Source organism: Argiope bruennichi, chromosome 10 (assembly GCF_947563725.1).
Source record: "Argiope bruennichi chromosome 10, qqArgBrue1.1, whole genome shotgun sequence".
In the NCBI taxonomy this organism is placed as follows: domain Eukaryota; kingdom Metazoa; phylum Arthropoda; class Arachnida; order Araneae; family Araneidae; genus Argiope; species Argiope bruennichi.
Window position 1 is genome coordinate 13,950,368 of NC_079160.1, and position 72,089 is coordinate 14,022,456.

At 30.6% G+C, this 72,089-nt stretch overlaps 1 protein-coding gene and 1 pseudogene across 1 annotated transcript; one reads left to right on the forward strand and one right to left on the reverse strand.

The window, feature by feature from the left end:
• Nucleotides 1–9,663: 9,663 nt before the first annotated feature.
• Nucleotides 9,664–47,606, reverse strand: LOC129988083 (monocarboxylate transporter 9-like). The gene is made up of 5 exons (XM_056096202.1): nucleotides 47,331–47,606; nucleotides 25,428–25,640; nucleotides 20,445–20,588; nucleotides 17,330–18,451; nucleotides 9,664–9,910 (listed from the first exon to the last, which is right to left on the reverse strand). The coding sequence occupies exons 2-5, from the start codon at nucleotides 25,618–25,620 to the stop codon at nucleotides 9,738–9,740; spliced, it is 1,632 nt and encodes a 543-aa protein (XP_055952177.1). The 5' UTR covers nucleotides 25,621–25,640; nucleotides 47,331–47,606; the 3' UTR covers nucleotides 9,664–9,737.
• Nucleotides 47,607–55,277: 7,671 nt separating this feature from the next.
• On the forward strand, nucleotides 55,278–55,459 carry LOC129989522 (U2 spliceosomal RNA; annotated as a pseudogene).
• Nucleotides 55,460–72,089: the final 16,630 nt, after the last annotated feature.

Sequence of the window (72,089 nt, forward strand, 5' to 3'; positions counted from 1 at the left end):
ATATAAGAAACAAAAAGAAAGTGGAAAGTTTATTTCTATTCTGATTTAATATCACAAGTACTATTCTACACATTCTATTCTTCTGTAATGTTATTTTCAAATATCTCTAAATGCAGCAATTTTCTTTTATGTATAGTATGCAATTTCTTTTTCGATATTTGTTCAAGTTATTATTTAGAAAGACAGTTTATAAAGACGCTATATTTAATATAACCAACATATTTCAATAACATCCATATTCATAATAATAAAATATAACCATATAAAAATACTAAAAAGAAATATAATTTTCAATCATCGTTTCTAATATCAGATTTTTAAAGATTTTTCAAAGCACTGAGAAAAAAGCTAAACACTCAATATCTGAATGCATTGTCAACTGAATTTCATGAAAAAAGATCCCCTATTTAAAAAAATATATTTTAATAATAATTATATCCACACACTAACAGTATCATGAAGCAAACTTCAAAAGTAATAAAAAGTAAACTTTAAAAGTAATAAACAGTGCAGGATGTTTCTACAAATTTTAGTTAATTCTTTTAAAGATTGGTATGAAACAAGAACTACTATTTCTATATTCTACTCTTCAATACATATTTCATGAGAATTATAAATATTTAGAAATTACAGCAATTATTTTCTCTTTTTTTTTTTTTTTTTTTTTTTTTTTTGTATATTGAATTTCTTTTCTGTTTTAAGAATTTTAAAATTAAAAATCTTTAAAATATAATTCTATGAATTCTTAAAAAATTCAATAATTCTGTTTCTTAGCATTAATTAAAATTATTAGCTAATTATATCTAAATTAAATACTAAGAATTATATAAATATTAATTCAGATAAAATAACAAAGATGCATAAAACAATTTGTGTTTGTCAAAAGGAGGTTGAGAGAATTAAAAAGAGTGAACTGTTTGTAAAAAATTCATAAATTAAATAACTCTTTAAGACAGACACAAATTTAATGGAAAAGTTTTAAATTACTACACAGTATTAAATATTACTTAATAAATAATTGTAATTATTTTCTTAAAACCTTGAAAGCCAGGAATACAACAGCTTTCAATACTTATTCTAACCTTACTACTGTTTATCTTCGCTAAAATTTCTAAAAATGCCATAGACAGCATGGAAATAATTTTTAAAATGCTTGTTATAAGATTGAAAGTATGAGGGAAAAAACATTTTCGTCTCATTTCACACTTATCTGGATAAACAATAATTTAATAATACAAATCCCGCTCCTTGTCTTCCATCTATAATGTAAATAAACACGTGATTTTCTAACCAATCACAATACATTAAACAACAAACCACATAAATGGAGAAATAAAGTCTATGATTGGACTCAAAAAGGTTGACATACAGAGAGTCGACTTTTAGATTGTGTTTCGTTCGCGACAATCAACCATCAATGCGTTTTTTGTTTCATTCTTTGTGGTATTTCGTTTATTAGTTTAAAAACAGCTTGTGACAAATGTCCTCTACTGAAATGAAATGATATTGTGCAAGTTTGAGGTTCGAACTCGCAACGTTAGGGTTCATAGTCGAGTAACATAGCCACTAGACAAAAGTGTACACTCATGTCCGGAAGTTGTTATCTGACTTATGAAGTTACCACCACAATATAATTAGTTATAATATTATAAATTTGACCTGTAGATGGCGATAAACAGCATTGAATGTAATATATATTTCATTCTTTATGTTATGTCGTTTATTAAATTAAAAGCATCTTGCGAAAGGCGTCGTCTACTGTAAAGAAATGAAAAAATTAGTTTTGATTTTATAATTCTCTCCTGTAGATGGCGACACCAAATCAAAAATGCGTCATTCATTTTACTCTTTATGTTATTTCGTTTATTAGTTTAAAAACCGCTTGCGAAAAGTGCTCTCTTCTGAAATGAAATGAAGTAATTTTAATTAATTAATACTTTTGTTCTGTAGTCGAAAACCTAACCAAAAAAGCATCATTGATTTCATTCTTTATGTTATTTCGTTTATTAGTTTAAAAACAGCTTGCGAAAAACGCCATCTACTGAAATGAAATGAAATAATTAGTTTTGAATTTATAATTCTGTAATGTATATGTCGAAAAGTAACTATTAATATGTTATTGATTTCATTCTTTATATTATTTTGTTTATTAGTTAAAAACAGCTTGTGAAAAGCGCCTTCTAGCGAAATGAAATGAAATATTTAGTTTTAAATTTATATTTTTGTCCTGTGGATGACGACATCTCACCATAAATTCATTATTGATTTCATTCTTTATGTTATTTCGATTATTAGTTTAAAAGCCACTTGTGAAAAGAGCCCTCTACTGAAATAAATTAAAATATTTCTTTATTTATAATTTTGAACTGTAGATGGCGACAGCTAATCGTAAATGCGTTTTTGATTCCATTTTTTCTGGTATTTCCTTTATTAGTTTAACCCTATGAGCCCGAACTCGCCGAGATCACCCCTTCCAACAGGGACCAGACTCAGGCCCTTTGAGGCGGTTAGGTAAATTTAAGGGGTGAAAAGGTATTTCGCGAAGATTATATTCGAAAGGTATTTCACTCCATATAATCTCTATGGAGTCTCCATTCACCCTCACATTGATTGGTGAGCGGCTTTTCAAGTCATGCTATGTCTGTGAAGGAAGAGGACACACTCGATAGTAATTAAGAGGATGAAACCTTTCAGTTAAGATTTAAATTTCAATTATTGGACTTTTTAAAACATTTTATTATGATTGCAATGAGTATTTTCGTTTATTTTATGCATAAGATATCAAAATTTTTAATATGTTTATCAATTAAAAAAATTAATTAAAATCAATTAATAAATAAAATAAATTTATCAATTAACAATTCCTTCCTATTTACTTATTTTTATAGACACGGATTATTCAAAAAAATTTTCGAAATCTGTTTTCTCATGTTTTTTTTTTTTTTTTCTTTCTGACACTCTATTTAGTTACAAATCAATTTTTCTAAATTTATTGCATTACCAAAATACCGCAATTAGATATAAAATAAAAATTTCAACAATTATTGTTACTTTCCTCACCATTTTACAATTTAATTTAATACAATTTAATTACAATACATTTTAGAAATATATGGTGATTGCTAATTGAAGTAAATTGCTGTGTAAAATTTAGAAATAAAGTAAAATTTGATGCATTCAGTTTCAATTTTGAAGGATCTTCTGTGAAAATAATTAAAAAGGGATTAACTGATTGATAAATGTCTACTAGCATGAGAAAAGTGCAAATAATCTTAACATATCTATTAATTTATCTGTCCAAAACTCAGTTTTATACAAATACAAAAATCTTGCCATTTGGAATAAAATTTATTATGATTTAATTATGAAATTAAATAGAGAATATTAATTTTAAGTCAGAGACAGATTTGAATTGCTGTAAAACTGCTACAAGATTCTGTGATAGGATTTTTTAGGAGAATAAATAAAATGATCATTTGAGGAATCGATAGTGATAAATTTTTTCCTGTGAAATATCGCCAGAGCAAACCACCCCCTCTAATTATGTACTTTAACTACTAATAAAAAAAGACATTTTCTTTTTTTCGAAGAAGCAAAAGAAAACAGAATTGTCTTAAGATACTCGTTGCGATCATTTTAATTGAATTAATTTTTCAGGGAAGGAAATACACAGTGCAAAAAGGAAGAGATTTTAACAAACTGCATTCTATAGTACTGCTGATATTTGCTAATTAGAATTGTTTTAAATTTTATTTTGGCAAAATAATAAATTTTAACGATACGTTTTTTCAACATTTTTATTAGGTTTCTTTCATTTCTTCGAGCTACCAACCGTTTACTTAATATTTCCCTATATCTACAAAAATTGTAAAAATAGTATTGGTAAGTTAAAAAGCAAATAAAAGAATGCCTAATTTTACTTTAATAAATAAGTTTAAATTATTTTTTTTAATAATTATAAAATAAAAATAAGCTTGAATTTTCAAGTTTTTTGTTGCTAAAATATTTTCCCATTTTTTAATTGATAATGATAATTAACATGATAATTTTCATATGCTTTATATAAAGGTTTAAATAATAATAATAATAAAAACACTAATTCTAAACAACGAACTTAAAATACCAAATTTATTTTTATCATCATATGCTTTCATACTTCAATAATAAAATACACTTTTGAAAAAAAAAATATATCCGAAGATAGAAATGTTTTATATTTAATTACTTTTTCCTAGAGGGCAACGCCAAACCATAAATGCATAATGTTATTTCGTTTATTAGTTTAAAAACTGCTTGCGAAAGGCGCCATATACCGAAATAAAAGGAAATAATTTATTTTAAATTTATAATTTTGTTCTATAGATGGCGACACCCAACCATAAATGCGTTATTGGTTCCATTCTTTATGTTATTTCGTTTATTAGTTCAAAAAAAAAAAAGCTTGCGAAAAGCGCCATCTACTGAAATGAAATGAAATAAATAGACTTGAATTTATAATTTTTTTCCTGAGATCGCTACACATAACCATAAATGCATTACTGATTTCATTCTTTCAATAACGCATTCATGGATAGATGTTGCCATCTACAGAACAGAGTTTAAAATTCAAAACTAAATATTTTATACTATTTCAGTAAGGGCGCTTTTCGCAAGCTGTTTTTAAATTAACAAATGAAATAACATAAAGAATGAAATTAATAACGCATTTATTGTTAGATGGACAAAATTATAAACAAAACTACAGGACAAAATTATAAATTCAAAAAAAAATTGTTTTATTTCAGTTGAGCGCGCTTTTCACAAGTTTTTTTGAAACTAATAACCTAAATAATTTGAAGAATGAAATCAATAACGCATTAATGGTTAGGTGTCGCCTAAAAACTGGACAAAATAACAAATTCAAAACTAATTATTTCATTTCATTTCAGTTAAGGGCGCTTTTCACAAGCTTTTTTTAAACTATTAAACGAGATAATATAAAGAATGAAATCGGCAACACATTCATGGTTAGGTATCGAAAACTACAGGATTAATTATATATTTAAAACAAATTATTTCATTTCACTTCGGTAGAGTGCGCTTTTCACAATCTGGTTTTAAACAAATAAATGATATAACATAAAGAATGAAATCAATAAAGCATTTATGGTTAGGTGTCGCCAATCAACCGGACAAAATTATAAATTTAAAACAAATTATTGAATTTCATTTCGGTACAGGCGCTTTTCATAAGATGTTTTTAAACTAATAAACGAAATTCCACAAAGATTGAAACCATTTATGGTTGGGTTTTGCCATTAAAAGGATAAAATTATAAATTTAAAACAAACCAATTAATTTCATTTTAGAAGAGGTCGCTTTTCGCAAGCTGCATTTAAACTAATAAACCAAATAACATAAAGAATGAAACCAAAAATGCTTTTAAGGTTAGGTGTCGCCATCTACAGGAATAAAATTAAAAATATTAAACAAAAGATTTCATTTCGGTAGAGGGTTCTTTTCTCAAACTTATTTAAACCAATAAACGAAATAACATAAAGAATGAAATCTGTAACTCATTGATGGTTTCTTGTCACCATCTATAGGGAATTATAAATTCAAAACTAATTATTTCATTTCATTTTAGTAGAAGGAGCATTTCATTGCTGTTTTTAAATTAATAAATGAACTAACATAAAGAAGGAAATTTATAACGCATTTATGGTTAGGTGTTGCAATCTACAGGACAAAATTATAAATATAAACTCATTATTTCGTTTCATTTCAGTAGAGGAGGCTTTTCGCTACCTTTTTTTAAATTAAAAAAGGAAAGAACATAAAGAATAAAATCAATAACGCATTTATGGTTGGGTGCCGCCATCTAACCGGAAAAAATTATAAATTGAAAACAAATTATTTGATTTCATTTCAGTAGAAGGCGCTTTTCGCAACATTTTTTTAAACTAATAAACGAAATAACATAAAGAATGAAATGAAGAAACCATTTCTGGTTAGTTGTCGCCATCTTTAGGACAAAATTGTCCAAAGAAATCATTTCATTTCAGTAGAGGGTGCTTTTCAGAAGCGGTTTTTAAAATAATATAAACGACATATCATTAAGAATAAAATCAATAACACATTTATGGTAATGTATCGCCATCAGCAGGACAAAATAATAACTTTAAAACAAATTATTTCATTTTATTTCAGTGCAGGGCGCTTTTCGCAAGCTTTTATTAAACTAATAAACGGATTAACATAAAGATTGAAATCAATGACGCATTTATGATTGGGTGTCGCCATCTAGAGGAAAAAATCATAAATTTAAAACACATTTTCATTTCATTTCAGTAGAGGGTGCATTTCGCAAGTTGTTTTTAAATTAATAAACAAAATAACATAAAGAATAAAATCAGAAACGAAATTTATGTTGAGTGGCGATATCTACAGGATGAAATCAATAAAGCATTTATGGTTAGTTTTTGCCATCTAAAAAAAAAATGTTAAAATTCAAAACTAATTATTTTATTTCATTTTAGTTGAGTTCGCTTTTCGCAAGCTTTTTTAAAACTAATCAACGAAATAACATACAGAATGAAACAAAAAGGCATTTATCGCTGAGTTTCCCCATCAACAAAACAAAATTATAAATTTAAAACAAATAATTTCATTTTATTTTAGTAGAGGGAACATTTCACAAGATGTTTTTAAACTAATAAACGAAATAACATATAGAATGAAATCAATAATGGATTTAAGTTTAGGTGTCGCCATCTAAAGGAAAAAATTATAAATTTAAAACAAATTATTATTATTATTATTTGTTTTAATAAAGGGCGCATTTCACAAGTTATTTTCAATCTAATAAACGAATCAACAAAAAATATAATCAAAAACGCATTGACGGTTTGGAGTCGCCCTCTACAGGACAAAACTATTCAAAATCAATTATTTCATTTCATTTCAGCAAAGGCCGGTTTCTCAAGCTGTTTTTAAACTAATAAACGAATTAACATAAAGATTAAAATCAATAACACTTTATGGTTAGATTTGTCATCTACAGAACATAGTTGTAAATAGAAATTAATTCTTTCTTTTCATTTTAGTAGAGGACGCTTTTCGCACTATGTTTTTAAACTAATAAACGAAACATATCATAAGTAATGAAATCAAAACGAATTTACGGTTAGGTGTCGCAATTTACAGGGCAAAATGATAAATTCAAAACAAATTAGCTCATTTCATTTCAGTTGAAGGCACTTCTTCCAAGCGGTTTTAAAAGTAATAAACGAAATAACAAAAAATGAAATCAAAAACGTATTTACGGTTAGATGCTGCCATCTACAGGACAAAATTATTCAAAACCAATTATTTCATTTCATTTCAGTAAAGGCGCTTTACACAAGCTGTATTTAAACTAATAAACGAATTAATATAAAGAATAAAACCAATGGTTAAGTGTCGCTATATACAGGAGAAAATTATAAATTCAAAACAAATTATTTCGTTTCACTTTAGGGGAGTGCGCTTTTAGCAAGCTGTTTTTAACTCATTAACGAAATAACATAAAGAATGAAATCAAAAAGGCATTTATTGTTAAGTATCACCACCAACAGAACAAAATTATAAATTTAAAACAAATAATTTCATTTCATTTCAAAACATTCCTCGTTACTGAAACTCTTAATATCAAGCGCACAATTTTGAACTAATGATTTTATTTTGTTATTCGATATCGCATCAATTCTCTGAGATATCTTCCGTTAATCACCTGATTGCTTAAATAAATGTTTTCGCTCTGTATCCATCAGATGCACCAGTATACAGGGTGTCTCAAAAACCTTGACCGCGGCTTTTATTCCTGAAATATTGATTACAGACATATACTGTAAATGAACAAGGTTGCGTAAAAAAAGATTCAAAATGTTATGAAATCGATTAAAATTTTCAGAGTATTAAACTTGAAAAAATACAAAATTTAAATTTTGTATTTTTTACAAAAAAAATCCCTTACAAAAAAAAATTCTCAATGAGTAAAATGTGCCCCATCCTCTAATAAGGTCATGTACAAAATTTCAGAATTTTTTCATGAAAACTCTCAAAGATATGTTAAAACAAAGTTGTTGAAGGGTCAATCACAAATTAAAATGCAAATGTTTACAGTTTCAGTGCAGATGACGTGACGCGGGAATGCATTATAAGAAAATTAAATATGCTTCGTATCTTTTGTATCTATAATACAAATTTTAAAATCTATGCTTCCTGAAAAATACTTTAAAATCTTATATCATGAATTACAGAATATAACTTAAAAATAGCACAATCAGTGAACTTGTAAGAAGTCTTATGTAATCTTTCATTAAAGTAATCTTTCATTGTGTAATCTTTTCTTTAAGTTATTATTTCTGCAAATTTTTAATACTTTTGAACAAATAAATTCAAAATTATTATTTATTTATTCAATCATTACTTTCTTTGTTAATATGTGTACGACCCCTAAAACTCGAACATCCGACATGATTTTTCCTCTTTGCGAACTCATATCCAGGCATCGAAAAGTAGTTTAAGTTAGCATTTATGTAGTTTCATATATTTGAGACTTTTTGTGATAAATTGCTGAAATTTTGTACATGACCTTATTAGAGGATGGGGTACATTATACCCACTGGGAATTTTTTTTGTGAGGGGCCTTTATAAAAATTTAAATTTTGTATTTTTTTAAGTTTAATCCCCTGAAAATTTTAATCGATTTCATAACATTTCACACCTTTTTTTACGCAACTTTGTAATTTACAGTATATGTCTATGATCAATATTTAAGGAACAAAAGCCACCGTCAAGGTTTTTGAGACACCTTGTATATTGTTAACATAATTAAATACTATAACTTAGGATAGGATAACATAGATACATAAATACAATTTAAAGTAGACACAAGCAAAAATACAAAATTTTTCGTAAAAAAACTAGGAAAAACAGCAAAAAGGAATTTTCTCTCAGACGTAGCATCATTTAGTTATTGAAAGAAGAAGTAATCACGTATCTGGTAGATAAGGCGCGTCTAATCGAATGTTAAATGTTGAATTTTTGGTAGCTGAATTTCTTATCTTCCCTTCCTTATAATGTCGAAGCCGCAGCTGTCAAGTAGCTGAAGTGAACCAGTGAATGCAAATTTCAAGTCATGATGACTAGATGATGTACTACAAATACACAATGTATGTTTTTCTGCATTAAATAAATATAAAAAAATGTATGCAAATTATTAAAAATGCCTCTAATTAAATTTGTGAATAATCTTTCTAAATACAAAAATAAATAAGTCTTTGTAAATTTTATTGGAAAATATTATAAGCATGGAACTTTTTGTGTACATAGATAAATGCAAGAGAAAAGTTTTACTAAATCTCAATTTTACGGTACAAGGGTTGAATAAAAATTAAACTTGCTTTTTTATAAATTTTTGTTTTCAAATTTCACAGAATCCAAAGTTATTTCAAACAATTATTTACCTTATTTAATAGTAAATACATGTCTAAGTACAATATTTGAGGAAGTAGAGCTTTACCACTTTTTTTGAAATATATTGTATTTTTCAAAAAAGGACAAAATAGGTCATAAACCCTGTATGACGAAAATGTCATGAGTTATGATTGCATATAAAAAAAAAGTAAAAAAATAAAAATGAAAAAAATATTTATTTACTAATTTGTTTAACTGTAATAAAACTATATAACAAGATGAAATAGCCACTGGAACATTTATGCATTAATCGAAGATTTTAACTTTGCCTTCTCACGCCTTTTCGCTTTTTTCCGGTCTCTTCTCTTCGCTAAATACGGCGTTGTCATCGTCAGAATAGCACAAACCACAGACATTATGGCTTGAATGTAGTACACCCAGTCATAGGATCCCCTGGTGCCTCTAAAGTAACCTAGGACAGAACAGATTTTGAAAAAAAAATCAAAAGGCTGTTGCTTTGAATCACAAATAGTTGCCCTCCCCCAATAAATGGAAATAATACAGAATTTTAATGAGTGCATCTATCATATATATACATTCAAACGAATTACATATATAGCCAGAAGAGTATAGCTTTCAATTCATCTAAAATTAAATTTTAATAAATTCTTAAATTTCATAAAATTAATATTTATTAATTCAGACACTTTTCTAAAAAATTTATACAGATCTGCTATGATTTTTTTATAGAGATGCTAAAACTTATATTTAAAATAGATTGGTAAATATTTCATTGATATCCTTTTTCGTAAATAGTTGACTGCCTTTCGTCATACTTAAAAATTTATTAAATAATTCATTCCCATATTCGAGTTATTTACTGTTTAATAATGATTTCTTCTTATTATTCTTCTTAACTTAAAGTATGGACAGTAGGATGTAAGATCAGGTATCTTCGTTATCATCTGTCCATGGTTCAGAAAACCAAGCTTTGTCCAAAAACAGCCGTTATATGGTTTCAAAATCTGCCAATGATCCAATCAAAGTATATAAAGCTAAACTATAGAATACTGAATTTGTTGGAAACAGAGATTTGCATTTAAAAGTATGAAGATATAAACTTGATTTAATAATTTGAAAACTCATCCATATAAAAAATATAAAAAAAAAGTGTTGTAATCGTTAAAAAATTTTCAAAATTTTGACAGATCTCCTTATTTTAGACCTTCTTTTAGTCCGAAGGACAACTTTTTAAAAAAATATGTCCGTATATAACTTTGTCAGTGAAGATAAAATCTCAAAACTCCTTTGAGGCCGACAGAAATTTCATATAGAACCTTGCATCAAATGTGTAGATATTTATAAAATTTTGAATGAAATCCATTCAGAGGAAGTCTGACTAGATGTCCGAGTACAGGTGAAAGCAAAAACTATAAAGAGCTAGATGGATAAAATTTAGCACATAATTTTAACATCTAAAGTATAGATGTTTGAAAAAGCTTGCAGCAAGTTTGCCTAAAACTTTGTAGTCTGGTGGTCTGTTCATTCTGCCAGTCGGCATTTAAACGTGATAACTCAAAAATGAACAACTTAAATAAATAAAAATCACGTGATCGTGTTACTTGAATTATCGTCCAGTGTCAATTTTCCGTTCCAATCGAAAGGGGAAAATAGGTGATCCAAATGCATACTCACTTTTCTGTCTTTTACTACAATTATGTTGAACTCTTAAAAATAAAAACTTCTGCGTTCTCGACCTTGCCCAAGGATCACAATTTGATTCGAGGAGAAGAGAGGATAACCCATTTGTTAGAGTATGCGAGAAATCTTCGGGGAAACCAATCTCTTTGGTGTATTTTTATTCGACTCATTTAGCATCCTGTTTCGAAGTAATTTTAGAGTTGTTTTAGGATTACATTCCTGATTTTGAATCATGGTCACGTGATCCTTGAGACAATATTCAACACCAAATCAGCGAAACCTCGACGGCAGATTTAACGCGCACGCTCAGCCTCCTGTCTACCATGACATGCTGACACTTTAGAATTTATCATCAAAACTTTCTAATTGAGAGAATTTTTTCTAGATTTTAACTTTCACTTATAGGAGGAAGTTTCCAAATCCGATAATTAATGAATCTCCCTCAGTTAAAACTTTCTCCTCAGAATTTAAAAAAAAGAATTTTATTATTGCATTAAAATTGCAAAAAATTTTTTGTTTTGGTTATTTGAAATCTTTAATAAAATTTAAAATTTATTATCGCCTTTGGCCACCACACGAGGATATTGATTCAATTCAATTTCACTTGAAACGTTTCGATATATTTTCCCAAGTTCACGATTCCCTTAAGTTGTTAGATATTCAATATTATTAGAATTAATTTATTTTAGTTGTTTTTCATAGCTTCATATTTAACCTGTAAATGGATCTTTCCAAATGCGACCTACTCCGTAACATCGTCATGCTTTTAAAAATGTAAATGTGCGGTTCATTAATCTTCTAACTTTTGCAGTATTGTAAATCTACTTTTTATCTTTTTATAAATTATACAGATATTGAACAGAAATCTTGTTCTTCTCCAGTGTTCAACAATGCAAGAAAATTAGACGATTTAATATTTAATGAAACAAGGAAAACGGTTTGAATTTCAGAGCAAAAAAATGTAATCTATTGTTGAAAATAAAATATATAAATTTGCTAAATTTTGGAAACATTCGTACAACTATTAAATTCATTTTATTACAAAGAAAAATTCTAATTTTTTTTAAATGATGTAAAAAGCAATTTTATGCAGTTATATTTTCGAAAGCTATTGTGGAAAAACGGCAAAATTTAGCTAATTTTTAATTAATTGAAATTCTAATAAAATGCTTTAAAAATAGCTCCAAATTGCACATCCCCATCCTCCAAGATATATCCGAGCAATATTTGTTGGTTGTAGGTCTATCGGTCTGAGCTGTAGAGCCCCAATAGACACAGAGAAATAGTCGCAGGCACATTATCATAGTCACTTTTGGCGACCAGCTGATTCGCCAAAGATATTGATTATGTTTAATTTTATTTACATCTTTTAGATAAAACTTCATCTACATGATTCCCTCAGATTCTCAGACATGAAAACCGAACTATTTTAAGGGTTTTGCATATGTTCAGTTCATTTTGTATATGAATTTTTCTATTGGAGTTCTGTTCCATAATATCACAGCGCTATTAAAAGCGAAAATATCTAATTCATCTATCTTTTAATATTAGTGGTTTTGTAATTTTATTTTTTATGATCATAGAAGTCATATTAAGAAATTTTTCATTGATGTAACTGAAACTTTATAGATATTACATGAAATCCACCTTCAGCTATCAACAAATCACGTGTTTAAAAATTTGATGAGACAATGAAAACGATTTGGGTTTCCTTCACAACAGTGAAAAGTTTTTAGAATCTTCTTCTTATATTAGAACTAGGGATTGCAATACCGGTATACCGGGATACCGAATACCGGTATTTTGAGCCATTTTACAATTTCGTAATACCGGTATTCACAAGTTTAAATACCGGGTTTTCGGTATTTACTAGAAATATTTTAAATTGTCTCCACAGGGATCGCCAACATAGCAAAATAGTATACGTTTTTGTTTTTATGTCTCCCCAACTGGCGAAATTAATTAGCTAATTAATGGCTTAAATCTAAATTAGCGAAACATGGATTTTCCCTGAAAGAAGATATTGTATCTATAACGACTCATGGAGCAACAGTTATGAAAAAATTTGGAAAGTTGATTGGTGCAAATCAGCAATTGTGCTTTGCTCATGGATTTCAATTAGGAGTAAATACCAAATACCAAATATACCAAAAAAATAAAGAATAGAAGAATCCAAATATTGTGGATATAGAAACTTCGGATTCCGACATTGAAGAGAGTAAGAGTGAGAGTGATATTGACAATGAAGATAATGACAATGTAATTGTGGAAGAAGATATTGCTAATGAGGATGAAATATTAACATATCAAGAATTGCTTCCTATAATTTATAAAGTTCGAAAAATTGTTAAGATATTTAAACTTTCCCCTACAAAAAATTTCATATTAAAAATATATATACTAACTGAAAATAAAACAGAATATATGTCAATAATATATTCTAAGACACGTTGGAACAGTTTACTCCTAATGATGGAACGGTTTTTGAAATTTAGAAATCCAATCCAAAAAGCAATAATAAACTTAAACCTGCAAATTAATTTTTTCAGACAGTGAATTCGTCTTAATATCCAGAACTATACCAGTTCTACTTCCAATAAAACTGACTCTAGATGCATTATGTCGGAGAGATTTTAATTTATTAACAGCTAATGCAACAATAAATTTCATGTTGCAATCATGAAAGAACAGCACAAATCACTATCTGAAGAACGTAGACGTAGATGCCGAAAGAGCGTTTACGACAGCTGGTAATTTTTACACAAAATTACTTTTCAGCTTTAATGACAGTACAACTGATGCCTTATGTTTTTTAAGATCATATTTCAAAAATTTGTATTAGTACTACAGACTGAATAGTGATATTTACAATTTTTTTTGTGATTTAAATAAATAAGTTGTTTCTTTACTTTTTTGTGATTCTTTATATACTGTTATAATTTATAAGTTCCATATTATTTTTTGTGATATTACACTCTTTTATAAAACTGGCAAATAAAACAAAGAAACACCTTGTTTTCTTTCTTTTTCTAAAATTTCTAATACCGGTATTAAAACCGGTATCCCGGTATTAAGATCTATAAAATACCGAATACCGGTATTGAAATTTTGGTCCGGTATTGCAATCACTAATTAGAACATTGAGTTATAACAAAAGAGAGAACGCAGATATAGTGGTATTTCTAACAGTTTGCATTTAGCGCAAACTTTTTCGTATACGAAGAATAGAAAAAGTATTGCAATTGTCAAGAAATTCGAACTTGATGTTTTGATGAATCGGTTTTAGACCACCCTGAATTCCAGAAACACATTTTTAGCATTATGTCCAATTGTCTATCCGTCTTTAAGTGACAGAGAAAACTCAAAAACTCTTTGAAACAGAGAGAAAAAATTTAGTATATTTTCTTTAGGCCAAATTTGTAGATTTCTATCAAAGTTTGAGCAAAATCCTTTCAAAGGAAGTCTGTCTGTCCAGCAGTTCCAATAACAGTTGACACAATAACTAATAAACGAAGACACCTAAATGGATAAAATTTAACATGCAGATTTAACGTAGAAGATACTACTAGAAATTGTAGATACTATCAAATGGTGGACCAAATGCTTCAAGGAGTTGAATGTCTGCCGAATCTGTATTTTCAGAAGCATGAAAACACGATAGCAGGCCGGGATGGCCTGGTTAGTAGGGTGTTGGATTCGCATCCCTTGGGTTGTGAGTTCGAACTCCGCCGGCCGAAGACTTTCCATGTGTGTAGTGGCTGGCGCACGTATAAATCTGCCGTGGACACAAAGTCCTTCATATCAGAAGTAATACCATTCGGAGTACTGGTTTAGAGGTGATCGTTCTCTGATTTAGGTCTAATTTATGATCTCAGGATGAGTGAATGAAATGCATGAATGAAGTCCCCCCCCCTCCCCGTAAAAGGAATTGCGACGCGCGAGTAGACGAACTCTTGGCCATAAATGGCGTTACTGAAAACGAAAGACGCTCTCTCGGCTTAAAATCACTAATTTCGTCAGCGGGCTTATCTATGACAAGTGCCATTAGAAACAACAACAACAAACACGATAGCTCATAAACTAGGCCGTGACTTAACTAGGCCAAATTCGGTATGTGATTTTGTTACTGCAGATGTAGTTCTGGTCAAATTTTGGTTTCAATCGGTTGTGAAATCATAGCTGAGTTCTCAAACCCACCAGTAAGCACATGGAAAAACAGAATAATGGACTTGCTGCAACAAAATCGTTTGGGGAGAAAAAACGTATCTAAAACTGCAATTCACCTATATTATACAGTATGCGAAAAAGTTTTCCGACGATCACTTCCGCAGGTTGTAATATATGCAAACACAAAAACACAACGAGCCAATGAAATATGAATTGCGGTTTGCACATGAAATAGTAAATTCTGTCAAGTTTTCTGAAGATCACTTTCTTTGGTTGTAACATGTACAAACACAAAACACAACGAGCTGGGCCAATGAAATAAAAATTGTAGTTTGCACATGAAATAGTAAATTCTGTCAAGTTTTCTGAAGATCACTTTCTTTGGTTGTAACATGTACAAACACAAAACACAACGAGCTGGACCAATGAAATAAAAATTGTAGTTTGCACATGAAATAGTAAATTCTGTCAAAATTTCAACGAAATCGAAAGTATGTGCGCCCACCCAAGTTCCATCAACACGATAATTGAAACTGGATTACTAAAATTCAGAATATGATTTTATCATCTAAAATGTGGTTACCTATCAAATTCGTGGTGAATGACCTGGTGATATTTTGGATGTTACGATGAGTTAGACTAGTGAATGTGATCCCTACATCAAAGTTATAGATTAATATTAAATTTTCAGCAAAATCCGACAACGTTATTTTCTGTCTTTGTGACATGTGACGCATCACAAATTGGAACCAATGGAAATGTTCCCCCCAAAAGTTTCTCGCATACTCTCTAATGAAAGTGTTATGTCAAAGAAGGCTTTTCATGGTATTGGCGTGTTAAGAAATATTAACCTTGGAATCAATTTATAATTTTTGATGAATCTGTGTGTGATCCTTGGCGAGGTTTTGCAATTAATCTCTGGCATGTGGTTAATAATATACGAAAATCGAATTTTGTTTTAAATCCGTTTTTTTAGAATCGGTTGAGATAAAAACTTGACACAGAACTAGAATGGGAGTAGCAAAATATTACATTTTAAATTTGTTGTTTTTAATTCACTGAGTCTTTGAGTTATCACGTTTGAAATGTTTTATGCTTTTGAAAATGCAACTGACAGACGGACATCCCATTACTGAATTTGTCGCAAAATTTGATATGTTATCTGTACTATAGATGTTAAATGGTTAAAATTCAATTAACTCTCTTCTTTTTGTAGTTATTGCACCAATTTATATTCAAACAACCGGCCAGACAGACTTCGACTAAATGACTTTTTTTAAATTTGATAAAAAGCTGCAACTATGATGTAAAGACCAAATACCAAATTTCATCCATATAGTTCAATCTTTTTGAATTATCTTTATCACAGAGAAACTGTTGCTCTGACAGCGCCTCTAAGTTGCTGGGTCCATGAGATAAAGACGAGTCTCAGTTCACTGTAATGCAGGTCTAAACTAAAATTTGCACTTTAAGATCCGAGGGTCAGTGGGAGCGGACAGTCTGTGAAATTTCACCCATTCCACGCCTAGGGTCAATGAACAGTCAAGCGCCAAATGGATGGTGGTCTCATTCAATTTCTCAGATTTGGAAGGATCGGCATTGACTTGATAAAGGGTCGGCCTGGAATTGGGGCTCTTGTCACACTTCCAACTAGGCCATCTGATCCTTTGGGATCTCTGGGTCTAAAATGCTCCAGTTTTCTGAACTTCTTCGATTATTCTTCATGAGTACTCTTTGCCAGCTGTTAAGCGGTTGTGGTGGTATAGCAGGACGATACTATTGGTTGAGATAGGCTAATCGCTAGACCAGTTAAAAGTCTTCGTTCCATTTTTTCCCTCTTCTCCCAAAATTCAGTCAATTATTAAATACTCAGAACACACAGCATCTTCATGCAGCATCCTAAGAACACTTCATGTCAATTACTGAAAAATGATATTGGTAGCTGCATCATGAATATCGAAAGTAGGCCCTTTCAAAGCTGGGTATTCTGTCGAAACATCATTAATAAAAAAAATATTCTTACCTATTAGAGGAGAACACAAGAAGCTCATCGGACCATAAAGAAATGACTTTGAAGCCATAGCCATTGTGTAGTTCTTCGGCTCTATAAACTCGAAAATAAGCATTGGGAACACTGACAGAAGTCCACTGGTGACCAGTCCAAATGCTAATATTCCCACCATCATGACAGCAAAGGTCTTTGCCCATACCATGATCAACACGACCACAGCCAATATAATGAAACTAAGGATTGTGAAATTGTTTTTAGTAAGATAATTTCTATCTATTATCATAGATAAAAATACTCGGCCAAACAATTCTGCCAAGGGCAAGGCCATTAGAAAATACACTTCGTAGATTCTGTCGATGCTTTTGTCTCTCGCATAATCCAACACAGTGGTCAACGTCCACACCTGAATGATGACTTCGGCACTCATTGCTACAAGCATGGTTAAAAACGCGAAGTCTAAAAATATAGTCAGAGATTGTAGGGCTGCCTTTTGTTTGGACACCGGTTTTTTGTTAGCTACTTTTGCTTCAGACGGAACGTTGTTTTCGGTATTTTCGTGAACTGATTCAATACACTTAGGTAAAAGAGTGGCAGTTTGTTCTAATGTGTCTTTGTTGTTTTTAAGCAACTTATCTTCTATTAGATGGGGTTTAAAATGTATCGTAGTTCCATTATTTAATAATTTTTCATCATCTATCAGCTCTGATGACAAAGAGCTCGGTATTTTGTTATTGCTGATATCTCTCAGTTCCCAGATGCAAAGCTCTTTCTTTCCTTCAATATTTTTCTGTTTCTCATCATCGATATTCTTTATTTTGATTGCATCAACGAGTTCTTCAGGCCCTGCTACCAAAGGCTTGACTTCTTTCTGGCTGATCTGAACAGACTTCTTCTTCGGTTTCAATATTTTGAGCAACATTGTGGCGGGCACACCATTTAACATGATTCCTCCCATGATAAGAAAAGTACCAGAGACACCATACGATTGGAAGATCCACTTTATGAGTGGCGGGATGATGAAACCTCCAAAGCATCCCCCGAACATGGTCATTGAAATGGCGAAAGTGACGTTCTTATTGAAGTGCTGTTTTACGACTTGAGGAAAAAGGGTAGTGTTTAAGTTCATTCCCAACCCTGAAAAATAATGATACATTTCAATTCAGATTAATTAAATAAAGTATAAAAATTTTGGAAACCGAATATCAAGATTACGAATAAAATAGATTTAATGTAAAAAGAAGAGAATTTCCCATTAGGCAACTATCAAGGACTGTTGGAGCTGAAGGGACCCGCAGACAGGCCGATTAAAAAGATACTAGCCTTGTTCACGAATAATTAAATTGTAAAACATATGAATTCTATGAATTATAAAGTATTAGAATTAATGTAACTGGACAGGCTCCTATCGGATTTCATTGCGTTTGCTCAGTTATTATAGTATTTATAAGCACCTAGCATCAGCCTATATAATATTATGTGTGAATGCCACTCTATCATGAGTCATTATAAATAAATAAATAAATAGTAACATGTAAATTTTCACAAAAATTAAAAAATAATCAGAAATAAGCCATTAACATATTATTGATACTATTATAATGTAAAGAAAAGCGCTGAAATTTGAAACCAAATTGATCAATTTATTAAAGAAAGTGCTTCATGATTTACTCTACCTAACGACTCAAAATGACTCAATTCGCAAAATGAATATAAATAATTTCTAATGTACTAAAAAGAAAACTTTTTTTATGAGAAATATTTCTTATTTTTGATTTATAATTCATTATACAGGATGCGGTAAAAAAAATTGCATCATAGAATAAAAGTTAACTAATTTCTTTTTAATTTGTGTTCTTTTCGTTTTGTCTACCACTTAAATTATAAAATATTTTATAATATATCTCTTAGTTCACGTATTGTTTTATGGCTTTTTTTTACAATGTCAAGAAAAAGGTCTGCGATTTTCCAGTTGTACAAGCAGAGAAAACGACAGTGTCAAATCGTTCGTTTGCTTAATTTAATGTGTCTTGGCAAGCAATGTCTGATGCAATCTGTCATTTCAAAGAGCTTGGCAATGATAGGCGACGTCCAAGAAGTGAATGAAAATGTATGGTGAACTCTTTCAGTAACCTTAAGATCATCAAAAAGCGAGTTCAGCTAAATCCAAGGATTTCCATTCCAAAAATCGCTCCTGAAATGTGAATAAGTGACCTATCAGTGCGGCGAAAGGCAAAAAATAGAGCTTGGAGACGCTTCACAACTTCCAAAAAGTTCTGCTTCTCACTGAAGAAAACTAACTCGTGCGACTCCAAAGATGCCAAAAACTTTTGAGTCGGGCCGCAAGTGATTCTCTTTCATTAAAGAGAAGCTCTTTACGTTCCAACAAGCTCATAATTCTTAGAGCTATAGGATCTGGCCTGTAGACGCTCCAAGCATCTCAGCAAATGTCAACATCCAAAGTTGCTCATGGTTTGGGGCAGTATCTCTGGTTTTTGTGGATGAGAGCGTTAAAATAAATTAAAAAGTGTACCAATGGTACATTCTAGAGGCTGTCGTACTTCTGTGGGCCAAAAAGCATTTTGACAATGTAAACTGGACGTTTCAACAAGACTCAGCACCAGTTCAAAAGGCCAAAAAAGGCACAAGTTAACTTTGTTAACTTTGTTAAATATTATTTATAACTCTCCATTATATATCATTCAATTTCAATGAATGTATTCATCGTCGACAAGAAAATAATGTCATTCTTTTTATCATTCCTAATTAAACAAGGGAGCCATTTCAAATTTCAAACGATATTTCCTAAATTATTTTTTATGTGGCTGCAACGCACTGGGTACCAGCTAGTTAGAAATAAATATTTTAAATCTGTTTTTCTGTTAAACCTTTGTTAAATTTTTTGTTTTGTTGTAATCTGTTAAACTTTTTGAATAATCTTGTACGGTACAAATCTCTCAAACGTTTTGGTGATCATAATACTTCGATTAAAAGAAATGGGGGATGGGGATGTTGTCAGATACGCTTGGTTGCATGTGTAATATTTTCTGCTTTCTTCACAACCCGTAGCTTTATTCTAATGATCTATTAAAACTAGTTTTAAACATAAATTCCGTCTTTTATAATTTACCGTAGACTAACCCCAGAAAAATGATCACAGTGATAATGTCTTCGGCCAGGAAGCAAGCGCCAACTCCAAGTGCTGAGAGGACGCATCCCGTCAAGATCACAGCATTCAAGCCGAACCTCTCACCACAGTATCCGGTGATAGGTCCTAGAAAGGGATGAAAAAGAGATACGTTTTAAATTTAACACAAAATTAAGAATGCGAGGGATATCCAGAAACTAAGTCTCCGGATATGCACTTAAAACCAGGGGGGGGGGGGAGGGGTTCTTTCCAAAACTTTCTCGCATACTCACTAATAAAGATGTTACCCCATTTCCCCCGCAAAAAGTTGCGAAACATGAACATAGAAGAGAACACTTTACATAGCACTGGCAAACAACAGCTACAAAATATTAACTTTTGGCGTGAATTTTGTAATTTTACTGATCCTATAGTATGATAATTGGCGCTTTTTTTTTGACAATTAATCCTTGGGATGCGATTGATGATATCCAAACTCAAATTTTTGTTTTAGACGCTTTTTTCCTAATTGAATGAAACAAAATTTTGGCAATTTGGTCACAAAAATTGCATACCAAATTTGATGCATTTAAATCACTACGTTTTAGATTTATAGCATTGAGAAGCTTCTAAAGGTAGAAATTTATAGCTGTTCAATCCTTCGTTGGATTTGGCTGATAATTAGATGGCAGTACGCTAGTTTAATCAATATAGTGAATTTTATTCAAGTAGATCTCTCTGTTTTTCAGGTCTCGTGTAAACTTATATTTGAACAGATGGATAGATAGAGTTCTTCAGAATGGATTTTATTCAAAATCTGAAAGAAATCTACAATGTGGTGCAAAGATCATATACCAAATTTCATCCGACAAGCTGAGAGCGTTTGTGAGTTGTCTTTGCTACAGGCAGACAGGTAGGCATAATGCCAAAAATATGTTTTTTGGACTCAGGAAATCTTTTTCGGACTTTGTGAGATTAATCAAAATCTCGAATTCAAATTTCTTGACGATTACAGTGCTTTCTCTATACTCCGTATAAGAGAAAGTAAAAATTAATAGAAAATCTTCGTTATTTTATAATGAAGTATAAGGTTTTGTTTTTTTAAAAAATATAGTTGTCATCATTGTTGGCGCATTTGTTGCATCATTGATGGGCACAAGCTTTTGTATACCCTCGTTATAGAACGATGATACATGCAAGTATTCTTGTTCAAGAAATAAACATAAAATTTGAAAAAAAAATGCCTTGTCAGTATTATAATAACAATTTAATTTTTCATCTTAATATTTTCTTTATTTCTTTATTATTATGATCTATTATTTATTCCTTTATTTATTTTCTTTATTTCAAGCGAATCAGAATCAAATAGAACCCCCCGCCCTTTCCCCGATTTACTTTTCTCTTCATCCTGAATATTTTCGTTCTTCATTAAAACTTCGCACCCGTCCCTTTATCACCAAATCACGGATAGCGTTTTATCTTTAAACTGTTCTTTATCTTTCACAATTTTTTCTGTGAATTTCATTTGGTTCAGTGTTCTTGACATTAACCCCTTAACCTACTATTTACATTCCAAAAGTTTAGGCCTTAAACGTAAAGAAGGTCACGCTGAGTTCGAGCCATTCTACTGTTCGGCAAATCGATCCTAAGTTACACGCGCACGACTTACGGAATGTAAAAACTATGTATAAGACACAACTGGTTTAATTTCATGGGATATTTGATAGGCAATTTACAACCTGATGTAATAATTGTGGTGGGTGTACAAAAGAATTATTATCAATCTCTAAAATATAACATAAATCAATAACATTTATTTGTAGCTCCTGAATAAATTAACAATTCACGTAATCATCGTTTATACAAAAATCAATAACAAAAAATTAATAATCTTCAATGGATGATGTATATGGTATGATTTGTGGTGGGGAAAATTACAACGCGACCGTCGTACTGCGGGCGATGCCCGTAATATTGAAGTTTGACCCGATCATCATACTACAGACTATGCCTATGTTATTTACATTTGGCCCAATCATCGTTCTACGGATTATGCCCGTAGTTGTATGTTATGGGATTAAGGAAGCGAATGACAGAATGTAACTCGTAAACTCCAGGATGTTCATTGTTTTTTTAACATTTTAAACTTTTGGTGCAATTCTTAGCAATCTAAAAATGACATCAACTCTTTGTCAATGCCTCAACCAAGTGCATGCGCATTCATGAAATTAGGAATGCAGCGATTTCGTGGCAAAAATTGAAAACGGATTTTAGTTTTTTAACATCCCTGCATGTTTCGTTGCACAGAACAAGCAAAAATTTGTATGATAAATTTATAGTTGTTGAAGAAGGTAGGTATAGTGGAAATTATTTCACAATAAGTTAATCCTCTGTACCCCAAAAAGTCATAAGTTTCATAATTATACAAAAATGAATGCAAGGATTCTTTTTAATGCTTAGCGAGCTCGAAAATACAATCAGGTATATTATGATTCCCAAAAATTAATGTAAGAGTTTTTACTAATATACAGCTTTTATAGTAATAGTTAATTTAATAAATTAACAATAATATGAAAACGAATCTTCCTCTAGAATGGCAAATAAAACTCGACATAGGGGTGTAAAAGTTTATTGTAAGGTAGATTGCTTTAATCCTGGTCCTCACACGGAAACTTACTTAAATGCAAGAAATTCATAATTGCACTTCCATTTAAATAATATGTGTAAAGTATAAAATTTGAAACTATAATGCGAATACACTGTAAATTTGATACTTTATTTTTGAAACATGTAACCATAATTAGAAAATTGCACTTCATTTATGACTTGAATTCTGAAAAATATTCTTTTTTTCTTGAGATCTCTTTTAATGACTTAAATAAATACATCAAAGTCATTTTAATTCGATCAAGTTACCACATGCATAAGGAAAAAACAAAAAGGTCTAATTTAAAGATGCAAAAAGAAATTATAGACACAATGGCGCTATCAAAGTGAAAACTACAATTGATAATGCTTTTTTTTTCTTGTCTGTATCCTATTTGTTAATGTTTAAGTAGTGTCTTCATATAGAATCCATTTAATTCTGATCAAATATTCTCTTTATCGTACATCATGTGTAATTTATTTTTATCAAGCTAAATAGGATCAAAGACGAAGTACAAATAATAAATAATAAGCCGAAATACAACCTCCAAATTTTCATAACAGTAATTAATGCATAAATTCTTTATTCAAAACTAAACAGTTAAATCTGGTATAATAAACGCTAAATACAATGTAAATGATTAGTGGTATTGTACTAAACACTTCTGATAGTTCAAGACTCAAGTTGATGTTCTTAATCTTCTACAGACCAGCATTATTGTTTTTGACATAAAATTTAGTCATATCAACAAACAAATTATGAAACGTATTTATTAGAGATGATGAATTAATCATCAATAAAATTAATAAAATAACTTTATTAATAATAGCTGTGGGAGTCTAACCAAATCTCCCCAAAAAAGTTAGATTCTTCAGATAGCGGGGGTTTTAGTGGCGAGGTGTCTAGGGGCCTTTTAGTATTTACGGGTTCGTTTCACGACTAAGATCAAAATAATGCAAACGAAGGATGAAGAGACTTCGTAAAAATAAAAGAATTTATTTAAAGTTAAAGGGAAAAGTTTACAGAGGGAGTATTTACAGGGAAATAGGAAATGGATTAAAACATGGAGATAGGAAAGAAACAGAAAGTTAGATAATAGAGGACGTTAGAAATCTAAAAAAAGTGCGTTATGTGACTGAAACAACTTACCGCATAGTTAGCAAGCGCGGATGCTAGAAAGCGTGAAAAGTCTTCGTCGAACAGTGATTAGTGGGCCTCTGCCTGAATATTAGTTGTGTCGGCGTTTCGTAAGCTCGACAGATGGCGTTGATCTGGAATGCAGTATTAATAAAAATTATCGTCCTCTGGGAAATGATCTAACCTTTTACAATTCCCGCTTTGAATCATGTCCTACAATGGGACAACCGAATCAAATGATGGCGAAACAAAATAGTTCCGTAGGATATCCTACATAGCTTTATAAACACTTATTTATATGCCAAAAAGTATAACTGTTTTATCTGATTGCTTTAATACTGAATTACTCAATTTATAATTAATTATTATAAATGTTATAGAATTTTGAAATCACCTTTTTCTCAAACTTATGTACTTCAGAAAACGCCAATGGTCGATTATACAATTTCATATTTAAAAAAATCAAGAAATGGAAAAAAATCAAATTGATTAAATTTATGTAAAAATTACCGCAATGCTAAATGCAAGTTTTAAAATTGTTATTTTTTTATTGTTATTATTATTACTTAAGATATACGGAGTATAGAGAAAGTATTGCAATCGCCAAAGAATACGAACTTTAGATTTTGACAGATCTCCACGTTTTGAACTTTCCTAATTTCAAAAAACACATTTTGGGGAACGTCCATCTGTCTGTTTGTGACAATGATAGCTAGAAACAACTTTCAGGACGGAATTAGTATACGGTCAATACACCGACTTTGTAGATTTTAATGAAATGTCGAGCAAAATCTATTCAGAGAAAGTTTTCTGTCCGACTGTTCGCATATAAGTTGATAATTACAAAAAGGAAGGAGCTAGATGAATAAAATTTGGTATACACAGATTTAACATCTATAATGTAGATACGCATTAAATTTGAGCCAAATCCAAAAAGGGGTTGGACATCTATCAGTCTATATTTTCAGAAGCATGGAAATGATATAACTCAGAAACGTAATGACTTAAATATATCAAATTCGGTATTAGATTCTGTGACTGCAATGATAGTTCTGAGTCAGATTTTGGGAAAGCCAATTTGCAATCGATTGTAAGAAGAAAGGGTCTTCTAAAACATAAATTCGTAATTATTAAAGAATATACCATAGAGTTTTGTGGAAACCTTTCCAGCTAGTTATTTCAGATTTTAATAATTAACTTACCTCCCGAACACCTTACCACCATGCATAGGAAAAGCGGGTAGGACGCCATTGCCCTGTCGGTGTTGTAGCGTTCCAGAATCTCGACAAAGAGCAGGCCGCTAAGCTTCACTGGCATCATGCAAAGAAAACTGATGAACGTGCAGGCCATCGTTGCGAGCCAGCTGTCTCGACTATTCAATCCAGTTGATTTCATGGTAGATCCCTGTGACTACTCTGAAAAAGAGAAAGATTGGTGAAGCAAATGCTTTACTTTATCTTCCTAAGACCCTCAAAACCCAATTGGTGCTTTTTTGAAATTCACGTTAAATTAAAAGATATGATTTATTAACATTCAAGTCTGAAGTATGTATATGGGGAAAGACTTAAAATTGTTCTCTGAGAGATGGCGCAACTACGAGCTCGCCATTTCTCTTGTAACATTTCCCATTTTCCTCGCATGGTAATTGGCATTCCAGCCAGATGTAACGTCACCCGTTTACCCACACATAGTTAAATGTCTACGGACCGCCAGATGTGGTTCTTTTTCACTAGTAGAATCATTGAGTCTGGTTATTTGCTACTATCCAGATGTGGCAAAACAGATGTGTAGCGAGTCGGTACAAATAGTTCCATCATGCCTTCAAGGGAGAAGACCGTCAAAACAGCCAGGTACTAAATTTTTTTCTCTTATGGAGAGACTCCTCATGTCATCAAGAGACGATCTATAACCAGCAACTGTTGTCATTAAGTGTCAAAACCAGTTGTACTTCAGTCGATGTTATACTCTGCTTCACCCTAACTTGGCAGCAGTGTATATTCTAGGCATGCCGAATCACAGTCGCTGTGAGGGGAACTGGGTTACTTTAAACTATAAAGTTACTAGAAATGCAGATCGCTGGCGGAACTTTATCTCGCAAATTTTTCGCCAAACAGTAAATATTTATTAATTTTATTATATTATCATTTTAAATCAGAGAATTAATTTTGTCCTTATTTTCATCATTTTGTTCAATATTATTAATACATTATTTTAATAAATCATTAAAGTTATTTCATTTCGTTTCATCGTTTCTCAAAAGAAAACCCTAAATCTTTCAATATTCGGTAAAGCGTAGTTCGGTTAATGTTTTTAGAAAAGATATCTGTATGATCGTTCACATCTTTTAAAACTTTATCTAATGTTGGGATCTCATATCTACGAATAAATGCATGGATTTTTCGTCAGATACAGGATAATGTAAAATCATCATATTTTAATGTAAAATCATCATATTTTAATTTAAAATCATCATTTTTACATCATTATATTTACTTTTTCATAAAATGACCTGAATGTTTACCTACTGAGCCTGGCTGCTTCTTTCCAGGGGTACTTAAAGAACTGGATGCCTTTATTTCTATTTTTATGTTGCACTTTTTGTTGATTTCACTCGTCTTGAGCGAAATCGGTGAGCACAGCGTATTCGGTGATAACACTTTTTCTTTTTCAGACATTTTAGAAGTGAATAGAAATGACAAATCGAATAAATATTCAACAATCAAAACTAATAACTACTAATGTGATTAATAGTATCAAAAATATCAGCTGGTAAAAAAGCGAGAATAAAAAAGTACGAAAGATGATAATGGTTGGAAACTAAATGAAGCTGAGTTGGCGGAAACGTAAAAGAAAAGCGCGTCAAATATTTGACCTTGAAGACCGGTTCTAGCCAAAGTGGAATTTATTATGCCAATCGTTTCGTTTTATTCGTTCGCTTTATTTACAAAATACTTAACAGATAAACACTTCTAACTTGAGAATAATTTTAAATACATACTGATAAAAAAAGGATTTCTGTAATTTATGATATTATTTGATATATTTCTGAGCATTTTAACTATTTTAAAGTCGGAATTGATGGGGAACTCTTTCCCAACGCGTCACATTTTCTGCCTTTTACAATACTGCCAAGTTAGGGTGAAACAGAGTATAGCTGCGAATATAATTAACATGTGTTCCAGAAGGGTAGGCTACAAAGATGGTTCCTTAACAGACATTCCCACAATCAAGTGGAGACCATTGAAGAAGCATTGCTGAGCAGCTGTTGGGTGATAGGGAACTCAAGTTCACCAATGAGAAAATCGGAGGCGCATATCTGACAAAAATAAAAGGCGGTATTTTTGTTTGTTTTTAGTCAAAGAGAGGAGAGCAGTAAGAGGCTTCGAATTAGAATTCGGAGAGACATCGGTGTCCGGAGAAGTTGTTCTTGATTTTTTGAGAAGCTTCGTGTGATTCAGGTTTCTGTGTTAGGATCCACCCGATAAAAATCTGTGGACTTTTAAAAGCGACAGTAGAGTAGCCTCTTATAGCTAACAACCTGTTAGCGATTTTTTTTTAGCGACTTATTCTCCGATTTTATTGAGGAACTATTGAACAGTTATTTGATATTTATAAATAATACAAACTAGATGAGAACAATTTTTTATACATATATAAGGCTGTAAATAATAGAATTGATTTGTTACGCTACTCTCTTAATTGATAGATAAAGTTATTGAACCCTGAGCATATGGAATTGCCTTATCAGATGAAATGCAATGAAATGATGTAATATAATTGAAATAGATGTAAAGGCAAATATTGAGTAAGATGTATAAAATGGGATATTTACTTATATGTGCAAAATAAAAAATTTTCTTGTGATTTTCATCATAAATAACATTTTTAATATTACAAGTACATTTCTAAAATGCAAAATTATGGCAACATTATTAGTATGTAAGCTTGAATTTGGTACGGTACATTTGGGTACGGATTAACTACCTCGATTAGAAATATTTTTTTTTCACTTTTAATAATGATATTTAATTTTAAAAAATTACAAAAATTATTTGAAAACATCTACCAGTGGATATTAAGAGGTTATGAAAACGGACTGATAAGAGTTCAAAACTGTATGAGAGAAAATAAACAATAGTACTCATAAAATGCTGGTTTCAAAATAGAAAAATTACATTAAAGTATCTTGCGGTATCAATTAGTTATTAGATTCATTCACTTTTAAAATGAAAGAGTAAAAATGACATTTTATTTTAATTTTTTGTTTTCACAAGAATAATGATAGTTTTCCGTTCTCAATATGAGAATGGCCCTTTTAAAGATAGTAACACCGAGATAGATAGATATCTGTATTTGGTAGCTTGTAATTAAATTTACACTTTAATTAGAAAACACTAATTATACTTTAATTCGAAATCCCTAATTCTACTTTCATTAGAAAACACTAATTACACTTTAATTAGAAATCCCTAATTCCACTTTCATTGGCAAACACTAATTATACTTTAATTAGTGGTAAAATTACTAATAATTACACTTTAATTAGTGATGAAAAATGAGCTCCCCCTTAATGGAAATTTCAGTTCAGCTGCTCTACGCGGTATCTACATTTGTTAATAGTTCACACAAGAAATGTTTGCATAACAAGTGCAAAGCAAACAAAACTGTCTGAAGAGAATTTTGATTGAGTTAATAAATTTTTCAAGCTTAAAATAAAATTTTTCATTCTAAAGGAATAAGGCGTGCGAGCCTGCATTTCAGCTGTCTTATGGAATTGAGCAGCAATCGCTTCCACAATTTAAAGAACGGCGATGTCAGACTATCTAAAGAATAAAGAAGAAATTTTAAATCTGTTGAATACATTCCACTTCAGAAAAATTCAGAATGGTCACTTTTAGGACAAGGCTATAAGTTTTTCTCTGATATTTTATATATGAATTATTGTAGCAAATCATACCCTTCAATAGTAGAGAAATTCCCGTAGTTGTTGTAGAAATTTAATGGAAACTACGGAATTGCTGATATAAAGTGAAAAATTACGGGCCATTACAAAAAACACCGCCAATACCCTCTTCTCAAATCCTCGCAAATACAATGCTGGTGGAAGTGAAAGAATTTTTAACATGATTTTAAAAAAACGTATTTGTAGCTGGTTGTGTGTATTTAAGCCAAGGAAAGATGCCTTCTTGTCTCTTTTCTTATTTATTTTGCACACACACACATATAACAACACATGGACGATGACTTCACATATATAAGGTAACACATAATACTATATACAATTAAAGTAGAAATTGCCGCTAACAAAGAGCGAACGAATACTTCTTTTTGCCGCTAACAAAAGAGCGAGCAGTGCCTGCTTGCACCAGTTTCACACCAACTCTCAGGGTCAAGTTTTTTCAAAAAACAGCTTAAGTGCGCCTCCTCCACATTCCAAACATACATATGGGTTAGCGCATACTGCGCCATCTATGTTCAGTATTAATCTTTACTGTATGAATAAATATACAAAGAATAAAAAATACAAATAAAGTAATTAAATAAAAACAAAATATTATAAATAATAAAATCACATAAACATACTCCCAGGTCATCAAGAAGTCATTCTTGATGCACAGGTAAGATACACAGTTTAACTATAGGCCTTTTAAAAAGCCCTTTCAAAGTTTTTAATGTAACTACTCTTATGGCCCCATCCTTACCAGGATGTATAGCTACAACCTTACCAAGAGGCCATGTTGCTGGGGGAATATTGTCTTCTTTAATAATTGCAATATCACCGATTTTAATGTTTGGATAACAATTTTTCCATTTTCTCCTATTTTGTAACGAGCTCAAATAATCGATATGCCATCTTTTCCAAAAATTTAATTTCATTTTTTGGACAATATCCCAGCGCTTCCTTAATGAAAGTGTAGACACTTCCAGTGTCTCAGGTGGACTATTAATTACACCTCCAATTATAAAATGAGATGGTGTTAGAACATTTAAGTTATCTACATCATCATTATCTACACTAACTAGGGGTCTTGAGTTTAATATCGCCTCTATTTGAGTTAATAAAGTATAAAGTTCTTCAAAAGTTAAGTTTGAATTTCCTAAAACTCGCTTTAAGTGAAATTTTACCGATTTTACACCAGCTTCCCAGAGTCCACCAAAATGCGGACTCAAAGGAGGGATAGTATGCCATTCAATTTCCTGTTGAGAAAGAAAATACGAAATCTTTTGATCTAGATTAATTTTAGATAAATGGTTGTATAAATCTTTGAACTTCCTTTTAGCTCCTAAAAAATTAGTCCCATTGTCCGAATGAATATGTTTATGTGTGCTCCTTCTTGAGCAAAAACGTTTCAATGCAGCAATAAAGGAATCGGACGTGTAATCCGTAACCAATTCTAAATGTAAAGCCTTCGTAGCAAAGCATACAAATACAACCATATAACCTTTCGTTGTTTTGGCTCCTCTGCCTCGGTGTTTCAATATAGAAATTGGACCTGCATAATCAATACCACAGACAAAAAATGGTCTGTTGAGAGTCACTCGTCCCTCAGGAAGATCTCCCATTTTTTGTTTTGACATATTACTTCTAAATCTACAACATACAACACAATTTAATACACATTTTCTAACTATTCTTTTAACATTTAATATCCAAAATGTTTGGCGTAAAATACCCATTAACAAATTACCACATGCATGCAAATTTAAAATATGAAAATATTGTACAATCAGAATACTTAATTTATGCTGGTTAGGTAATATGATTGGATGTTTTGCATTATACTGCAAAGATGCATTTTGAAGACGCCCTCCCACTCTGAGCAACCCGTCCTTATCAATGAATGGACAAAGTGTTGATAGTGGGCTTTTCTTTGGCATTGGTTGGTTTGACCTTATACAATTGATTTCAGCATCAAAAAATACAGTTTGAACATATTTTACAATAATATTACGAGCAAAAATTCTTTCCTTTGAAGTTATAGGTTCAATTATACCTGTAGAATTATTAACTTTACCAGTTTTACAATTATTTATAAATCTAATACAAAAACATAATACATTAATTAACTTAGTATATGACGAGTATTTTTCAATTAATGAATCTATTAAGTCATTTTTCAAAATTGCAGCAAATACACATGCAGTTTTTTTCTTTTCCTTAAGGACAGAGTCATTGGTTTTGAATACTGGTTGCTTTGGCCAGTCAGCCTCTGATGATGTTAGGAAAGTAGGGCCCTCCCACCATAGACGACAGTCTGGCAGATCCTTAGGAGACAAACCTCTGGATCCTATATCTGCTGGATTTTCCTTTGACGGCACATACCTCCATCTATTTTGAGGGATGAGGTCCAAGATCTCTGAAGTCCTGTTGGCAACAAAGGGCTTCCAATTTCGAGGAGGTGAAGACAACCAGGAAAGAACAACTTGAGAATCTGTCCAAGCATATATATTAATAACATTATCATTAAAAGTTTTAATTAGAACAGATAATAATCGGGCTAACAGGAGAGCTCCATTTAACTCCAGCCGTGGAATGGATACAGGCTTTAGCGGAGCTACCTTGCTTTTAGCTGCTAAAATAGTGACTTTAGTAACACCATTATCAGTTCTTTGAACCGCATAAATTACACAGGCATATGCTGATTCCGATGCATCCGAAAATCCATGAAGAGTAATTTCCTTTTCTGTAGTTAGAAGCCATCTCGGAATAGAAATGTGACATATTTGCTGAAATTCCTTTTTGAATTTACGCCACTTAACTGCAAAATGTTCCGGTAAGGCACTGTCCCAATCAAGTTTCAGCAACCATAACTGCTGATAAAAGATTTTTATTAATATTGTGCAGGGTGAAAGAAAACCCAAAGGATCAAATAGCCTTGCTGATTGTGACAGAAAAGATCTTTTGGTGATTTCATTCTCAAAATTAAAGTCAATTTTAAAAACAACAAAGCAGTCAGTTAAAGAGTTCCAAATAAGTCCCAGAGTTTTAGAACAGTTTTCGGGATGAATTTCCACATTAGATTCATTAACACTCAGGCATTCAGCTAAATTATTTAAGACATGTGGAGAATTAGAACGCCACTTTCTTAAGTGAAATCCTCGGACATCTAGAATTTCCGACAATTTTTGAATTAACGCGATTGCTTCTTCATTAGATTTTGCTCCAGCCATCAAGTCATCCATATAAAAGGAATTTTGAATTATTTTAGATATTTCAGGATTTATAATTTGAGAATCCAAGCCTATTTGATGTAAACATCTAGTAGCTAAAAATGAAGCGGATGAAGTTCTATAAGTTACAGTAGAAAGTTTGTATTCCTTAATAGTGGAATCAGGTGAATTTCTCCACACTATTTTTTGCAAATTTTGATCTTCTGAATCAATTAAAATTTGTCTATACATTTGCTTTATATCGGAAGTGAAAGCAATTTTATTTAGTCTGAATCTGACAAGAATAGTAAATATATCTGGTTGCAATAATTTTCCTACCCCCAAAACTGAATTCAACGAATTAAAGTTAGGCGGTTTGCAGGATCCATCAAACACAACTCGAAATTTGGTTGTAATGCTGTCTTTCTTTTGCACAGCATGAAGAGGAAGAAAGTAATTCGGTTTAGAAGAATCAAAATCTTTATTAGGTGACATATGCCCCAATTCTTCATATTCTCTCATAAAACTCTTGTATTCCATTTCAAATTCTGAGTTAAACTTAAATTTCCTTTCCATAGCTAGAAGCCTAGAAATAGCCATTCCCTTTGTATCTCCTAACTGATTAATGTCCTTATAAACAGGTAATCTTACAACAAATCGACCCTGATCATTTATCCTGCAAGTCGATTTAAAATGATTTTCACAAAATTCTTCTTCATCTGACATAAGAAACTTTTTATCCGGCAACTCTTCCATTTGCCAAAATTTTTGCAAAACAGAATCAATGTTACAATCATTTTCAATGGAAATCAGATGCGATTGTGTGTACGATGATGAAATAGAATCTCTTCGAATCTGACCTGCGACAACCCAACCAAATATTGTGCTTTGCGCAATTGGTTGTCCTTCAGACCCACTAATTTTTCCATTACGAAGGATTGAGAAAAAGCAATCAGAACCTAAAATTATATCACATACTGATGGCCTTGAAAAATCTTCATCTGACAGAGGGATGCCCTTCAAATAATCTAATTCTTTAATGTTAATATTCTCAACTGGGATTTGAGAAGTAACCTTATTTAAAATAAAAGCATTAACTGTCAAACATTTTTCACTAAATCTTGACCCAATTTTTAAATTAACTGAGCCACGTGTGGTTTCTGCTTGAACCCCACTTATCCCACTTAGAGTCACTCTAGCATTCTTTCTTTTTAATCCTAAAATATTTATTACATTTTCACTGACAAAACTGGACTCCGAACCACTATCTAGTAAAGCTCTGAATAAGAAAGAATCACCCTCACTATTATACAGTAAAACCTTTGCCGCGGGAAGGAAGGTTATAAATTTGGAGTTGTTTAGACATGTGCTAGAACTAACAGGCCTTTAAGGTTCCACTGATTTATTGCGTTGCGTTTCTCCCCCTTTGCAGATGTCGTCTTCGGAGGGGTGTTTTGGGGTTTGATCGTTATTTTCGCGTTCGGATTCTGAAACACGTGCACTATTTACTACCCTTTTAACATCTGCAACCCTTTTACTACCCTTTTAACATCTTCATGCAAGAGTGAATTATGGTTTCCTTTACATATGGTACACTTTAAATGGCTATTAGTGCAATCCTTAATTTTATGAGAATTCAAACATAAAAAGCAAAGATAGTGTCGCTTTACAAAATTCTTCCGAGCATTCAAATCCATATTTCTAAATTTAATACACTTAAACAATTTATGCATTCCCGAACATTTCAAGCAATTTTTATCACTTTTATTTCTTTGAATATTTCCACATGCAACAAAATTAGACTTAGTAGGAATTTTAGCATCAGATTCATTATAAACCATTAATTCAAGAGATGAACATCTGGTATTTAAAAATTCTAAGAATTCTTCTCACGTAGGAAATTCTATTTCTGAAGTTTTCACGGACCAAAGTCTTCTTGTTTCAGGATCTAATTTTTGCAATAACAAATGAATTAGCCATGGATCTCTGCTAGATGCCTCTTCTCCTAAAGATCTTAACCCTCTCAAAACCTCATCACTCGTGTCAACTATATTTCGCAAATTCGTTGAATTGGCTTGAGAGATGCCTTTTTGTTCCAAAAATGTTTTGATTAATGCATTAATAATTTTCTTCTTCTTATCATACCTGTCCATTAATTTTCCCCATGCTTCTTCATAGGAATCATTGGACAACGGTATGTGCTTAATTAAAGAAGCGGGTTCATCAGACAGCAAACCCTTTAGATATTGAAATTTTTGGCTATTGCTTAGTGAAAGCTGCGAATGAACTGTGGATACAAATAAATCTTTAAAGTTCATCCAATCTTCAAATTTACCAGAAAATACTGGAATAGTAAGTTTTGGTAAACGAAAATTCGAAATAGATTGAACTGAAGAATTTTGTGTTACAACAGAAGTAAATTGTGATGTATTAAAAACATCAATTTTATTTTGAAACTTTAATTTCAAGGAAAAATATCTATTTTCGAATTCCTCTATTTCAGAATCCTCAATAGTTAATTCTGAATCTAATTTTTCGAATTCTTTCAAAAGTTCTTCTAACCTCTGCAAACGAATCACTACTTCATTTTTTGATTCTAATTCATCTGCAGAATGTTCTAATCTAGTTAAGGAGGCCTTAACCTTGCCTCTTGCGACTTTAATTTGAGTTATGTGTTCCTTATATCTTTTCGGATCGTCCATGTTGAAAAGAAATTATATAACAAATCGTTTGCGAAACGGAACCGAAACTAAAGAAAATTATATTCGCTCGCAATTCGAGAACTTCTTATTAACTCTTCAGATGTTCTTCTCTTTAAAAACATCAAACTAATAATCAATAATAATAAGAAACAAATGAAAGAAACTTATCTGTTTCTCATGCTGACATCTCGTCGGTGCCTCCAATTTTATGTAGCTGGTTGTGTGTATTTAAGCCAAGGAAAGATGCCTTCTTGTCTCTTTTCTTATTTATTTTGCACACACACACATATAACAACACATGGACGATGACTTCACATATATAAGGTAACACATAATACTATATACAATTAAAGTAGAAATTGCCGCTAACAAAGAGCGAACGAATATTTCTTTTTGCCGCTAACAAAAGAGCGAGCGGTGCCTACTTGCACCAGTTTCACACCAACTCTCAGGGAGAAGAGTTTACAAAAACAGCTTAAGTGCGCCTCCCCCACATTCCAAACATATATATGGGTTAGCGCATACTGCGCCATCTATGTTCAGTATTAATCTTTACTGTATGAATAAATATACAAAGAATAAAAAATACAAATAAAGTAATTAAATAAAAACAAAATATTATAAATAATAAAATCACATAAACAGTATTGTTCCAACATGAGTACAAAAACACTGGAGTCGCTCCTCATTACAAAATTATATATTAGAGTTTGTTATAAAATTAAAATGAGCTTAACTTCATAACGATGACTTAAAAGAAGTAAAAATGCTTGATATTTAATAAAAAAAAATTGTAAATATCTAACAAATAGTTTTAATTTGTTTGATCAATAAAGTGTTGTATGATTTTTTCAAATAAAATTATTCATTAATATATTTAGTCAATGGTAAATGTCTATTAAATAATTTTGAGTAATATTTGAAAATATGTGTTTAATTAATTAAAATTCTTAGTAAGTATCTATTCTTCAATAATTTGTTGATGCTACGTTATATGTTATGAATTGGCAAGAAGTGTCACTGATGACCAATGTTGGAAGGATGGTATGGATGGTAAATCGAAATTCAGAGATATGAAACAGCAACAAAAGTCTGATATTCTTTATGTACAATTTGTGGCTAGAAATACAGAAGCTTAGATCTACATACCATTAGTCTTTAATATTAAAGAAGGCAATCAGATTTTTACCATTTATTCGAAAATGGGTTAGGAGTGAAGACAAACAGTGAACAATGTTCGCAGAAGGTAAACATCTCATATAATTTAGGAAAGAAAAATGTTTCTTTATGAACTTCAATATAAGAATAAAGGAGTGAATTTAAGAACATTTTAGTGATCGGCCTTTGTAACCATTGCATTCTTTTTCTATAGCCTTAGATTGAAATTTGAATTGATAATATAGTAAAAGCTATAAAAATCCAGACACCATTAAAAAAAATTAGTCCAATATTTTTAATTAGTCCTTTTTTTTTAGCAGCGCCAACTAGGGTCAAAAGTACGACTTTGCTATTCACGCATCACTCATTCGCTTGCACAAACCCTTTTTACAGGAAGGCACATTCTCACATCTCACAGAACAGGAAGAACAACTACGCCCAAACCGGGACTAGAACTCAAGACGCCCAGATCACGAGGAAAACGCGCTACCCCTATGCTAGAACGCCGGCAGAAACGAGAGTAGGAAAAATGGATAATTACGGCAAATTTTGTCATTTCAACTGAATTCATCGATCTGAACAATACAAAAAATAGGAATCGATCAGGAAATCGGTCGTCAAAGTACCAGAAGCTTCGACTAACCAATATTTAACTATTTTTGGTGATCGAGTTTGTTTTTATACTTCTATAAAATATTAGAAATCTTTTTATTTAGATTTCCATTCAATTTTTATTTTCTAATTTCATTACAAGTGATGTCTTGTTCATGCAATAGTCGTTTTTTGAGTGATCTTTCATTTCTGTTTGTTATTTCTTTTATTATTTATATTTTGACAACTCACAAAATGGAAGAATATAAAAAAAGAGCAAATTGTTAACAGTGACGAAAAAACGACCTCCTCTCAGCTCCAACATAGCGTCGATTGCTGAAATCAAGTAATAATAAGATATCACCTTAAATTGGCTGTCTAAATAATCATGCTCATTGGCTGCTTACAAATGAAGAAAAGCTTTTTTATCAACTGAAGCAAGATAAATTTCTTCTTTCTAATTATTTAGATATAACATTTTTTTTAAAAAATCGAGAAGGGAACGCAATTTATAGAAATGTAACTTGGTAAAAAAAAAAATTTTAAATAACATATAGCTTCAAGGTATTACTTCAAATATCATTGCTATTAAGAGCCATTAAATATCGAAAATGCACATTTTACTTTCTCATTTACAAAGAATAAAGAAAGTATTGAACTCTAGATTTTGACGAATCTCCATGCTTGAGACCTTCTTGAGTCAGAAAAACACATTTTTGGAAATGACTTCTCTCCGTCTTTCTGTCTGTGACAAAGATAACTCAAAAGCTTTTTGACCTAGATCAATGACATTTGGTATAAGGACTCACGGTCTTTTTACTACATTTGCAGATTTCTAACACATTTTAAGTAATATCCGTTCAGAGGTAGTCTGGCCGTCCGATGCTTCGAATGTAAGTTTGCACGATCAAAACAAAGAGAGCTAGATGGATAAAATACGGTACACAAATTTAACATCTAGAATGTATGTAAGTATCAAATTTTGAAACAAGTATAGGAAGGAGTTCACCATAATGTCAGTCTGTTGTTCCAGAAGCTTTTAAATGCGATAACACAAAACCGCACTGACTTAAACATATCAAATTTGGTATGGGATTCTGTGACTACAAATGTAATTTTGTATCAAATTTTTGTTTCAATCGATTTTGTAAAAAACGGTCTGAAATACAAATTCGGGAAATAATTAGGATTCGCCAAAAAATTCGCCAAGGACCTAACGATAGATTCAGTGAAATTGCTAAATTCCCACCGAAGGTGAATATTACGTAATTATTGTACGCCGATGACATGCAAGATATCCACAATTTTTTTAGGTGGATGGCGGATGACATTGTTATTGGAGAGTATAGCAGAAAATTTAGGGAAAACCACACAAGCATCTGAACTAATAAAAAGAGATAAATACATTTTTTTTTCGTTACCACTTCAATCCTTTAACCATTATGCTTGTTTAAAGCTGATAAGTTGTCGGTGCGTGAAAAAAATGCATTTCTTTTTATTATTATTATTATTATCGTCCAACCATCGAAGAGGAGTTCAGATAAATAACAGTTCATCATTCAGTTACAATCTGATAAATAGTAAAAAAACCCAAACACATTTCTTTTCCTTGTATCTCAAGTGTAATCTTTCTCTGTCACGAATATCACTTCAGTCGCGATAAGCTCACAATTGACCTTGAATATTTATTCCACTTATCATTGTTAGTAATAAAAAAAATCGCAATAAGAAGTCAAACGGGTGAACGTTTTAAATAATATATCCAAATATTCTGCGGTTCGTTCAGTAACGATTCAGAATTTTAAGAAAACTGGGACATTAAAATCTAGAATATTAGATACAAAAATTAGAATAAATATCAGCCTTAGCAAATAAATAGATTTTCTCAAAAATCCCTCACTTTTTCCCTAGAGCTCTCAACCATGGTATGTACATATTTTAGAGGGTGGTTTTTGGAGCATGGCACCTTCGATATTTTTTAACACTTTAATGAAAATTTTAATCATTTAAAAATTAAATTGAATTTTAACGCTCTTCCGCTGTAACTTCCGAAAATATTATTATACAATAATGAATTTCTCACTATTCCAAAACATTAAGAAATAGTCTTTTTAATGAAAATATCGTTGTCATGCTAATTTTTCATGATTTTCTGCAATTTCTTAAAAATATTTTTTATATAATTTTTAGCAGTAGATCCCATTATTGAATTAATATTAAAATCGTTTCCATTCTTCTGTCAAATATTCAATTACATGATTTTCTTCCACGAGTGAAAGATAAAGAAGAAGAATTCGATTTAATATTCATTAAATAAAGAATAAGAAAATTATTCACATAAAGAATATGAAGTAATTTACTTGAAGAATAAGAAAGTGAATTTCTTTTATATGTTATTATCTACAAATAATAAAGAGAAATGTAATTTACATGAAGAATAAGAAAGTGAAGTTACAATACCTACCGCGGAAGCTAGAAGATAAATAAACCTCACAGTTGCATTTATTTTTTTATTTTTTATTTTTTTTATTTTTATTTTTTTAAATTCTGGTATACAAAATGTAGAGAAAGCATTGTAATCATTTAAAAATTTGAACTCTAGATTTTGTCGAATCTCTGTGAATTGTTCGAAAGTAAGTTAACACGACAGTTACAAAACAAAGAGAGCTACGCGTATAAAATTCGGTACTTCTATTTTTTTGTTGCGATTTCCAATACCTTTGTGCCAGGAGTTCGTTAAGAATAAAACAGAATAATTAATCATCAGCAGATTATTTTTTTGTGTGTGTTTGAACTACTTTGCGCCATCAGATCGACATTTCTTGTTGAAAAAATAATACTTTCTCCTATTTCTATTTACTCCTAGATGGCGCTGTAACTGATCTCAACAAACGACGCATGATCTCTTTTATATACGTTGACACCAAATATACGGCAATAGTTGTCGCCGTTCTCAAGTTAATTTGGGGTGCAATGAATTGATGGATAATCTATATGTATAAAAATTTATTTGAATCCGTTGGACTTGTACAGTACTTGGAAAACAGTTACAGTGACAAGATTTTCAGGACGCTCTGAAACCTGGGAAAGCAACGCAGATGATGGAAAGGGTAGGATTACAGTCGTAGAAAATAAAATAACAACTGAATATATAATATAAAAAATATAAAATATACAATATAAAAAAAAATATAAAAATAACGAAATAGTGGAATTGCAAGATGCAAAACATAAGTAAGAAGTAAATCAGTCGATTTTTCTATTACCTATGCCATTTTCGTTTGAATTTTATTCTTCTGTATCGATCCTATTGGAGGTGATTAAATTCTATAAACTACAATAAAAATTGGAAAGCAGGTATTTTTTTTAAAAATTAATTTATTTTATCTTTATACATGAGATATTTAATGATAATAAAGAAAAAGTAATTTCTGTTTATCGCATGCAAATAACCATATAGGGTTTTTTTGTTTTGTTTTGTTTTTATTTGTAAAACATGCAGATAGAATAATATCGATTTTTTTAAAAGAAAGTGTTCAGAATATACTTAGTTATTTGTTTCTCTTCACTAAAGATACGTCCATCTAATCTCTGTACTCAAATATTCAAATTCAGAATACAAAGGTTAAATTTTTATTTAAACGTGCATGGAATAAAGATACCCTTTCATATGCCATGTTCTGATAACGAATAGAATCAAATCATGCGATTTATCAACTTCAGGGCAAAACCAATATTAAGTACTTTTCAAGTCATTTAACATATAACTGCGCATTGCCTTACATTTTTTCTTCAGAAAAAAAATGCAACGGATTTCAAAATTTCATCTCACATTTACGTGTATCAAGTGAGCGTTAATCGTCTATTATTCGCTGCTTAATAAATGCAAAAATTCATTTTATACGATATTTGCATTTCAAAATGAAACATAAAAATGCGAAATAAAAATTAATTAATCAATTAATTAAAAATTAATTTTTTAATTTTAATTTCAATGAATTTCAGTTTTTTTTTTTTTTTTTTTGTAAATAAATATAGAGAAAGTATAGTAATCATCCAAAAATTTGAACTCGAGATTTTAACGAATTTCAACGTTTTATACTTCCATTTATTCGAACACATTTTTGGAAAATTTGGCTGTCCATTTTTCTGTAACACACATAGTTCAAAAGCATTCTGTTCTAGAATGATGACGCTTAATATACTTCTATCTAATTCTAACCAAAATCCACTCACAGGAGGTCTATCAGTCTGCCTGTTCAAATATAAATTAACACAATACCAAACGAAGAGAGCTAGATGGCTGAAATTCGGTATACAGATTTAATATCTGTAGTGCAGATACCTATCAAATCTTGTGCCAAATTCAACAAGGGGCTGACCGTCTGCCGGTCTGTATTTTCAGAAGCATCTAAATGAGATAACTTAAAAATGGAATGACTTAAATACATCAAATTTGGTATGTGATTTTTTGACTACAAGTGTAGTTCTGTGTTAAATTTGGGTTTCAATAAGATGTAGAAAACGCATCTGAAACACAAATTCGATTTTCAGATACTATTAATCTTATGCCAGAATGAACCATCTAAAGACCTCAGCAAGGATGAGACGATAGATTCTGCGAAAATCCTACATTCACGCCAAGGGTTAATATTTCGTAACTATTGTGCATCAGTGCCGTGAAAAGTGTTCTATGGGATACCACATTTATTAGAAAATACACAAAAAACGTTTTGGGGAGACTCCAGGTAGTTGGATTTCAGAAAATGTAGATGCTGTATGGATCGGATAAGCGATGAAATATATTATTCGATATTTTCTCTCATTTTAACTCTTTGTCTCGCTTTGAGATATCTTTGGTCCTGAAGATAAAATATATCTTAAATTGTCTCGATTTGTACATGAAAATATATAGTTAGTATTAAAAAATTAATTAATTAAATTTTAATTTTAAAAAATAAATTGCAGAAGAATTGTGCTTCCTACATGTAGATATGATCACTATTTCTATGAATAAAGCCATTTAGAAACGTATTTTATGTGAATATTATTAAGTTTGTATGTCTGTAGCATAATTTTTGTAGATGAATGACCGACAAGAAGATAAACTGGTAATTTAATTTCATTTCCACAGGAGGACATGATTTATGCATGGTGACAAAACTGAATACGTCTGTTCACACAAGAACACAAAAGCGGAAGTCTAAGAAATTTACCACTCAGTGCTTTTTACCGAGAGATTCTAGTAAAGACATCAATAACACGTGTCAATTTAGGAGAGAGAATCTTAAGTATCCTTAAAAGATATACATTAATTTTTTTTATCTTTTCTCTTGGAGCTTGCGAATTAAAGAATCAGCAATTTTTTTGGATTGCTTGTTTAAAATAATTAAATAAAAAAAAAGTAGGATTTGGATTTATAGAAAATTTTAGGATAAAGTAATTTGGACTCATTTAAGATTTAAAAGAATAGGAACTTACTTAAGATTTAAATTAAATTAAGACAACTAAGTAACCGTTAAATGTATTACTTAATGACATCATTAGAATGAATAGTAATACCAAGGGGAGCTAATAAAAAGGTATTAAAATTTTTTCAGCCTTTGTTATTATATTTATGAAACTTATTTTAAATCATTGATTTCGAACTAAACAACTTTTTCCATTTTTAACAGATTTGCTAATTTTTTTCCGAATTTGTTAACCTTGTCACACATCCAGTTATATATATATATATCAAATCAAATTTGGTATGCGATTCCAATCGTAGTTCTTTGTCAAATCTTGGTTTCAATAGGATTGAAGAACGTGTCAAAAACGAAATTCGATTTTCGGATACTTTTAACCGTAGGCCCGGAATTAATCGCCAAAAAGTCGCCAAAGGTCACACGATAGATTCAGTGAAAATGCTAAATTTACGCTATTGCACTTCAGTGCTATGTACGGCGTTCTCTGGGATAACACTTTTATTCAAGAATATGAAAGAAAGTTTTAGGGAGTCTACTCCCACTGATGTTCTAACTGCATTGGCAAAATAACCAACAAAAAATTATACCTTAGCTGGCACTGGTTTTTAATAAATAACAGTTTATATAAAGAAAATATTTGTGTGCGTGTGCGCAGTATTCAACAGATTTATCGCACTTACAGGCACGAAATTTGTCATATCATTAGCTATAATGATGATACATTCGGATGCCCGAATTACACAATTTTGAGAAGTAAAAGTGTAAATTTTTGAATTATTTTTTGCATTATTATGGGCATTTTTTTCGCTCGTAATACCTAGTAGTTAAAAGTCGATCTGCCATTAGATAGAACCAAAATTTTCCCTTTAATGAAATTTGTTTTAAAGTCTATAATAATTTAATGGATATTGAATAATTTTTTAAAATTATTTACTGAAAAAAACTTTAAAAATGATTACTAGAAATCTTTCCTTCGATAATTTGATTTTGATATCTATTTCAAATTTCTTAAAATAATAAGTGGAACATACTTCTCTAATTTAAAGCAAAAAATGGTCAGAATAAAGGTTTTCTTTATTAATTTTTAATTAATTATTTCTTGAAGAGTTTAAATATTTCTTCAAAATCGCATGTAGGGAGGATTCTTCTTTTTCTATATTAATATTGGCTTAGTGCATATATATATTGTATGTATATATATAGTGCAGTGTATATATATATATATATATATATATATATATATATATATATATATATATATATATATATATATATATATATATATATATATATATATATATATATATATATATATAGTGTAAAATATTGGTAAGACCAATATTGATTTAACCAAGAGCCAAAGAAGAATTTCTGTACCAGGTAATATATCAGCGGCAACGTTATATGGGTGCTGATAGTAACAATACACTGCAAAGTCTCTGATTCATAACAGTAAACGGTTTGACTCATCAAATTCATAACCAAATGAACAAATAAAATCAGCAGAAATGGAATGTCCAAACGTTAACCCCGAAAATGATATTCTCTCCTCCTTTTTTATAAAAATTGCATCAACGGCATAAAACACTAAGATTACTCATTCTCTTTATTGTCCGAATCTCCGACATGAATATTTTATGTTTTACAGTTAAAGAAAATGAATATGAGGTTAGACACCATTTTAAATAGCAGATTGTTGACTTAGAATAACCATTTTAATAACGAAATCGCAAATCATTTATCTAAGTCGAATTTATCCTCTTTACATCAATATTCAAACGGTCAATCCCTTGATCGATATGGTTCCAAATTCGATTGCATATCTGCATTTTCAATGCAAAACTTTTGCGCCAAATTTCATAAATTTAGCTCTTTGCATTTGACGCATCAGGCTGCCTTGCATCCGGACAGATAATTTTTTTATGATTAGATTTATTCAAAATTTGTTAAAAATTTACATATGTGATCTTAAGATCACATTGCAAATGCATCATACATTTATCTCAAACTGTTTTTGAGTTGTGTTCACAGACAGACATAATTCCAAAAAATAAGTTTTTCGGTTTCAGGGACGTTTGAAATGAGACAATTTGTCAAAATCTCAATGTCCTTTTTTTTTTTTACGATGAGATTACTTGTACTTTCTATATTTCGTTTGCGAGGAAGTAAATAAACGAGTGTGCACCTTATAACAGAATGGAATTTATCTTTAAATAATGCAGTTCACTTTTTTTTTCTAAATCTATTCGACCAATTAAATCTTCTACAAAATGCATTTTATATTACAAAATTTATACTAACAGAATGAAATAAATATAAGATTGAAAGTCGAAAAGAGATAAACGCCATTCTTCAATGAATATTTCATTTAATAATGAAATGATTCCTATAAAAACCAATGATTTCAATTCTTTTTTCCGATCAAACATCGATTGGTAAGTAAAAAACGAAATTTGCACAAAGACCTAATTAAACTTTCTGACAATGAGTAGAAAATTGGTACTATAGCCTTTAAAGATTTTTGTGTTCTTAAACGGCAACTTTTTGTTGAGAGATTTAAAATCTCCCTATGGAGATTTTAAATCTCTCAACCAACTGATATTTTGCATTTATATTTCTCTTAATATTTAATTCCAACAATGCAACAAAATTTTAAATAATTAGGGCTGGAAGGACATAGATACGCAAAAGATTCCCAGAGCTTACTGATAATAAATCTTTCTTTCAACTGCGAGATCCAATTTAGTGGCAGATAAAAATAAGATAATTTTAAAAATTGGTTATATTTTAATTTAACCGTTAACTGCAACACTTAAGATAAAAAAAAAATTATACATGGAAACTTACACGTATAAGAAGTATAGAGAAAGTATTATAATCGTCTAAAGATTCGAACTCAAAATCTGATGAATCTCCGCATTTTAAACCTACTGGAGTTCGAAAAACACATTTTTGGAAAATGTTTGTCAGTCTCTCTATCTGTGATAAAATAACTGAAGCATACTTCAAGCTAGATGGATGGTATGCCGTCTTTTTACCAAATTTGTAGATTCCTGTCAAATTTTGGCAACATCCCTACACAGAAAGTCTGTCTATCCGGTTGTTCAAATGTAAGTTGTTGTTTCTTATGGCACTTCACATGGACAAGCCTGATGGACAATTTAAGCCTGAGGGTGAGCGCCTCTTGTTTCTGTAGTAGCGCTATCTACGGCCAATAAAACGGCTTACCTACACACACGGCACAACCCCTTTTACAGGGCGGGCTTCATTCACGCATTTCATTCACTGAACCACATATCGTAATTTAGACCTGAATCAGAGAACGATCACCCCTAATCCAGTACCCCCAGTGGTATTACTCTCGACATGGAGGACTTTGTGACCACGACAGATTTAACGCGCGTCAGCTACCAAGCACGCAGTGAATCTTCAGCCGGCGGGGTTCGAGCTCACAACCTAAGGGACGCGAATCCGACGCTCTACCAACCAGGCTATCCCGGCCTTCGAATAGTACTATACACAATAACTACAAAATGAAGAGATCCAGATAAATTAAATTCGGTGCACAGATTTAACATCAACAGCTACCAAAATTTGAGCCAAATAGAACACGAGGGGGGGGGTCACCGTTTGTCGGTTTGTAATTTCAAAAGCATGTAAACGTAATGACTTAAATATATCGGATTTAATACAGGATTTTGTCTTTACAAGTGCAATTTGTGTCAAATGTTTGTTTCAATAGTTTGCAAAAATACGTCTAAGCAATAAATTCGATTTTAGGATACGTATATCCTCATGCCAGAAATTAATCGACAGAAAGGAAATAAAGGAAAAAACTCACTAAGAATCATATTACAAATTCAATAAAAATGCCAAATTCATGCCAAAGCTAATATATTCGTAACGATTGTACACCAATACCAGTTAAGACGTTCTCTGCGAGAACACCTTTATTAGAAAATACGCAAGAAAATTTATTGGAGGGGGCACTCCCACTGCTTACTTACAAAAAGCTATCTGTTTAATTAATTATAAAGAAATCTTTTTTAAAATTCTCCATATATTCAATAGCATTTACGAGAAAAATTTCAAAAAATTCGACTCATTGGATTATCTGTATTATACAAATTATTTATAAATTTTCATTTTTATATTTATACGACAGATTATTTATAAATTTTCATTTTTATATTTATACGAATTGACTTTTTAAATTTTTCATATTAAACCTGAATAATTTTTTTTAAAATACGAACAATTACAAAAGCTAAATTTGGAAGACTCGGGGACATTTAATTTATATCCTAGGGAAATTTAAAAAAATTCTTTTTCAACTGAGCTCAGACATCTGAAATTCGGGAATCTAAGGCGTTCGAATGGTTTAGAAGAACGATTTCCACTTTCTCCATCTAATCAGAGTTGATCATAATCTAAATATGTTAAACTGAATGAAAACTTACGCTACTTTTTAAATTAGTTTAATTATTTTTTAATTAAATCTAACTATAACATATAAGACATTTATTTATCACCAAAAAAAACAAACCTGGGACGTTTAATTGACATCAGGGGAAAAAGCCAAAATGTTGGACTGTGCCTATTGAACTGGGAAGCCTTATTACTTTTACAATGTCCCGAACAAAATTTTAAAAAATTGGGAAATTTAGAGAAACTTTTTTACTAGTTATACATGATATTTGACACACTGAAATACCAGTTTACAATATATTTAGACAAAATATGTATATGCAACTTTTCATATTATTTAAATTGATATCCGTTATATCGGATATAGGGCCCGGAAAAGTTACAAAAAAATAAGAATTCACCTAATTGAATTCAAATGCAGACGAACTATAAATTCTATATATAAAATATCGTTTTAAATAAACTGAATAAGTAATATAAAAAATAAGGCTTATTTTTTAAATCCTGAATAATGTGCAAATAATATAAGAATCAGAAATTAATCAGTCAGTAGATAATTAATACTAATTTTTTAGAGAAGAACAGTATATTCAATTATTTTACTCACTCAATATCCAAGCATTAATTTCATATCCAAATGCAAAGAAGGTGGGTTTCTAAAAAAACTTTAGCGTCTGTGAGATGGAAGAAATAAACAAAAAAACTTGTTTTCCACGACACCCGACTCCGCTCTGTTGTAACTATGTTTCTAGCATTGTAAATATTCGAACTTTTTCTTTTTTAATCTGGAAATCCTTGCAGCGTATCTCAAGCGGAGTGCGCGATGTGTTGTTTTCGGAACATGCACCGATCAACTCTTTCCGAAATATCAGTTACTTGTCGAATGTTACAAATAAAGGGTTGCCGTGTCGCTAACGATCGTCTGACGTAGCGCCACAATCTTAAGGAAATAGCTACTGATAAGACTAAAATCGGTATAATAAAAAATTATATTTAATGATTGCTTAAAGTAAGACAAGAGATAATTATCATTTGAGAACACAACAAAGATTAGAAATGAGTATCAGTTTTTTGTATTTGTTTATTTCCTTCATTTAAAACGTACGTAATCTTTACTTCGAATGAAGGTCAATGAAGTATACTTTATCCTTGAAACAGAATAGCGAATCCGAATTTTTATTTGTTACGCAGAAAAGAAGAAAAAAAAATTACTTCTCCGAATGAAAGGAATTATTAGTGATTTATTTATTATTATGTTATGAAAGCAAGATTTAGAGACAATGAAAATTGATTTCAAATTTTTCTTAGAAGTATTAAAATCATCTGCTTAAAAAGATTATCTAGTGCATCATTTAATAAAATGAAAATCCTTAGGACATTTAAAATATTTACTAGGTTTTTTTTTATTGGGAAAAAAAATTAAATATCGTCAAACATTTGAATAACCAGCGGGTGTGGTCTTCCCAAAACTTTCTCGTATACTCTCTAATAAAAGTGATTTGTTTTTTAGACGCGCTTTCCTCAACCGCTTAAAACCAAAATTTGACATAACATGACTACAAAAGCAGTCACAAAATCACATACCAAATATGACAGATTTAAACCATGGCGTTTTCGAACTCTCACATTCATATGCTTCTGAAAAGACAGACCGACAGACGCGTGACTCCTTGCTGATCGAAATTTGATTGGTGACTACGCTACACATTTTTAATTTGTGTAGCGAATCTTATCAATCTACTTCTCTTCATTTTGTAGTTATCAACTTATAGTCGAACAACCTGACGGAAGACTTACTCTAAATAGATTTTGCCTCAACATTTCATAGAAATTAACAAATGTGGTGTAAGTGTTACCGTGAAAGTATGAAATCCGTTATTTTATAGAATACCTAGTTATTCCATTAAATAACTGATCGTGTCCGTTAAAGTGCGAAACTCTCTTGTATTTCATAGTTTAACTAGTTATTTCATAGAATAATGATGTGCAGCCCGTTAAAGTGTAAAATAATCTATATCATATATCTCGCACGACAAATACATTTACCTTCCACCCCTACTGCATTTATGAGCTATTCCAGGCCATAGGGAGAGAAATGGAGCCTGTCCATATATCATGTTCGGAAGATTATGTTTCAGAAGATGAAGTTGAGCAGAAAATCTGCAAATTGTGTTTTAATGAACTTAATGTTCAAAGAGAAAGAGAAAAGTCTAAAAAATGTTTAGAAATTCAAGCGAAAAAGATGAAATTAATGTCGGATAAATCTCATTCTGAAGCCTCTATGGGGTTTACCGTCCGTATCCCAGTGCCTGAAGTTGACAGAGGAAAAGGTGATGCCAAATTTATTTTAGCTATCATCATAAAAATAACCGAAGAAAGGATTTTTCCAATTGGGCACAAGAAACGACCGCATAAAACAATTATATTCCCGATCCCAGTTTAGTGTCTGCGAACAAAAATTAATTAAAATCGAAGAAGTACCGGATGTAGAAATATCGCTCCGGTCGGTTGCTACAGCTCAAAGTTTAGGTACTGGTTAGGGATTTAAAAAATGTTCGTGTAAAATACAGTGTGTCAACAAAAAATGTTTTTGTTTGAAAAATAATGTTCTTTGTAATTCCAAGTGTCATTTTAGTAATCCTTGTTGTAACAAAGGATTTTATGGTACGTTTCCATAAATACCATTTATACGCTGCATAAATTAGATAAATTGCTTCTTTTTCATTTTAATTGTCTATCATTAGTTTAATTTCATTTTAGATAAATTGTTTATTTTACACTTTAACTGTCTCTCATTAGTTAATTTATAGAATACCTAGTTATTTCATAGAATAACTAGTTAAAAGTGTCAAATTAATAACATATTACACACTTTAACCGACACGATCAGTTATTTCATGGAATAACTAGGTATTCTATGAAATAACTGCATTATATACTTTATCTGTAACATAAGGACCGTTTACTAACCGGAAATCGCAACCACAAACAGATGTACCGAAATTAAAACCGTGTTCAAAATTTTATTTACCTAGTTCTCTTTGTTTTATAATTAACGTATTTTTTCATATTTGAATACCCAGATTGACAGACATCCTCTGAATGGATTTTTTAAGCTGATAAAAATATACAAATTTTGTCGATAGATGGTATACCAAATTTCATCAGTCTAGCTCAAAGCATTTCTGAGTTATGTTTTACTCCGAGAATCAGACATTTTTCAAAAATGTGTTTTTCTCACTCAGAAAGATCTAAAACGTGAAAGTTCTTCAACATTTCGAGTTCAAATTTTTTGACAATTACAATAATTTCTCTATAGTTCGCATACGAGGAAGAAGAAATACCAGATACTTGTCTAGAGACATCTTTATAAACACTTGATGGCATCTTTATTGCACGTTACAGATGATATAAATTTATATTACTACGAAATACATATACATTTTGATATTTCAGTATGTGGAGTTTCGAAAGTCTTGTGATTGACTGTCATCTCAAAAGAATTTTAACAATAGACCGTCTCTCTATAAAACCGAAACTACAGGATTATGACATCGATTTGTAAGCAAATCACAGTCGATCTTGAATAATAACACGTTCTACTGCGACCTGCGTAAAACGTAGGTAGTCGTAGGTGTAGCAATATGTACTCAATTCCAGACATTTAGCGCCAGCTGTTGCGAAAAATATTTTATAGATTTGAGGCTTACAAAATTTTTGAAATCCTACTCTTGGGTATGAGAACATCAGTCAAATTTGAATGTATTCTTATCACAGAAATCGTAAACTTGTATGAAATATTAATTCAAATTTTAAAAAAAGGAAAAGATTCAAAAAATACTGTTGGTTTTGTTTTCATTTCATAATGAAATTCAAAAACTCCAAACTTTTTTTACATTAATTTTTTAAATGACGCATACTAAAAAGTTAAGAAATTAAATAATAACAATATCAATAATTTTTCTGTTTATATTCAGTAAAGAAAATTGTTAGACCAAAACTGTTCCAGTTGAGTTTTCATTTCTAGTTGACTCTATCGCTACATATAGTTCAGCTTAGAATTCGCAATGAATATATACTATTGTGTACATAACGTATTATTATCTTGGGACAGTATGCATTTTTTTAGCAGAGAAATTGGCTAAAATATAAATTGTCTTTTCTTTAAAACTGATGAAAACTGCTTTCATAGACATTTACGTTTTTAAATAAATGGGGGAATTTCTTTCCAAATTAATTTGTCACATACCTGTTTTTACCAAAAATGCTTCTGATTCATTTAAGAGACAGAACAGCAAAATATTTTTTAAACCATTACTTGAAAACTTTTCCTTGTTTCAGTATAGTTTTATTCAGATACACTTTTTAAAACAGGAAACAGAACGAAATTGAGATTAAAAAAAAGATAATTGATAATAATGTTTAAATATTTACTGATAGAGGAATAAATTTCAGAGATTGCTAATGTTTAAAATTTATTTTCCATTTCCTATTTCTGCTTGCCAGGAGATTCCTTAATTTAACTTACTAAATCATTCATAGAAACTAGAAGGCGCATTTGTTTTAACCGTTTGTTATCCTATGTTTGATATTCACCAGGAGATGGCGCCGTGGACGTCTGCAATTGGACGTTGTAATTGTAATTGTAATTCTAACTTAACTATAATTTTGTATCGCTCATGTACAGTTACGTGCCAATTTTTGTCCATTGTTGGTCGCTGCCTCATTCTTTCTTCCGTTTTTTATTCTGGATTTTAATTATGTTTTTTAATCGTTGTTGTTTCTAATAAATCAAAACTTTAAACTTCATTAAATCAAATCTTACGTTTTGGTCTGTCCAGCCGGAATATCAACAATTTATAGGCCTTTGTCTTAAAGTATCTTAGATTTGATTTCACGAAATACTAACTAAATTTCTAGTAGAAAATCTCATGGGCGTTAGTTGGGTGTTGAAGGAATAAAAAAAATATTATTTACACTACATTTTAGATGTAAATAAATTGTATAATTAAAAGTTTTTTATTACAGTAGAATCTTCTCTGTCCATAGCATTCACAAAAACTCAAATCAAAACTAATCACTAAATCCGGATTGTGACAAATATGCCAGGCGCATAATCTTGTGACTATGGAACGTGCATTAATGGCTACGACAATGGATCAAGTGTCGCCATAGTGTGAGAGCTAGTTTTTTTTTTTTTTTTCAGAAAAAAAACTAAGGAATGAACTGTTTTTCATCCAATATATAAGAACTCCGAAGCTCACCATTCTTCAATTTATTACCCCCGAGTTTCCTCAACAGTTCGCAATTCCCACCTTGTCCAAGTACGAATAAAGTTTGGATGAATTTTCATCGCAGAAAAAAAGAATTGCTAAATGAAAGTTTATGAAAGAAATAAAACGGTCTATTCCAAAATCCTGAAAAAAAAGAAGAAAAAAAAAGTCTTTTTTCAGCGTTAAGCAAGCTTCTGCAGGTATAATCAAAGATATAGTGAATTGTCAGCTTTCATACCAACTGCCGTTGAAGGTAAATTTAAAATAGTTTAATTAACGAAACGAAACAAATTAAAAGTTAAAGCAATATCTGAAATTAACAATGACAAGAAATGTTAAGTTTGTTAGGTCCATTTCAGAGCACTTATGAAATTAAATGTTAATGGACCCTATTTTACCCTATCTATACTGGAATTAATAGATTCTGGAACTTTGAGTTTATAAAAAGCGGAGACTATAGATTATATCATCTATACTTATATAAAGCTCAATGTGTGTGTGTGTGTGTGTGTGTGTGTGTGTGTGTGTGTGTGTGTGTGTGTGTGTGTGTGTGTGTGTGTGTGTGTGTGTGTGTGTGTGTGTGTGTTGGCGCTCTACAGAAAAGACCGTTTGACCTACAGCTACCAAATTTGGTACGTGTATACCTTGGAGGTTGGGAATGTGCACCTGGGGTCCCTTTTTTGAAATTTTAATTAGAATTTTAATTTTTAATTAAGAACTAACTTTCCCGCCAAAAAAATCATTTCTTTCCCCACCGCCAAATGAGTAAGGCTTCAGCCTTTTTTTCCCAACAGTAATGAGGCTTAGGCTTAACATTTTTCGGCCGATTATTTCAAATGATTCTGTTTATTTTTTTTAATGTTTGATGCATTTAAAATTAAACGTTGTTAATTAATCGATCTCTGAGATTCATTCTGAAGTACTTTTGAATTAAAATAAAACAGAATAAAGGAAATTAAAAATTTCTAATCTGCATAGCGTTACCCCAAGTGGCATAGAAAAATTCACGCATTTGCGTTACCATAATTTGCGTTGAAAACTCACGCATGCGCATTGTGTTCTGATTGTTTACACCTATTTTCAACGGAAGCGGACCACAGAGAGGAGATCCCTTTCTCTGTGAAGCGGACTTGATTTAAATTATTTTTAGATTAGTTGTATGTTTTTGTAATAAAATTGTATTTATTGTAGTTTAAGTTCATCGTTTTTTAGGAATTTTTTTTTTTACCTTTTTTCGACCGATTATTTTAAACGATTCTGTTTATTTTCTTAGTGTTTGATGCATTTAAAATGAAACATTGTTAATTAATAGACCTGTTCATGATGAATCTGAAAAAATTTTGTTGACAAATTCTTGAGATATTACATAAATTAAGAAAGATATTGTTTAGTGCCCATAAGATTTAAATGCTCAGTGACTCTGTTTTCAGTAATCATATTACAAAAAAAGTGCTTTCTTTCAGTAAAAAATATTATTATATTAATTGCAGATTAATCATTTCCACTTTAATTTAAAGCATAAATTCTACGGGAGCTAACAGAAAATTAGAGAGATACAGATTACGTTATGACTGAAGGCCTTTATAATATTATGAGTGAATTGAAATTTGATGTTTTAAAATATTTTAATGAAGAAGTTATTAAAGTAGGAATTACATAAAATATTTCATTATTAAAATTTTAACGAGCATTAAGATTGGCGAACCGGCTGGTCGCCAAAGGCGGCTAGGTAGAAATAAAAGCATTTAAAAGAAACCAAGAAGCATTGTCGTTTTATACAGTATAAACATGTTAAAGCTGATTATAATGTATTTTGCAAATATAAACATACATTTTTTTCTAAACCTTCATCCAAAAAAAAAAAAAAAAAAAGTATTCAAAAAGATGGATGTTGTTATTTGAAGTCAAAACAGCGTGACTACTGCTTATACAAAAAATTATTTTGTGTAAAAAGAAATTCCTTTTTTATTGAAACGTTTAAAAATTCGATAACAACATAAGAATTGCAAATTATGAATAAAGCGAGACCTCCAAAATATGAATAAAGAGAGACCTCCAAAATATGAATAAAGAGAGACATTCTGCCTCCAATTAATTGAACAGCTTATGCTTTTTCAAGAGTTGTGCTTCTTTCTGAGTGTTTCTAAATATCAAATCAACGAAAATAAAATCAAAGGAAGTAAAATAATTTTCCTGTAATCAAATGCAATAATTAAATACCTTTATTTATATTTAAAGAAGAATTATCTAATATTTATGTGTAATCAGTTTTAATAATATTTATGTATAAATTTTTTTATATCAAAAAATAATTTAAAGTAAATCATTTACGTTTGATTAAAAATATGCTGCAGCGTGAAATTAAATCGATCAGTTTATTAAAAGGAGGCCTCACACTGAGGTGGCGCTAGAATTTCGCCAATAGGGGTCAAGACAAATCAGATAAGGGGGCAAGCACAATTTCACCAATTTGGCTTCAAAATAACTCAGAATAATTATTTTTACATTTAATTAAAGAAAATTAAGTATTATTTAGCTTTTCTTTATTCAAATACTACCGTTTTTTCTCGTTGTTGGAAATTTTCAAATATATTTGAGAAAAAAAAAATTCTCAGCTTTTGTTACTGACCATTAAAAAAGTCTTGAGTCTTTTGAGTTTGAGTCTTTTTCTTATGAGGCTTTTCAGATTTAATAGCACTAAGATCTAATACGAGAAAAAATTGATTATATTTCATTTTAGATTGTAGTATATAGATAGAAACACAAGTTGCAGCACTAAATTACCTAAATTTATTGAGGAAATATTTTATTGAAGTTTAACGAGAAATACCTTTTTAGCTACTTTGAATTTGCTTCGAATTTAAGATAGTTCTTAATCTGCTATATCTTCTTTTAATACTTAATATATTTAATACTTAAAATATTTCAGTTACAACAAAAATGATTAATCGAGTAAAACTGCAGTAATTTATAAATGGCTAATATTGGTTAATGGTAACGGAAGCAAAATAATGCTTTATAATATGAAATAACTAAATCTAGGAATTCATAAAAAGGTTTCTTGGCGAGTTAATTTTCTTGAAAGTGAACAATGCTTCTTCAATAAATAATTATATGAAGAGAATGTATACAGTACTCTCAACGCAATAAAAAACATTAAAAAAATAATAAATCTTATATTTATTCTAATAAATCCCTTCCAGTTCAGAAAGAAAGAAGAAAAACCATTTATCTAAGACATTTTAAAGCTTCCTACTTTTAAAGCTAGAATTTTTGATGAAATAATTTCTCGGCCTTTTGGCTAATATCAAAGTGTAGTATCTGTTCTTATCAGCTTAATATCTGATAAGGCACCCATAGGATGCCTATTGATGTTAAACTAATTTTTGGAAGAGGTACCAGTTTCGCAATTTATTGCAGAAGCCGAGTGGTGCAGTGGTCCAACGCACAGGTCCGAGGCTCATCCTCGGGCCTGGCTAGGTCGACTCAGTTTTTCATCCCTTCAGTGAATCGATAAACTGAGGACCAAGCATGCTTGGGAACTAAATACGGGTACCGCGTTAGGTTGACCACCTAATCGGGACATATGCCTGGCACCCAAGGCCCTTGGTCAAGATAGCAGATATGGACACTGTAGACCTTGGCCCACATTGGGCTGTCGTGCGACTGAGTTTAGATTTTCGTTTTAACTTCACATGGATTCTTCCTTTTCTTCACTCCCATCAAAGACTGGAACATCTGATATTGTTGCACTAATTCGGGATGTTTCACATTTGTGTGTCTTCTAGCGTGATCAGAGTCAAAGCGTTCTTGGAAAAGAACGTATTCAACTTTGTATTGATTGCGCTAGAATGGCATGTCCTGCTAAATGAAAAATTCATGCTCTTATCGTGGAGATTATATAAATTGAATGTAGAAACTATGCTCAAAAGGTTTATCAAAAGAAACTTTTCAGAAATCCGGAATTAATAAAAAGATTTTTTTTTTCACTGCAACCTATCTAAAATAATTTTTTAAATAAGGGTTGCAATAACGAGCAGGAATTCAGATGCGTTTCGAATGCGCGGCGAATAAGCTCGCATGCACGAGCAAAAATTTACTATAATTCGAACACCAATGCAGATTACGGAAAAGATACGGTGATGTTATCGTTTTCTTAAGAAGGCTGCAGAAAATATTTTTTAAATATAGTACAAACTTATTTTCTTATGTGATGCTTAGTAAATTTTGAAAAGTATACAAATTAAACATTAAATTCGAAATGTTGAATCTAAATATATACATATATGTGTATATTTAATTTTGTAAAACCAATGCCTTTTTATACCTTGAATTTGAAATTCCGTATCTTGACTTTTTGACACGTGTTCTTATCGCTAAGTACTTTTTCCCACAAAGTTATTTCAAAATAATTTTCTTCCTGTTTTTGCCTCACTTGCATGCATTGGTTTTTCTTCACCTTCTCGATACAGCTACGAGTCTGACTCGCACATCGAATTATTAAATTTAAAATTTTAATTCTGAAATTAAGTGAAAGCATTAAGTTATTTAAAATCCAAAAATCACTTACAAATGCTTCAATATCTCCAATACTCTTATATTATTTTAAGAACTAATAATAATTGTCTCAAATAGGAAGAGTCAAGAGTTAAAAGTACATTCTTATGTCAAGGGATTAACATGTTATATATGAATAACTATATTAATCATACTTTTATCAAGGTATCCTTAGCCAAAGTCTATTAAAAATATAGAAGCGCTTGAATTTATATAGATTTTGCATTGAAAAGTAACTGAAAAAATATAAAAGAAAAGAAAAAAAAAAATGCTCCGCAATGGGGTCAATTCACGGTCACGTGTCAGGTACCAAACAAACCGTTTCTGTTCAATTTTCAACCGTTCTGAGCATGTCGGGATGTGGATCGGTGGTTGGATCGGTAGGGTGTAGCGATTAGTTTTGCAGGTCTTCAGTTCGAGTCTCGAAACCGACAAATATTTTTATATATTTTTCTTTTTTTTTTTAAATTTATTTTAGTTCGTTTTCTCTATCATTCGTATACATTAATTGAATAATTCCTAATCATATACGTCAAAAATAGTATTTAATATCAAAATATTTCTATATTTATTCGAAATTTTGCGAGTCAAGTTCACGCACATGCGCAGAATTCATTCGTATTCTTAGCATTGTGCTTTTAGACCAGATTGACACCGTATTTAAAATTTTACTGGGCAGTCGTAATGAGATTCTTAGACCCTTCAGAAACTTTTAGGTCACGACACTTGGTGGCTGGATCGGTAGAATGTAGCGCTTAGATTTGCAGGTCTTCAGTTCGTGTCTCGAAGCCGACAAATATTTTTATATATTTTTCTTTTTTTTAAATTTATTTTAGTTCGTTTTCTCAATCATTCGTATAGATTGATTGAATAATTCCTAATCATATACGTCAAAAATAGTATTTAATATCAAAATATTTCTATATTTATTCGAAATTTTGCGAGTCTAGTTCAAGCACATGCGCAGAATTCATTCGTATTCTTAGCATTGTGCTTTTAGACCAGATTGACACCGTATTTAAAATTTTACTGGGCAGTCGTAATGAGATTCTTAGACACTCGAACTGAGGACCAGCAAAAATATATGATTCAACCTGTTACTCTAACCTCCAAGCCACTTATTCCTTCAAACTGTAATGGTCTTTCAGTCTTAAAACAGCAATCCAACTTCATTCTTAATACGGCGAATCTGGTCTAAAAGCACAATGCTAAGAAAAGGTATACCTTCTGCGCATGTCCGTGAAAAGAATTTCAAATAAATCTATCAATAATTTATAGAATTTTTTTTATTATTTTTTTTTTTTTGAATTATTAAGATTGAATGATTTAGAGAAATCATGGAATAAGTATTCGGAATAATATTCAAAATATGAAAAAAAAATATATATACCAAATAATTATTTGGTTTCGGGACTCGAACTGAGGACCAGCAAAAATATATGATTCAACCTGTCACTCTAACCTCCAAGCCACTTATTCCTTCAAAGTGTAAGGTTCTTTCAGTCTTAAAACAGCAATCCAACTTCATTCTTAATACGGCGAATCTGGTCTAAAATCACAATACTAAGAAAAGGTATACCTTCTGCGCATGTCCGTGAAAAGAATTTCAAATAAATTTATCAATAATTTATAGATTGTTTTTTTTTAATTATTAGGATTGAATGATTTAGAAAAATCATGGAATAAGTATTCGGAATAATATTCAAAATATGAAAAAAAAATATATATATACAAAATAATTATTTGGTTTCAGGACTCGAACTGAGGACCAGCAAAAATCTATGATTTGGCCTGTCACTGTAACCTCCAAGCCACTTATTCCTTCAATGTGTAAGGGTCTTTCAGTCTTAAAACAGCAATCCAACTTCATTCTTAATACGGCGAATCTGGTCTAAAAGCACAATGCTAAGAAAAGGTATACCTTCTGCGCATGTCCGTGAAAAGAATTTCAAATAAATTTATCAATAATTTATAGAATTTTTTTTTTTTTTTGAATTATTAGGATTGAATGATTTAGAAAAATCATGGAATAAGTATTCGGAGTTATGTTCAAAATAAAAAAGAAAGAATAAAAATATACAAAATAATTAATTGGTTTCGGGACTCGTACTGAGGACCAGCAAAAATCTATGATTTGGCCTGTCACTGTAACCTCCAAGCCACTTATTCCTTCAAAGTGTAAGGGTCTTTCAGTTTTAAAACAGCAATCCAACTTCATTCTTAATACGGCGAATCTGGTCTAAAAGCACAATGCTAAGAAAAGGTATACCTTCTGCGCATGTCCGTGAAAAGAATTTCAAATAAATCTATCAATAATTTATAGAATTTTTTATTTTTTTATTTTTTTTTTTTGAATTATTAGGATTGAATGATTTAGAGAAATCATGGAATAAGTATTCGGAATAATATTCAAAATATGAAAAAAAATATATATATACAAAATAATTATTTGGTTCCGGGACTCGAACTGAGGACCAGCAAAAATCTATGATTTGGCCTGTTACTCTAACCTCCAAGCCACTTATTCCTTCAAAGTGTAAGGGTCTTTCAGTCTTAAAACAGCAATCCAACTTCATTCTTAATACGGAGAATCTGGTCTAAAAGCACAATGCTAAGAAAAGGTATACCTTCTGCGCATGTCCGTGAAAAGAATTTCAAATAAATCTATCAATAATTTATAGAATATTTTTTTTATTTTTTTTTTAATTATTAGGATTGAATGATTTAGAGAAATCATGGAATAAGTATTCATAATAATATTCAAAATATGAAAAAATATATATATATATATACAAAATAATTATTTGGTTTCGGGACTCGAACTGAGGACCAGCAAAAATCTATGATTTGGCTTGTCACTCTAACCTCCAAGCCACTTATTCCTTCAAAGTGTAAGGGTCTTTCAGTCTTAAAACAGCAATCCAACTTCATTCTTAATACGGCGAATCTGGCCTAAAAGCAAAATGCTAAGAAAAGGTATACCTTCTGCGCATGTCCGTGAAAATAATTTCAAATAAATTTATCAATAATTTATAGAATTTTTTTTTTTTGAATTATTAGGATTGAATGATTTAGAAAAATCATGGAATAAGTATTCGGAGTTATGTTCAAAATAAAAAAGAAAGAATAAAAATATAGAAAATAATTAATTGGTTTCGGGACTCGAACTGAGGACCAGCAAAAATCTATGATTTGGCCTGTCACTGTAACCTCCAAGCCACTTATTCCTTCAAAGTGTAAGGGTCTTTCAGTTTTAAAACAGCAATCCAACTTCATTCTTAATACGGCGAATCTGGTCTAAAAGCACAATGCTAAGAAAAGGTATACCTTCTGCGCATGTCCGTGAAAAGAATTTCAAATAAATCTATCAATAATTTATAGAATTTTTTATTTATTTATTTTTTTTTTGAATTATTAGGATTGAATGATTTAGAGAAATCATGGAATAAGTATTCGGAATAATATTCAAAATATGAAAAAAAATATATATATACAAAATAATTATTTGGTTTCGGGACTCGAACTGAGGACCAGCAAAAATCTATGATTTGGCCTGTTACTCTAACCTCCAAGCCACTTATTCCTTCAAAGTGTAAGGGTCTTTCAGTCTTAAAACAGCAATCCAACTTCATTCTTAATACGGAGAATCTGGTCTAAAAGCACAATGCTAAGAAAAGGTATACCTTCTGCGCATGTCCGTGAAAAGAATTTCAAATAAATCTATCAATAATTTATAGAATATTTTTTTTTATTTTTTTTTTAATTATTAGGATTGAATGATTTAGAGAAATCATGGAATAAGTATTCATAATAATATTCAAAATATGAAAAAAAATATATATATATATACAAAATAATTATTTGGTTTCGGGACTCGAACTGAGGACCAGCAAAAATATATGATTCAACCTGTCACTCTAACCTCCAAGCCACTTATTCCTTCAAAGTATAAGGGTCTTTCAGTCTTAAAACAGCAATCCAACTTCATTCTTAATACGGCGAATCTGGTCTAAAAGCACAATTCTAAGAAAAGGTATACCTTCTGCGCATGTCCGTGAAAAGAATTTCAAATAAATCTATCAATAATTTATAGAATTTTTTTTTTTATTTTTTTTTTAATTATTAGGATTGAATGATTTAGAGAAATCATGAAATAAGTATTCGGAATAATATTCAAAATATGAAAAAATATATATATATATACAAAATAATTATTTGGTTTCGGGACTCGAACTGAGGACCAGCAAAAATATATGATTCAACCTGTCACTCTAACCTCCAAGCCACTTATTCCTTCAAAGTATAAGGGTCTTTCAGTCTTAAAACAGCAATCCAACTTCATTCTTAATACGGCGAATCTGGTCTAAAAGCACAATTCTAAGAAAAGGTATACCTTCTGCGCATGTCCGTGAAAAGAATTTCAAATAAATCTATCAATAATTTATAGAATTTTTTTTTTTTTTTTGAATTATTAGGATTGAATGATTTAGAGAAATCATGGAATAAGTATTCGGAATAATATTCAAAATATGAAAAAAAAATATATATATACAAAATAATTATTTGGTTTCGGGACTCGAACTGAGGACCAGCAAAAATATATGATTCAACCTGTCACTCTAACCTCCAAGCCACTTATTCCTTCAAAGTATAAGGGTCTTTCAGTCTTAAAACAGCAATCCAACTTCATTCTTAATACGGCGAATCTGGTCTAAAAGCACAATGCAAAGAAAAGGTATACCTTCTGCGCATGTCCGTGAAAAGAATTTCAAATAAATCTATCAATAATTTATAGAATATTTTTTTTTTAATTATTAGGATTGAATGATTTAGAGAAATCATGGAATAAGTATTCGGAATAATATTCAAAATATGAAAAAAAAAATATATATATACAAAATAATTATTTGGTTTCGGGACTCGAACTGAGGACCAGCAAAAATATATGATTCAACCTGTCACTCTAACCTCCAAGCCACTTATTCTTTCATAGTGTAAGGGTCTTTCAGTCTTAAAACAGCAATCCAACTTCATTCTTAATACGGCGAATCTGGTCTAAAAGCACAATGCTAAGAAAAGGTATACCTTCTGCGCATGTCCGTGAAAAGAATTTCAAATAAATCTATCAATAATTTATAGAATATTTTTTTTTTATTTTTTTTTTAATTATTAGGATTGAATGATTTAGAGAAATCATGGAATAAGTATTCGGAATAATATTCAAAATATGAAAAAAAATATATATATATACAAAATAATTATTTGGTTTCGGGACTCGAACTGAGGACCAGCAAAAATATATGATTCAACCTGTCACTCTAACCTCCAAGCCACTTATTCTTTCATAGTGTAAGGGTCTTTCAGTCTTAAAACAGCAATCCAACTTCATTCTTAATACGGCGAATCTGGTCTAAAAGCACAATGCTAAGAAAAGGTATACCTTCTGCGCATGTCCGTGAAAAGAATTTCAAATAAATCTATCAATAATTTATAGAATATTTTTTTTTATTTATTTTTTTTAATTATTAGGATTGAATGATTTAGAGAAATCATGGAATAAGTATTCGGAATAATATTCAAAATATGAAAAAAAATATATATATATACAAAATAATTATTTGGTTTCGGGACTCGAACTGAGGACCAGCAAAAATATATGATTCAACCTGTCACTCTAACCTCCAAGCCACTTATTCTTTCATAGTGTAAGGGTCTTTCAGTCTTAAAACAGCAATCCAACTTCATTCTTAATACGGCGAATCTGGTCTAAAAGCACAATGCTAAGAAAAGGTATACCTTCTGCGCATGTCCGTGAAAAGAATTTCAAATAAATCTATCAATAATTTATAGAATATTTTTTTTTTTTTTTAATTATTAGGATTGAATGATTTAGAGAAATCATGGAATAAGTATTCGGAATAATATTCAAAATATGAAAAAAAATATATATATATACAAAATAATTATTTGGTTTCGGGACTCGAACTGAGGACAAGCAAAAATATATTATTCAACCTGTCACTCTAACCTCCAAGCCACTTATTCCTTAAAAGTATAAGGGTCTTTCAGTCTTAAAACAGCAATCCAACTTCATTCTTAATACGGCGAATCTGGTCTAAAAGCACAATGCTAAGAAAAGGTATACCTTCTGCGCATGTCCGTGAAAAGAATTTCAAATAAATTTATCAATAATTCATAGATTTTTTTTTTTTTTTTTTGAATTATTAGGATTGAATGATTTAGAAAAATCATGGAATAAGTATTCGGAGTAATGTTCAAAATAAAAAAGAAATAATAAAAATATACAAAATAATTAATTGGTTTCGGGACTCGAACTGAGGACCAGCAAAAATATATGATTCAACCTGGCACTCTAACCTCCAAGCCACTTATTCCTTCAAAGTGTAAGGGTCTTTCAGTCTTAAAACAGCAATCCAATTTCATTCTTAATACGGCGAATCTGGTCTAAAAGCACAATGCTAAGAAAGGGTATACCTTCTGCGCATGTCCGTGAAAAGAATTTCAAATGAATCTATCAATAATTTATAGAATTTTTTTTTTTTTTTGAATTATTAAAATTGAATGATTTAGAGAAATCATGGAATAAGTATTCGGAATAATATTCAAAATATGAAAAAAAATATATATATACAAAATAATTATTTGGTTTCTGGACTAGAATAAAGACCAGCAAAAATATATGATTCAACCTGTCACTCTAACTTCCAAGCCACTTATTCCTTCAAAGTGTAAGGGTCTTTCAGTATTAAAACAGCAATCCAACTTCATTCTTAATACGGCGAATCTGGTCTAAAAGCACAATGCTAAGAAAAGGTATACCTTCTGCGCATGTCCGTGAAAAGACTTTCAAATAAATTTATCAATAATTTATAGAATTTTTTTTTTGAATTATTAGGATTGAATGATTTAGAAAAATCATGGAATAAGTATTCGGAGTAATGTTCAAAATAACGAAGAAAGAATAAAAATATACAAAATAATTAATCGGTTTCGGGACTCGAACTGAGGACCAGCAAAAATCTATGATTTGGCCTGTCACTCTAACCTCTAAGCCACTTATTCCTTCAAAGTGTAAGGGTCTTTCAGTCTTAAAACAGCAATCCAACTTCATTCTTAATACGGCGAATCTGGTCTAAAAGCACAATGCTAAGAAAAAGTATACCTTCTGCGCATGTCCGTGAAAAGAATTTCAAATAAATCTATCAATAATTTATAGAATTTTTTTTTTCTTTCAATTATTAGGATTGAATGATTTAGAGAAATAATGGAATAAGTATTCGGAATAATATTCAAAATATGAAAAAAAATATATATATACAAAATAATTACTTGGTTTCGAGACTCGAACTGAGGACCAGCAAAAATATATGATTCAATCTGTCACTCTAACCTCCAAGCCACTTATTCCTTCACCGTGTAAGGGTCTTTCAGTCTTAAAACAGCAATCCAACTTCATTCTTAATACGGCGAATCTGGTCTAAAAGCACAATGCTAAGAAAAGGTATACCTTCTGCGCATGTCCGTGAAAAGACTTTCAAATAAATTTATCAATAATTTATAGAATTTTTTTTTTTTGAATTATTAGGATTGAATGATTTAGAAAAATCATGGAATAAGTATTCGGAGTAATGTTCAAAATAAAAAAGAAAGAATAAAAATATACAAAATAATTAATCGGTTTCGGGTCTCGAACTGAGGACCAGCAAAAATATATGATTCAACCTGTCACTCTAACCTCCAAGCCACTTATTCCTTCAAAGTGTAAGGGTCTTTCAGTCTTAAAACAGCAATCCAACTTCATTCTTAATACGGCGAATCTGGTCTAAAAGCACAATGCTAAGAAAAGGTATACCTTCTGCGCATGTCCGTGAAAAGAATTTCAAATAAATCTATCAATAATTTATAGAATTTTTTTTTCTTTCAATTATTAGGATTGAATGATTTAGAGAAATCATGGAATAAGTATTCGGAATAATATTCAAAATATGAAAAAAATATATATATATACAAAATAATTATTTGGTTTCGGGACTCGAACTGAGGACCAGCAAAAATATATGATTCAACCTGTCACTCTAACCTCCAAGAAACTTATTCCTTCAAAGTGTAAGGGTCTTTCAGTCTTAAAACAGCAATCCAACTTCATTCTTAATACGGCGAATCTGGTCTAAAAGCACAATGCTAAGAAAAGGTATACCTTCTGCGCATGTCCGTGAAAAGACTTTCAAATAAATCTATCAATAATTTATAGAATTTTTTTTTCTTTCAATTATTAGGATTGAATGATTTAGAGAAATAATGGAATAAGTATTCGGAATAATATTCAAAATATGAAAAAATATATATATATACAAAATAATTATTTGGTTTCGGGACTCGAACTGAGGACCAGTAAATATATATGATTCAACCTGTCACTCTAACCTCCAAGCCACTTATTCCTTCAAAGTGTAAGGGTCTTTCAGTCTTAAAACAGCAATCCAACTTCATTCTTAATACGGCGAATCTGGTCTAAAAGCACAATGCTAAGAAAGGGTATACCTTCTGCGCATGTCCGTGAAAAGAATTTAAAATGAATCTATCAATAATTTATAGAATTTTTTTTTTTTTTTTTTTTTTTTTTTTGAATTATTAGGATTGAATGATTTAGAGAAATCATGGAATAAGTATTCGGAATAATACTCAAAATATGAAAAAAAATATATATATACAAAATAATTATTTGGTTTCTGGACTCGAATAAAGACCAGCAAAAATATATGATTCAACCTGTCACTCTAACTTCCAAGCCACTTATTCCTTCAAAGTGTAAGGGTCTTTCAGTCTTAAAACAGCAATCCAACTTCATTCTTAATACGGCGAATCTGGTCTAAAAGCACAATGCTAAGATAAGGTATACCTTCTGCGCATGTCCGTGAAAAGAATTTCGAATAAATCTATCAATAATTTATAGAATTTTTTTTTTCTTTCAATTATTAGGATTGAATGATTTAGAGAAATAATGGAATAAGTATTCGGAATAATATTCAAAATATGAAAAAATATTTATATATACAAAATAATTACTTGGTTTCGGGACTCGAACTGAGGACCAGCAGAAATATATGATTCAACCTGTCACTCTAACCTCCAAGCCACTTATTCCTTCAAGGTGTAAGGGTCTTTCAGTCTTAAAACAGCAATCCAACTTCATTCTTAATACGGCGAATCTGGTCTAAAAGCACAATGCTAAGAAAAGGTATACCTTCTGCGCATGTCCGTGAAAAGACTTTCAAATAAATTTATCAATAATTTATAGAATTTTTTTTTTTTTTGAATTATTAGGATTGAATGATTTAGAAAAATCATGGAATAAGTATTCGGAGTAATGTTCAAAATAACGAAGAAAGAATAAAAATATACAAAATAATTAATCGGTTTCGGGACTCGAACTGAGGACCAGCAAAAATCTATGATTTGGCCTGTCACTCTAACCTCTAAGCCACTTATTCCTTCAAAGTGTAAGGGTCTTTCAGTCTTCAAACAGCAATCCAACTTCATTCTTAATACGGCGAATCTGGTCTAAAAGCACAATGCTAAGAAAAAGTATACCTTCTGCGCATGTCCGTGAAAAGAATTTCAAATAAATCTATCAATAATTTATAGAATTTTTTTTTCTTTCAATTATTAGGATTGAATGATTTAGAGAAATAATGGAATAAGTATTCGGAATAATATTCAAAATATGAAAAAAAATATATATATACAAAATAATTACTTGGTTTCGAGACTCGAACTGAGGACCAGCAAAAATATATGATTCAACCTGTCACTCTAACCTCCAAGCCACTTATTCCTTCACCGTGTAAGGGTCTTTCAGTCTTAAAACAGCAATCCAACTTCATTCTTAATACGGCGAATCTGGTCTAAAAGCACAATGCTAAGAAAAGGTATACCTTCTGCGCATGTCCGTGAAAAGACTTTCAAATAAATTTATCAATAATTTATAGAATTTTTTTTTTTGAATTATTAGGATTGAATGATTTAGAAAAATCATGGAATAAGTATTCGGAGTAATGTTCAAAATAAAAAAGAAAGAATAAAAATATACAAAATAATTAATCGGTTTCGGGTCTCGAACTGAGGACCAGCAAAAACATACGATTCAACCTGTCACTCTAACCTCCAAGCCACTTATTCCTTCAAAGTGTAAGGGTCTTTCAGTCTTAAAACAGCAATCCAACTTCATTCTTAATACGGCGAATCTGGTCTAAAAGCACAATGCTAAGAAAAGGTATACCTTCTGCGCATGTCCGTGAAAAGAATTTCAAATAAATCTATCAATAATTTATAGAATTTTTTTTTCTTTCAATTATTAGGATTGAATGATTTAGAGAAATCATGGAATAAGTATTCGGAATAATATTCAAAATATGAAAAAAATATATATATATACAAAATAATTATTTGGTTTCGGGACTCGAACTGAGGACCAGCAAAAATATATGATTCAACCTGTCACTCTAACCTCCAAGAAACTTATTCCTTCAAAGTGTAAGGGTCTTTCAGTCTTAAAACAGCAATCCAACTTCATTCTTAATACGGCGAATCTGGTCTAAAAGCACAATGCTAAGAAAAAGTATACCTTCTGCGCATGTCCGTGAAAAGAATTTCAAATAAATCTATGAATAATTTATAGAATTTTTTTTTTCTTTCAATTATTAGGATTGAATGATTTAGAGAAATAATGGAATAAGTATTCGGAATAATATTCAAAATATGAAAAAAAATATATATATACAAAATAATTACTTGGTTTCGGGACTCGAACTGAGGACCAGCAAAAATATATGATTCAACCTGTCACTCTAACCTCCAAGCCACTTATTCCTTCAACGTGTAAGGGTCTTTCAGTCTTAAAACAGCAATCCAACTTCATTCTTAATACGGCGAATCTGGTCTAAAAGCACAATGCTAAGAAAAGGTATACCTTCTGCGCATGTCCGTGAAAAGACTTTCAAATAAATCTATCAATAATTTATAGAATTTTTTTTTCTTTCAATTATTAGGATTGAATGATTTAGAGAAATAATGGAATAAGTATTCGGAATAATATTCAAAATATGAAAAAATATATATATATACAAAATAATTATTTGGTTTCGGGCCTCGAACTGAGGACCAGCAAAAATATATGATTCAACCTGTCACTCTAACCTCCAAGCCACTTATTCCTTCAAAGTGTAAGGGTCTTTCAGTCTTAAAACAGCAATCCAACTTCATTCTTAATACGGCGAATCTGGTCTAAAAGCACAATGCTAAGAAAAGGTATACCTTCTGCGCATGTCCGTGAAAAGAATTTCAAATAAATCTATCAATAATTTATAGATTTTTTTTTTCTTTCAATTATTAGGATTGAATGATTTAGAGAAATCATGGAATAAGTATTCGGAATAATATTCAAAATATGAAAAAAAATATATATATACAAAATAATTATTTGGTTTCGGGACTCGAACTGAGGACCAGCAAAAATATATGATTCAACCTGGCACTCTAACCTCCAAGCCACTTATTCCTTCAAAGTGTAAGGGTCTTTCAGTCTTAAAACAGCAATCCAACTTCATTCTTAATACGGCGAATCTGGTCTAAAAGCACAATGCTAAGAAAGGGTATACCTTCTGCGCATGTCCGTGAAAAGAATTTAAAACGAATCTATCAATAATTTATAGAATTTTTTTTTTTTTTTTTGAATTATTAGGATTGAATGATTTAGAGAAATCATGGAATAAGTATTCGGAATAATATTCAAAATATGAAAAAAAAAATATATATACAAAATAATTATTTGGTTTCTGGACTCGAATAAAGACCAGCAAAAATATATGATTCAACCTGTCACTCTAACTTCCAAGCCACTTATTCCTTCAAAGTGTAAGGGTCTTTCAGTCTTAAAACAGCAATCCAACTTCATTCTTAATACGGCGAATCTGGTCTAAAAGCACAATGCTAAGAAAAGGTATACATTCTGCGCATGTCCGTGAAAAGAATTTCAAATAAATCTATCAATAATTTATAGAATTTTTTTTTTCTTTCAATTATTAGGATTGAATGATTTAGAGAAATAATGGAATAAGTATTCGGAATAATATTCAAAATATGAAAAAATATATATATATACAAAATAATTATTTGGTTTCGGGACTCGAACTGAGTACCAGCAAAAATATATGATTCAACCTGTCACTCTAACCTCCAAGCCACTTATTCCTTCAAAGTGTAAGGGTCTTTCAGTCTTAAAACAGCAATCCAACTTCATTCTTAATACGGCGAATCTGGTCTAAAAGCACAATGCTAAGAAAAGGTATACCTTCTGCGCATGTCCGTGAAAAGAATTTCAAATAAATCTATCAATAATTTATAGAATTTTTTTTTTCTTTCAATTATTAGGATTGAATGATTTAGAGAAATCATGGAATAAGTATTCGGAATAATATTCAAAATATGAAAAAAAATATATATATACAATATAATTATTTGGTTTCGGGACTCGAACTGAGGACCAGCAAAAATATATGATTCAACCTGGCACTCTAACCTCCAAGCCACTTATTCCTTCAAAGTGTAAGGGTCTTTCAGTCTTAAAACAGCAATCCAACTTCATTCTTAATACGGCGAATCTGGTCTAAAAGCACAATGCTAAGAAAGGGTATACCTTCTGCGCATGTCCGTGAAAAGAATTTAAAATGAATCTATCAATAATTTATAGATTTTTTTTTTTTTTTGAATTATTAGGATTGAATATTTAGAGAAATCATGGAATAAGTATTCGGAATAATATTCAAAATATGAAAAAGGGTCTTTCAGTCTTAAAACAGCAATCCAAATTCATTCTTAATACGGCGAATCTGGTCTAAAAGCACAATGCTAAGAAAGGGTATACCTTCTGCGCATGTCCGTGAAAAGAATTTAAAATGAATCTATCAATAATTTATAGAATTTTTTTTTTTTTTGAATTATTAGGATTGAATGATTTAGAGAAATCATGGAATAAGTATTCGGAATAATATTCAAAATATGAAAAAAATATATATATATACAAAATAATTATTTGGTTTCTGGACTCGAATAAAGACCAGCAAAAATATATGATTCAACCTGTCACTCTAACTTCCAAGCCACTTATTCCTTCAAAGTGTAAGGGTCTTTCAGTCTTAAAACAGCAATCCAACTTCATTCTTAATACGGCGAATCTGGTCTAAAAGCACAATGCTAAGAAAAGGTATACATTCTGCGTATGTCCGTGAAAAGAATTTCAAATAAATCTATCAATAATTTATAGAATTTTTTTTTTTGAATTATTAGGATTGAATGATTTAGAAAAATCATGGAATAAGTATTCGGAGTAATGTTCAAAATAAAAAAGAAAGAATAAAAATATACAAAATAATTAATCGGTTTCGGGACTCGAACTGAGGACCAGCAAAAATCTATGATTTGGACTGTCACTCTAACCTCCAAGCCACTTATTCCTTCAAAGTGTAAGGGTCTTTCAGTCTTAAAACAGCAATCCAACTTCATTCTTAATACGGCGAATCTGGTCTAAAAGCACAATGCTAAGAAAAGGTATACCTTCTGCGCATGTCCGTGAAAAGAATTTCAAATAAATCTATCAATAATTTATAGAATTTTTTTTTCTTTCAATTATTAGGATTGAATGATTTAGAGAAATAATGGAATAAGTATTCGGAATAATATTCAAAATATGAAAAAAATATATATATATACAAAATAATTATTTGGTTTCGGGACTCGAACTGAGGACCAGCAAAAATATATGATTCAACCTGTCACTCTAACCTCCAAGAAACTTATTTCTTCAAAGTGTAAGGGTCTTTCAGTCTTAAAACAGCAATCCAACTTCATTCTTAATACGGCGAATCTGGTCTAAAAGCACAATGCTAAGAAAAGGTATACCTTCTGCGCATGTCCGTGAAAAGAATTTCAAATAAATCTATCAATAATTTATAGAATTTTTTTTTCTTTCAATTATTAGGATTGAATGATTTAGAGAAATAATGGAATAAGTATTCGGAATAATATTCAAAATATGAAAAAAAATATATATATACAAAATAATTACTTGGTTTCGGGACTCGAACTGAGGACCAGCAAAAATATATGATTCAACCTTTCACTCTAACCTCCAAGCCACTTATTCCTTCAACGTGTAAGGGTCTTTCAGTCTTAAAACAGCAATCCAACTTCATTCTTAATACGGCGAATCTGGTCTAAAAGCACAATGCTAAGAAAAGGTATACCTTCTGCGCATGTCCGTGAAAAGAATTTCAAATGAATCTATCAATAATTTATAGATTTTTTTTTTTTTTTTGAATTATTAGGATTGAATGATTTAGAGAAATCATGGAATAAGTATTCGGAATAATATTCAAAATATGAAAAAAAATATATATATACAAAATAATTATTTGGTTTCTGGACTCGAATAAAGACCAGCAAAAATATATGATTCAACCTGTCACTCTAACTTCCAAGCCACTTATTCCTTCAAAGTGTAAGGGTCTTTCAGTCTTAAAACAGCAATCCAACTTCATTCTTAATACGGCGAATCTGGTCTAAAAGCACAAAGCTAAGAAAAGGTATACATTCTGCGCATGTCCGTGAAAAGAATTTTAAATAAATCTATCAATAATTTATAGAATTTTTTTTTCTTTCAATTATTAGGATTGAATGATTTAGAGAAATCATGGAATAAGTATTAGGAATAATATTCAAAATATGAAAAAAAAATATATATATACAAAATAATTATTTGGTTTCTTGACTCGAACTGAGGACCAGCAAAAATATATGATTCAACCTGTCACTCTAACCTCCAAGCCACTTATTCCTTCAAAGTGTAAGGGTCTTTCAGTCTTAAAACAGCAATCCATTTTCATTCTTAATACGGCGAATCTGGTCTAAAAGCACAATGCTAAGAAAAGGTATACCTTCTGCGCATGCCCGTGAAAAGAATTTCGAATAAATCTATCAATAATTTATAGAATTTTTTTTTTCTTTCAATTATTAGGATTGAATGATTTAGAGAAATAATGGAATAAGTATTCGGAATAATATTCAAAATATGAAAAAAAATATATATATACAAAATAATTACTTGGTTTCGGGACTCGAACTGAGGACCAGCAGAAATATATGATTCAACCTGTCACTCTAACCTCCAAGCCACTTATTCCTTCAAGGTGTAAGGGTCTTTCAGTCTTAAAACAGCAATCCAACTTCATTCTTAATACGGCGATCTGGTCTAAAAGCACAATGCTAAGAAAAGGTATACCTTCTGCGCATGTCCGTGAAAAGACTTTCAAATAAATTTATCAATAATTTATAGAATTTTTTTTTTGAATTATTAGGATTGAATGATTTAGAAAAATCATGGAATAAGTATTCGGAGTAATGTTCAAAATAATGAAGAAAGAATAAAAATATACAAAATAATTAATCGGTTTCGGGACTCG

Coding starts and splice junctions, on each gene's coding strand:
- LOC129988083 (XM_056096202.1), bottom strand. CDS start 25,620: ATGAAATCAACTGGATTGAATAGTCGAGACAGCTGGCTCGCAACGATG. Junction 18,452..20,444: donor TTTTCTGGGGTTAGTCTACG/GTAAATTATAAA, acceptor ATTATTTTTCAG/GGTTGGGAATGAACTTAAAC. Junction 9,911..17,329: donor CTTGTGTTCTCCTCTAATAG/GTAAGAATATTT, acceptor GTTCTGTCCTAG/GTTACTTTAGAGGCACCAGG.